The sequence below is a fragment of the Crocodylus siamensis genome, chromosome 8 (genome assembly GCF_052110815.1).
Source record: "Crocodylus siamensis isolate JL-2025a chromosome 8, ASM5211081v1, whole genome shotgun sequence".
Classification (NCBI taxonomy): Eukaryota; Metazoa; Chordata; order Crocodylia; family Crocodylidae; genus Crocodylus; species Crocodylus siamensis.
The window spans coordinates 52,751,399-52,812,346 of record NC_143402.1 but is presented as its reverse complement, the minus strand read 5'-3'; the positions used below and the strand labels follow the sequence as shown (position 1 = coordinate 52,812,346).

The following is a 60,948-nucleotide window of genomic DNA, read 5'->3' as shown; positions in this document are numbered from 1 at the left end:
CAGAGCCAGGTGCCAGAGAGGGAGTCACAGAGAGAGAGAGAGATGAGGGGCCAGGCACCAGGGACAAGCACAGAGGGCCAGACATCTGAGAAAAGGCAGAGTTAGGTGCCAGTGAGAGAAGCACAGAAAGTCAGGCACAAGAGAACTTGGTGCCTGAATGGTGTAGACAAAGCTGACCCAAGCAGGCTGCAAGGCCCAGGGCAAATCAGCCCATGTGGGGCCCTGCCCCCACTCTGATCCCACGCACCCTGAACCCAAAGAAGCTGCTGCCACCAGCAGCGTCAGCAGCAGGGGAGAGTAGGGATAGCAAGCAGCCAGACATGAAACTGGCGGCAGTAGCATGGAGTCGCTATGGCTGCTCCTCCCAGCTCTGTGGGGCCCCCCAAAGTGCAGGGCCCGGGGCGGTCACCTTGATTTGCCTGGGTGTAGGAACAGAGGAGCCGGAGGGCTCCATATAAAGAGGGCGCATAGACTTGATAACAACAGCATTGCATCTGTGAGGCATGGGACACAATAAGGGAAGGCTGGAGTCGTATGTAAACCCCTAGATACTGGGGCATAAAATGGGCAGCTTCCTGCATTATTATAACTAGTATCTTAACAACAAGGCATGGCAAGTAAGACTGGGCAGACTGACCTAGACAGGTGGGCGGGTCGGTACTGTGCCAGGCTCTGGAGAGTGCTCCCTGTCACAATTCTATTGAATTAGCTTAGTTTCGCTTCCATTCCATGCCTTGCCCATGCAATTCAACAGACTCCATGCTCCTATCGCCCCATCAGGACACACAACAGTCCCTCCTCTCCCCCGATTCAAAATCAATGCAAAATCATGTGGTTTAGTAACACATCAAGTCAGTATCGTATTCTATTGTAATATATTATACTATAATATAGACTACTATATTGTATTAGGCCACATTATACCATATTGTACTATACTGTACCATACTATAATGATAGCAGTGCCAGGTACATTCAACACAGAGCTAAGGCCTACAGTTTTGTGCTGCCCACTGCTGGGGAGGAAGGAGAACTGCACCCCATGGCAGCCAGGGCTGGCAGACAACAGGCCTCTCTGAACACAACTGGGGGCATGGGGGGGCAAGGCCTGGCCTCATTTGTATATTAGGAGACAGCTTATTCAAATACAGCTGGGAGGATGGTGGGATCCAGGGTGGTGGGCATACAAATGGGCCTGGAAGGTGCAATACTCTCCCATCCCCCAGCTGCCTCACCCAGAATCGGCTGCATCTCGGCCTTCTCTCTGCTGTGTTACGCTCAGCTATTCCCCACCCTGCTATCTGTGTCCCCCAGAGCTGGTTGCACCTCAGTCCTCCCCAAGCAACCTGATACTCAAGCATCCCACCCCAGAGCTGGCTATACTCCCCCCTGCCCCCCATGTTGGTGCCTGCACTGGAAGGAGACAGGGAGCCAGCAGAGTGCAAAAGCTGCTTTATTAATGACAGACACAGTCCAAGGTGAGGGCTGGAAATCAGATGAGGTGGGGGGAAGGAGGAGGAAGCACCCCAAACTAGAGAAAACAGGTGTCTGGGTTCCCAGGCCCCCTGCTCTCACCCCCGCCCCCCCAGCCTCCACTCCCCTCCCAAGGAACCCAGGTATGCGGGCTCCTACAGGCTGGCTTGCATCCAGCCACATAACTTGCCACATCCTGACCCTGGCAATACATCTGCCAGGCCACCCTGGAGAGGGACAGAAAAACCTGTCAGTCCCAGAGCCCCTCCAGACTCCTGACAGCCCCCCCCCCGACCCCGCAGCACTGCCCCATTGCTCCCCCAGAACCAACACCAGCCCCTACTCCCCACCGCCCCAGAGAACCCAAGCATCCAGGCTTCCAGCCCCACCCCACAGCTCCCACATCCTTCCCAGAAAATCCAGGCATCCGGGCTCCCAGCCCCCACCAAAGATGCTGCATCAGCCCCTGCCCCACCACACACACACCCATCACCATCCATTAGCTGCATAAACACTCCCAGCACCTCTAGGTTCCCATAGACCCTCCCAGCCCCACCAAGTCTCCCTTGCCCCCTTAGCAGGCACTCATCCCACTTGACTCCTGGGCCACAATCTTGACACATCGGATGTCCTCAGCAATATCAGGGGTCAGTAGGACTGAGGTGGGGCAGAGATGGGAAAGGGGTCAGTCAGGGGGGACACCAGACTGGGTGTGTGTGGAGAAGCTGCCAGCTCTGGGGTGGGTGGCTGGGTACAACCAATTATAACAGGCACGGGGAGGGCTGAGATGTGGCCAACTCTGGATAGGGTAGCTAGGGAACAGCCAAGTATAATAGGACATTGACAAGATACAGCCTCTTCCATGCAGTGAGATGCAGCCAAATCTGGGGAAGGAATAGCCAAGTAGAATGCACCATGGGAAGGGATGAGATAAGGCCAGCTCTGGGATGGGGAGGTAGGGTTTGATGAACAGAAGGGTTTGGGGAGAGAGGAAGTGCATCAGGATGGAGAGATGGATGAAGGGATGGCTTTGAGTAGACAGATGGACTGCTGTGTTGAGTGGGTGGTTGGAGGAAGGGAAGGATGGATTGGACAGCTGTGTGTTGAGTGAATGGAAGGAAGGATAGTGAGACAGAAAAATAGATGGCTGTGTTGAGTGGATGGAGGGAGGGGGTAGGGCCCTCACCCGAGCACGAGATGTGGCAGGGGTCAGCTGAAGGCTGTGTCCCATCACAGCACCAGTAGCAACTGTTGATCTGGAAGACGCCAAAGTTGGTGCTGTCGTTGTAGTGTCAGTGCCATGTTGTAATCGCTCTCCTGCTTGGCCATGCACACCCCTGCAGGGGGGACAGCCTCAGTCCCATGTGTGGGGGCGGGGGCAACAGCCAGGCAGGGAACAGGATATAATTACCCCCAAGGAAGGGAGCTCTGGCAAGTAGCAGTGAGTCCACCAGTGGGTGAAGTCTGGACACCTGCATTCTATCTCCCCACCTCCCCTTCCTGAGCAAGGAGAGCCCAGATGTCTAGAGACCTTGCTGCCACCCCTAATGCTTCAGGCAGAGAACTCATAGAGAACCCAAGTATCTGGGCTCCCAGGCCTCCTCATTCTCCTGCATCACAAACTCCCACTCTGCAACCAAACTAGGGATAGAACCCAGGCTCCTGGATCTCCACCTCGAGTCCCCATTCTCGTCCTAGAGAACCCAGGGGTCCAAGTTCCAAGCCCCCACTCACCTACCTGAGAACCTAGGTATCTGGGCTCCTAGCACCACCTACTCTAATTTCTGCTCCAAGCCCAAACCCAGGTGCCCTGGCACTCATAGCTTCCCAGGCTGTAGCCCATGTAGCCATCTAGCCCCAGGCACTATAGCTCCAGTACCAGCTCGCAGCAGGTGAAGAGCCAGCCCTGGGCACCCCCAGGAAATGCCCCCCAGAGAGACAGAAGCAGCAGCTTCATGGGGACAGCAGAGGGCAATGGCCAGCTGAGAGCCAGACCCAGCCTTATACCCTCCTGCCCCACCCCAAGATATCACCCCCCCAGCTTTATCTTTGCCCCTACCTGGATGGTGCCATAGGCTGTATGTTGGGAGCTGCCCATACCTCCCCAAGCCAGGATCATGGGTGCTAGGAGCTGTCCAGACTCCCTAGACAGAGATGGGAGGGTTATTAGGAGCTGTACAAGCCCCCAGACCCGTAGAAGAGGAAATGAGGCAGGGATATTATAAGGAGACCAAAAACAGGCATGAGCTTGTTGACTGAAAGAGTCTATCTTCACCCCAAAACCATTTTGTTAAACAGAAACAGCCCCAATATTTCCCTCATTTTGGCAAATCTTCCAGAAGGAATATTAAGGCACTTTTTAGGGCCCCCTTACTCCCAGCCCACAGCTCTCCCCTTCACCCATAGTGCCCCTCACTCCTGACCTGCAGTCCCAGCCCACCCCTCATCATCCTGCAGTGCCCCTCACTCAACCTGCAGCCCAAGGTTAAGTGCCCCAAGGTTCTTGCTTGCATCAACCCGCCCCACCCCTTGGTTATGTCCTTGAAGCCTGGGCAGAGGCAGGGAGCAGGGGGTGAAGGAGGGTAGTCTGGGTTTATCACCTCCATATCTCCAACCTTGTAGCAGAGTCCTTAAGGAGCCTGGAAAAACACAAGAGCCCAGGAGGGGCTTGCCTGGCACCCAGATGTGTCCAGCTCAGGTGGGGCAGCTGGAGACCAGACAGGTATAACACTGGAGAGGAATAGCTGAGATGCCAGCTCTGGAGTTGAACAGCCTGGAAACGATTGCATGTAACAGGACACAGAGAAGTCTCACACCAGTCTTCATAATGCAGCTACCTCTGGGGTGGGACATGCAGAAACAATGGCATATAACACCACCCAAAGAAGACTTCTTTGGCACAGCAGTACAGACAACTCTGAGGTGGAACAGCCTGGAAATGGCTGCACATAACAGCACATGCTGAAGTCTTGACAAGTGTGAGAATGCAGCCCGCTCTGGGGTAGAACAGCAGCTTATAACAGCACACAGGGAATGCAGTCAGCTCTGGGGTAGAACAGCTGCATATAACACTCCCCAAGGAAGTCTCCCCAGGCCACGGGATGCAGCCAGCTCTGGGGTGGGACGATGGCATATCTCACCATGCAGAGAAGTCTCCCTAATTTCCACAATGCAGCCAGTTCTGGGGTGGAACAGCTAAAAACAGCTGCACAGTTCTGGGAAGACTCTCCAGACTACAGGATACAGCCAGCTCTGGGGTGAAACAGCTGGACAGAATGTTGCAGTGAGAAGGCCTACTCATCCTTGGTCCCAAAAATGCTACGGAGGAGGGCAGGGGCAGGTGGGGGGCTATGATGCTGCTGGATTTCAGGCTCAGTGGGGCGCTGGTGGTAGCCCCAGGCAGAAGCAGGGCTGGGGCCAGAGCCCAGGTTTGGGGCAGGGCGCTGGGCCTTCTCCACGCTGCGCAGGTAGAAGCCGGTTTCCCTCTTGGCCTGAGCAATCTCGGCCCGTAGGCGCTGGGCCTGAGCCTGGCGCTCCCACATCAGGTGTTCGCTGAGGTGGGGCCAGCAGAAGCGATGCAGATACTGGATGGGGGGAAGGAAAGACACAGGGGTAAGTAGGGGCTGGGAACCCAGGCATCCCAGCTCCCAGCCCCAAACTATCCAGGCTCTCAGACTGCACCTCCCCACCATCAGCCACCATTTCCTTCCCAGAGATATGGTGAACCCAGGCATGTGGGCTCCCAGCACCTACCCTGCATCCAGCGATACAGAAAACCGAGGCATCCAGGCTCCCAGATCCTCATCAGCCACCACTCCCTTCCCAGGCTGAGTCCTTAAGGACTCAGCTAAATATGGAGAACCCAGGTCTGGAGTCTAAGGCTCCCCTTTCCCCCTCCCAATCCAGACACAGAGAACCCAGGCATCTGGCTCCTAGACCCCACATCACTCATTGCCATTCTCTTCTCAGAGAAGGGGGAGAACCCAGGTGCCTGGGCTCCAAGCCCCCACCAACCACCCCTATCCAGAGATACAGAGAACCCAGGTATCGCAGACCCCCATACCAGCCACCACTCCTTTTTCAGGAATAGGGAGAACCCAGGCATCCAGGCCTCTGCTCTCACTCCCCTCTCAGAGCCAGAAAAAACCCAGGCATCCAGCTTTGGAAGGGAGAAGCTAAGAAACAGCCAAGTGTAACACCCTATGGGATAGCTCACCCAGTACCAAGATGCACCCAGCTCTGAGGTGGAATAGCCAGGTATAACATGCCCTAGTAGAACTGAGATGCATCTAGCTCTCAGGTGGAATAACCAAGTATAACACCCCCTAGTGAGAGTTAAGCTCACCCAACTCTTGCGTGGAGTGCCAAGTACAACACCCCATAAGGAAGGAAGACTAAAAGGCACCCAGCTCTGATGTGGAACAGCCTTGTACAACACCCCCTCATGAGACCCAAGATGCAACCACCTCTGGGATGGAATGGACATGAATAATAGCCCATTAGGAGAGCCAAGATGTGCCCAGCTCTGGCGAGCAACAGCCACACATACCTTGATGTTCCAGAGGTCAGCATGGAAGCGGCTTCGTTTCCGGGTGCCCATAGGCGTGTTGTGGAGGCTGGAGGCCACCAGCTTGGCCACCCGCTTGTCCCGGAACTCCACCCAGCCCTCCGTGTAGTTCTTGGCCCGTATCCCTGCCACATTCTTCTTCCTCTGCCGCACAAAACGCTCTGGGAGGTGGGGGTAGAAGCAATAGGTCAGCCCCTCCAGTATATCCCCAGCATCCTCATCCCTCCCAAAATGCAGCCAGCTCTAGGGTGCAGTAGCTGGGGAACAGCTAAGTAGAACACAGCACAGGGAAGGCCAAGTTCATCCAGCTTTGGAGAGGGGAACGGCCAAGTATAACTTTGCAAAGCAAGAGCTCACCCACAGCCAAGATGTGCCCGGCTCTGTGGTGGGGGTGGCCAACAGCTGAGGACACCTCTACATAGGAAAACCCTTGATGCAGCCAGTTCTGGGATGAAGCAGTTGGGAAATTGCCCTGTCCTGGGTCCCTTCTCCCATCCCTTAACAGTCCCCCCTGCCAAGGGCCCCACCTATTTCCCCTACCAGAGCCCCACATCCCACATCCACTGCCTATCAGCCCCCAACCCTCTGCAATTAGGTATAACACTCCGCTGGGGACTGTAGAGATGCAGCCAGCTCTAGGGTAGAGTGGCTGTGGAAGAGCAGAGTAGTAACACTACAGGAAAAGACTGCCCAACAGTGCTGAGATGCAGCCATCTCTGGGGTGGAACCGGTAAGTGTAACACCATATAGCAGGGGCTTGGCAGATGCTTTGCTCCACCCCAGAGCTGGCTGCAACTTGGCACCTGGGGAATGGCCAAATATAACACTGCATGGGATAGGGATTCACCCACTACTGAGATGCAGCCAGCTCTAGGGTGGGGCAGCTGGGAAATAGCCAAGTACAACAACAAAAGGGGAAGGCTGCAACAAGGCCAGTTCTGAGGTGGAACAGCTGAGGACCAGCAATGTATAATGCCATAAAGGGTGGGCTGATATGCAGTTACCTCCGAGGTGAAACAGATAGGGAACATAAGCATGACACTGCACTGGCAAGGCAGAGATGCAGCCAGTTCTGGGGTGGAGCAGCTGGGGAACAGCCAAGTATAATACCACATGGCTAGGGACTCACACAATGCCAAAATGCAGCCAGGTCTAGGGTACAACAGCTGAGGAATGGCTAAGTATAACACATGCATGCAAGGCAGGGATGCAGCCAATTCTGGGGTGAAATGGCTAGGGAACAGCACGATACAACACCAGAAGGGGAAAGCCAAGATGCAGCCAGCTGTGGGGAGGACAAGCTGAAGAACAGCCAAGTATAACATCATGTTCGCAAGGCAGCGACACAGCCAGCTCTGGAGTGCAACACCTAGCACTACATAACATCACAAGTCCCCAGACCTAGGCAAGAGAGGTGCCAACCCCAAAGACCCCATCCAGATGCCTGAGTTCCTACTACCCACCCACTCCCAAACTCACCCTCAGGCTGCAGGAAGACACGGCCAACCTCACCATAGGCACCCAGCAAGGTGCGGACATGCCGGGGGCGGAAGCGGGGAGGGATGTGGCCCAGGTAGATGATGCCGGGGACCACCTTCTTCTGTGGGAGAGTTACCTCTCTTGGGCCTTCAGCCTCAGCTGGCTCCTCCTCCTTGGCCAGGGTACCCCCTGCACTGCCCCCCAGCTCTTCAGTGGCACCTGTCACCTCCTCCTCATCATCAGCATTTACTCTGCCCCCTAGCTCTTCAGCCTCCATCACCTCCTCCTCCTCTTCCTTCACTTTGCCCCACGGCTTCTTCTGCATCCCAGGGGGCTGTGACACAAAGAGAGGGGGAGCTGAGATGGAGCCTGGCCCCCACCTTAGGGACCTTCCCCACACCTCCCCCTAACACTTTCTGTTTTCTACCCCCTCCCAACACCTGTCTTTCCTCTCCCAGCTGCATAGCGTCCCATAGCCCCCTCAAACCTCAGGAGCCTTCCCTACACCCCCACAGATCCCTCTCAAACCTTTAGCAAATTCCTCTGAACCCCACAGACCCCCAAACCCTTACCAGCCCCTCAAACTTCAGGGCCCCCTACACTCCAAAAACCATTAGGTGCCCCTCAAATACCATACCCCCCCGAACCCAATAAACACCCTAGACCCTTAGCAGCCCCCACTAGACCCCACAGCTACCTCACAAACCCTTAGAAGCTCCCCTGCACCTGAAAGCTGCCCCATAACCCCCACCTGCACCCCATAGCCCCCTCAAACCCTTAGCAGATACCCCCCACCCCAGAATCCCTCCTGGAATGATAAACTGCTCCCCTCTCCCTGTCCTGGGTCCCTTCTCCCATCCCTTAACAGTCCCCCCTGCCAAGGGCCCCACATCCACCCCCTATCACCCCCAACCCTCTGCAAGCTCCCTCCCCATAAGACTCCTCCTTCACGCGAAAGACCTCTATCCCTGATCTCCTCCCCCACCCCATGACCTCCTCTTTCCTACCCTGCCACCCGCGCCCCCCCACTCACGCGCACACCGGGCGACCTCGCTTTACGGGGCCTGTGTCGCAGACACGGAACTGCAGCCCGGCAACAGGCGGAAATGGAAGAGGGGGCGGGGACAGAACTCCCGGGAGGGGGGAGGGCGGGGACAGAACATTCGGGTGAGGAAATAAGGGACGGGGTTTAGGGGCGCTACGGCCTGTAACAGTTGTTCCCGCCTTTTCCCTAAGGGGGACGTGGCGAGGTGACAGACACACAAACACCCGCCCCAGGCAGCTCCCCCATGAGACACACACCGCGACAGACATAAAGACAGCCCCCCTTGACAGACATACAAACAGCGCCCCCCGTGACAGACAGACACGCAGACAGACCCCCCACCCCACCCCCGCTCCTGGGCAGACAGACACGCGGACCGCACCACCCGCATGAAAGAAAAACATGTCCCGTCCCCCACTTGACAGGGACACAGACAGGCTCTGCATGACAGACAGACTCACAGACAGCCCCACCCCATTTGACAGACACACGGACCCCCTCCCCCTCCTGGACAGACAGACATGCAGACAGCACCAATCCCCTTGACAGAGGCACACACCTCCCCCATGACAAACAGACTGCCACACTAACAAACAGTATCCCCACCCCTGCCCCGCAAGGCCTGACAGATGCACAGAGAGGACCAGGGACCCCTGCATCTTGGGATGTGCATTACCAAGTGCTGACTTTGGGGCCCAGACACCTGGGTTCTCTGCGGGGGGGGAGGGGGGCGGTGACAGCAGGTCAGAGTGGGAGCCGGGATACCCGAGAGCTTTCCCCAGCTCTGGGAGGCAAGTGGGGTGTAGGAGCCTGACATTTGGATTCGTTTCTGCTTCTTTCATGTGCAGCTTCATGCGTCAGTTCCCCACCACCACCACCCCATGCATCTCTCCCCCTCCTCCTTTCTGCTGAGGAGGAGCAGGGGAGCAGCCAGAACCTCCTGGCTAGAGAAGGCACAAGAGGATTAACAAAGGGATCAGCCATGGTAATGCGGCTCAGTGACAGTGGGATGGGTGGGTGGAAAGATGCAGGTGTTATAAGAATCTGGGTGAATGGGCAGGGCGGGGGGGGGGGGTGGTTACACAGGGATGGAGGGATACATGGAAGGAGGAATGGAGACAGCTTCATCAATGATCTGGATGTGTGCATAAAAGGCACACTGGCAAAGTTTGTCAATTACACTAAGCTATGGGGAAGTGCAGCCATGCACCAGGGTAGGCTGATGATCCAAGCGGACCTAGACAGATTAGTTAGACGGGCAAACCAGAACCAGATGCTGTTCAAGAATGAGAAGTGTAAAGTGCTCCATCTGGGGAGGAAAAATCCACAACAAACTTACAGGCTTGGTGATGCTACACTAGCTAGCACCACATCGAAAAGGGACCTGAGGTGTCATAATTGACCATAAAATGAATATGTGCCACCAGTGTGATGCTACAGTTAGCAGAGCAAACAAATACACCAGCCTGCATCAACCGATGCATCTCAAGCAAAACTAAGGAAGTCTTTCTCCCACTGCACTTGGCATTGGTGAGACCACAGCTGAAGTACTACTTCCAATTCTGGGCCCCACACTTCAAGAAGGATGTGGAGAAGCTTGAGAGAATCTAGAGCAGAAACACTCGTATGATTAGGGGCCTGAAGAGCAAGCCATACAAGAAAAGGCTGACAGGTATGGGACTGTTCAGCCTAGAAAAGAGAAGACTTCAGGGGGATTTGGTGGCAGCTTACAAATATATCAGGGGAGAGCGTCAGGGGCTAGGAGAACAAATAGTCACCAGAGTACCCCGGGGGAAACCAGGAGCAAGGGTCATAAACTCCTAGAAGAAGGTTTCAGACCGGATATAAGGAAAAACGTCTTCACAGTTCATGTGACCAGACTGGAACAGACTCCCAGCGGGGGTTGTGCAGGCACCTACCCCAGAGATATTCAAAAGACTGGATGCACACCTTGCTGGGGTTATTTGACCCTAGCAGTTTTTCCTGCCCAGAGCAGGGGGGCTGAACCCAATGATCTCACAAGGTTCCTTCCAGCCCTAAACTTCTGTCTATCTATCTATTGATATGTGTGGGGTTGGGTAAATAGATAGGTAGGATGTATGGCATGCCCCTCGCCCAGCCCCCCACGTGTCCCCCTCCTGGCCAGGCACTACTGAGTGCCGAGCCCTCCCCTCCTCCACCTAATGCAGCCTAATCCTCCCCCTTCCCTGCTGCCTCCATGGCCAGGCTTTATGGCCAGCACAGACCTTTTAGCGTAATTAAGAGACAGCATTTAATTGACATGCAGCCAGCTCTGGGGCAGGGCAGCTGGGAAACATTCGACTGCATATAACACTGCAGTGGGGAGAAGTGGTGGAGGATGATCCGCCAGGGCTAATTTGACCCTGAGCCAATGCGGTCCCAGGGACCAGGTATGGCTGGGCAGGTCAATCCATTCCTTCATCCATCTATCACAAATTCACACCCCCTCTGTCTATCCATCCATTTCTCCATCCCTGGACAGGCACTCCCATCTATCTATCTATCCCCACACACCCTCCTTATCTATTTATCCATTTATCTACCCATTCATCATCACACACCCTGTCTGTCCATCTATCCATCCACCCCTTTATCTATCTATCACCCCTTTATTCATCCATCCATCCATCCACCCCCATACCTTCTCCCTATTCATCCACCCATCCCCACACACCCTCTATCTATCCATGCAGACATCCATCCCCACATACCCACCCATGTCTGTCTGTTTATCTGTCTATTAAATGTGTGTGGGGATGGGTGAATAGATAGGTAGGATCTATGGGGATGGATGGATAGGTAGAGGGGGTATGTAGACAGACTGATGACAGATGGATGGATATATATTGATAGGTAGGTAGTTAGACAGACAGATGTGGATAGGTAGTTAGGTAAGTAGGTAGAGAAATGGGATAGGCAGATGGAGACAGACAGACATGGGTAGGGAGGTAGATAAGTGGGTAGATAAAAAGATTTTAAGCAAGTAAGCTAAGCAAGTATTAGGTAGAGGGAGACCATACAGGTGCTAGCTGGATGGGGGAAGGGAGACGGGGATGGATTTTCCTAGCAGTTCCTGGCTGATCCCGCAGCCCTGTAGGGTTTAATTCAATTGCTTTGAACCAGGAGAGAGCAGCAAGCGTGCGTGCGTGCGTGCGCGTGTGCGTGCGCGTGTGTGTAGGATCCCAGGCAGCCCCAAATCCCATCCCTGTCTCCCACAGCCAGAGCACCCCCGTCCCAGATCTCTCTGTGCCTCACCCAGGCAAGCCTAGCCATTATGCCCCCCCACACCATTTCTCCCAGACAAAAGCAACCCCCAGGACCTGCTTCTCTCCCATCTCCTCTGCCACAGGCCCCCCAGCCCCATGGCGGCACTTAGGAGAGGAAGGGGGGAGCCAAGGAGGCTTCACCTCACACAGCCCTGCGGGAGGGTAGGAACAGAACCCAGACATCCAGGGGCCCCCTTCCCTGCCCAAACCCACCAGGCCCCACTCCCCCTCCCAGAGTGGACAGAGAAGCTAGGTGTCTGGGCTCTTAACCCATAGACTCTATTACTATCCAGAGAACCCAGGTGTCTGGGCACTCCCCTTTCCCCTCCCCCTGCCCTAACTCACCAGTCCCCACTCCCCTCCCAGAAAACACAGGCGTCCAGGCTCCCAGCTCACCTGCTCTCACACCCCTTGGCCTCCAGGCTCTTGGGCTCCTCCTGCTCTAACCTGCCACACCCTACCCAAAGCCAGGGGAAAACCTAGGCATCCAAGCTCTAATACCCCAGACCCCCACCCTGGAATAAAATGAGCTGATGTGGTCTCAGATGGGACCTCTATTCACAGTGCCCCTCACTCTCAACCCACAAGCCCCCCCACTTAGCCCTGCAATGCCCCTCATTCCCAATCTGCAACTCCCCCACCTTAGTCCAGAGGTACCCCTCACACCCAGCCCACAGCCCCCCTTCCCTGGTGGGATGGAACCCAGTAGTCCTTTCCAGGGGACTCCAATCCCTGGGGTCTCTGCCTGGCTCAGGATGGAGTGAAGGAAAGAAGAGAGGCTGACAGGGAGGGAACAGGATAGAGAAGGGAGGGAGAGATGAAGGGAGTGTGGCAGGCAGTGGAGAGCTGAGTGTCCACCCACCACCACCCCTGCTCAGCTCTTCTCCCGCTCCCAGCACCCGGCTCAGTCTCACCAGGCAGCCAACAGGGACAGACGGAGCCAGGGACACCCCCAAACCCAGGCCCCCACACCGGGGTCTGGCGGTAGGGGGGGCCCCAGACCCTGAGAGGAAGGGCTAGGAGGACCCAGGTGTCCAGACACCCCAGAGCAGGCAAGGAGCATCAACGAACATCACAGCCTTGAACAGATAAGGATCAGGTCAGGAGTGAGGGGCATCGTGGGGTGATGGGGGGGAGGGGAGCTAAAAGTCGGGTGTGGCTTGGGGCACCATGCAGCCATTGGGGAACTGCAGACTGGGAGCGAGAGGCATAACAGGACAATGTGGTGTCTACAGGTCAGGAGTAAGGGGCGTCACAGAGTGATATGGGGGTTACAGGTCAGGAGCGAGGGGCACCATGGGGATACAGCGGGGCTGCAGATTCGGAGTAAGCAGCACCATGGGGGGTTACTGGTTGGGAATGAGGGGCACCGCAGGGCCATTGGGGGCTGCAGGTCAGAAGTAAGGGACACCACAAGGATGCAGTGCTGCAGGTTGGGAGTGAGGGTCACCATTAGGGTGGGGAGAAACTCTCTGTATCCCCCTCCCTGATACCCACCATCTCCCCCCCAGGCTCTGAACTCCGCCATGATCCTGCTGCTGCCCCCCACCACCTTCCTGCTTCTGCTGTTGCTGCTGTGGGGGTACATGGAGGCCCAGCAGCCCACTCAGCCCCACTCTATCAAGATTGAGGGTGACATCACTCTGGGGGGGCTCTTCCCAGTGCACTCCCGGGGTCCAGCGGGGGTACCCTGTGGGGCAGTGAAGAAAGAGAAGGGCATCCACCGCATGGAAGCCATGCTCTATGCCCTGGACCAAGTCAACAGCGACCCCCAGCTCCTGCCTAACCTCACACTGGGTGCCCGCATCCTTGACACCTGCTCCCGTGACACCTATGCCCTGGAGCAGTCACTGACTTTTGTCCAAGCCTTGATCCAGAAGGACACAACTGAAGTGCGCTGCTCCGACGGGCGCCCACCCATCCTGCCCCGGCCTGAGCGGGTGATGGGCGTCATTGGGGCCTCGGCCAGCTCTGTCTCCATCATGGTAGCCAATGTGCTGAGGCTCTTTGCGGTGAGTTGTGGTGGGTGGCGGAGTGTAGGCAATGGTACAACCCAACCAATGGTAGGGGCCAATGAGACCCAAATAATTGTATGACCCAATCTCACCTAACAAATGGTACAACCCATTGCTACCCAACCAATGGTAGCACCCAGCCAACCCTACAACCCAGTGAGACCCAGCCAATGCTACTATCTAATGCGGAGGTGGGCAAAATGCAGCCCATGGGCCAAATACAGCCCACCAGGCCATTCTATCTGGCCCCCAGGGCGCCTAAAAATCTAGAAAATTAATATTTATTTGCCCCTGGCTGCCTGTCATGCAGCTCTTGATGGCTTGCCAAAACTCAGTAAGCAGCCCTCCACCCAAAATAATTGCTCACCCCGGATCTAATGAGACCCAACCAGTATTACCACCAATATGATCCCATGGTGTTCAAACAATTATATGATCCAATGACACCCAACCAAAGATACAATTCAAGCAATAATATCTCCTAATGAGACCCAACCATTGTTATGGCCCACTGAGACCTAACCAATGGTATGACTCACGGGTACCTAACCAACGGAGAAGCCCGATGGCACTCAACCAATGATATGACCTAATAAGAGCGAACCAATGATATGACTCAATAATGGCCTGCTGAGCAATGGTACAATTCATTGGTATCCAATGGGGGCTGTGCAGTAAGAGCAGGCAGGTCTGGGAGTAGACACCTGGGTCCTCTGGGAGGGGAGTGGGTCTGGCGTGAGAGTAGAGGGGGCTGGGAGCTGGATGCCTGGTTCGCTCCAGCTCTGGAAAGCAGACTAAAATGATCCTTCCAGCTGTTCTTCTGTGGATTCTCTCCCCTACCACAATTCTGCCCCTCCCATTCCCAGATCACCCGTTTAATCCATTAACCAAGTGGCTAACAAGGCTGGTGAGATAGCGGGACCCCCTCCCCCACAATCAGGGGGGGGGTGCAGAAAGATGTCATTACCCATAATCCCTTGGGGCACCGCTCAAATGGCAAATGCTCCTGCAGATTAGAGGAGATTAAGGGTTGTGCCAGGGGCTGCCCCCCTGATAATCCCCCTCCCCACCCACCCTAGGTCATCAGGGCTATGTACAGCACTCAGCAGCCCCTAATCCCAACCTGGAAGGTCTGTACAGCACCTGGCACCCCTAATCCCAGCCTGGAGGGTCTATACAGTGCCCAGCACTCCCCAATCCCAGCCTGCGGGGTCTGTACAGCATTCCTGGGTGCCCTGCTTCAGAGCTGGCTGCATCCATATTGCTGTTATACTCAACTATCTCCAACCAACTGCTCCACAGAGCTGGCTGCATCTGTGCCCTTCACCTAATACAGGGGTCATACCCCCAGGGGTACTTGGGAAGGCCCCAAGGGATACACGTGGGCGGGGACGGAGCACCACTACCCACCACCCCACACCACCATCTCCCAGGAGCAGGGCTAGGGCAGGGACAGGGCAGCAGCACCCCTCTGCAGGCTGCACAGGCACCACCCAGCCGGTCAGATGTGGAGCGGGGGAGGGGGAAGCTTACATGAGGCAGTGGCTGCTGCCACTATCCACCACCCACCACTCACGCTGCAACTTCGCATCCAGCCGCGTGACACCCCACCCCCCCTCGCATATTAAAAAAGGTTGATAACTCCTGATGTACTGTATAATACTTGGTCATTTTCATTCCCACCAGAGTTGGCTGCACCTCTGCAGCCATTATACTCAGCCAATTTCAACCTGTTCCACCCAAGCTAGCTAGATCTTAATCCTCCCCATACCTGTCCTGTTCCCTACCTGCCCTACCCTAGAGCTGACTTCATCTTCACCTTCCCTAGGCTGTGTTATTACTCAACGAATCTCAGCTTCTTCTATCCCAGAACTGGGCCACATCTCAACCCTCTCTATGCTGTGTTATACTCAGCCATTTTCCACCTGTTACACCACAGAGCTGGCTGCATCTCAACCCTCTTCCCCATGCATTATTCTACTCAGTCTATCCCAACTTGTTCTAGCCCAGAACTGTCTGCATCTCTGTAGCAGTTACTGTATACTTATCCATTCTCAGCCTGTCCCACCCCAGAGCTGACAGCATCTGTACCCATCATCTGCTGTGTTATATTCAGTTGTTCCACCCCAGAGCTGGGTGCCTCTCTGCAGCTGTTATACTTGGCTGACCTCAACCTCTTCCATCCCACAGCTGGGCTCATCTCAACCCTCCCCAAGCTGTATTATACTCAGCTGATGTCAACCTGTTCTACCCCAGAACTGGCTGCATCTCCACAGCCATTACACTCAGCTAATATCAATCTGTTCCACCCCAGAGCTGGCTGCATCTCTGTAGCCCTTATACTCACCAAATCTCAATCTGTCCCACCCCCGAGTGGCCACATCTCAACCTTTCACATGGTGTGTTATACTCAGCTGCTCTCAAACTGTTCTACCCCAGAGCTGGCCACATCTCTCTAGCCATGATATTCAGCTGTATGCAGTCTCTTCCATCCCAGAGCTGGCCACATTTCAACCTTCCCCATGCTGTTATATTCACCTGATCTCAACATGTTCTATCCCAGAGCTGGCCGCATCTTTGCAGCTGTTATACTCAGCCATTCTCCACCCACTGCATACCAGAGCTAGCCACATATCCTTGCTTCTTTTGTCCCCTACCCCCCAGATCCCGCAGATCAGCTATGCGTCCACAGCGCCGGAGCTGAGCGACAACACGCGCTATGAGTACTTCAGCCGCGTGGTCCCCCCAGACTCCTACCAGGCCCAGGCCATGGTGGACATAGTTCAGGCACTGGGCTGGAACTACGTGTCCACGCTGGCCTCTGAGGGCAACTACGGTGAGAGTGGGGTCGAGGCCTTTGGGCAGATATCCAGGGAAGCTGGTGAGTAGGGCGCAGTGGAGCGATGGAAAAGGGGTCAGGGGTGACAGGCACTATTCCACACTCCCCCCACCCCCACCCCCAGGTGGGCTCTGTATCGCCCAGTCCATCAAGATCCCAAGGGAGCCAAAGCCAGGCGAGTTCGACAAGCTCATCAAGCGGCTCATGGAGACACCCAACGCCCGTGGCATCATTCTCTTCGCTAATGAGGATGACATCAAGTGAGAGACCAGGGGTGGTGGTGTCTGGATAGTTCCTAGCACACCCCATCCTGTGGGGTGGGGTCTATGCAGCTCCCAGCTTCCCTATATTTTGGCCTGGGGGTCTATATAGCTCCTACCATTCTTGACCCTGGCCTGGGGGTTTGTACAGCACCTGGTGCCCTTGGATCCTGGCCTGGACGGTGGTGAAGAAGTGGGGGAGGGGGCTGCCCTGACCCTGTCTCTGCCCCCTTGCAGGCGGGTGCTGAAGGCAGCAGCCCAGGCCAACCTGACAGGGCACTTCCTGTGGGTCGGCTCTGACAGCTGGGGGGCCAAGACAGCCCCAGTGCTGGGCCATGAGGATGTGGCTGAGGGCGCTGTCACCATTCTGCCCAAGCGCACACCCATTGAAGGTACCAGGAGATGGGGTTAAGGGGTGGGGTGCAGCCTGGTGGAGGGGGTGGCGCTTAGGGGAACCAGGGGGCAGGGTCTGGAGAGGGAGGAGCTTAAGGGGGAACAGGACAGCAGGGGAGGAGCTTAGGGGGGCAAGGGGGTGGGACCTGAGGGGAGGAGCCTAGAGGGATCAGGGGGTGGGGTCTCTGATGGAGGGGAAAGGGCATAGGAGTGCCCCCCCAGGCCTCACCCCTAAGACCACCCACTGCTGATGGAGGGCATGGAAGGGAAGCAGCCAAGGGGAGTGGGCAGTCTTAGGGGTGAGGCCTGGGGGACAGGGCCTGGGGTAGAAGCCAAGGGACAGAGCCTCTGAGGAAAGGAGGTGGAGCCTGAGTGCTGTAGGACATGGGGTGGGGCATGATGGGTGGAGCCTGGATTTGAGGGGTGGGACTCATGGGGCAAGATCTATAGGGCCTAGGCTTATGGTTCAGAGCCACTAGGGCATTGTGGGTGGGGCCCCAGCCTCTTGTGACCTAAGGGAAGGGCATGAGTGGGGGTGTGCACTGCCCCACATCCTGGGAGACAGCCCACCCCTCACACTGAGGACTCCCCCACCCCTCAGGCTTTGATCAATACTTCACTTCCCGCTCCCTGGAGAACAACCGCCGCAACATCTGGTTTGCCGAGTTCTGGGAGGATGACTTCAGCTGCAAGCTGACGCATCCAGGCAGTGCCCCCGGCTCTGAGCCAGCCCGCAAATGCACCGGTGGGTCCAGCGATGCAGCCAGCTGTGAGGTGGAGCAATGAGAAATGGCCAAGTAGAACAAGAAGGGGGCAGGCTGAGATGCAGCCACCTCTGGGGTGTGGGACTGTAGAAAGACGAAATTATCACAAAACATGCACCCAGCTCTGGGGTGGAACAGTGCAAGGACTGGCTAAGTATAACACTTCATATAGGGAACTTTTCTAAGATTGGCATCCCCTAGAGGGGAATGATGTAGCCAGCTCTGGGGTGGGGAGGTGCAAATAGCCAAGTATAACACCACAAAGGCTGCAGCCAGTTCTGGAGGGGTAACAGGTTGGGGGAATGCCTGCATAGCACACCACCAAAGATGTGACCAGCTCTAGGGTATAACACCCCCACTCCCTGCAGGGGCAGAGCGCATCGGGCAGGACTCACCCTACGAGCAGGAGGGGAAGGTGCAGTTCGTCATCGATGCTGTCTACGCTATGGCCCATGGACTCCATGCCATGCATCAGGCCCTATGCCCCGGTGCCCCTGGCCTCTGTCCCCTCATGGACCCCTTGGATGGGCATGACCTGCTGCAGTTCATCCGTGCCGTCAGCTTCAACGGTGAGTGGCTGCAAGTTTGGAGTAAGAAGCACTTTAGGGGTGGGGGGAGGACTCTGGGTGAGAAGGGAGGGGCACCATGGGGGCGGGGGTTGTGGGATGGAAGCAAGAGGCACCACAGGGGAATGGGGAGGGACTGTGGGGTGAAAGTGAGGGGCACCATGGAGGGGCTATGGGGTGGGAATGAGGGCACTGTGGGAGAACGGAGGATGCTCCAGGTCAGGAGTCAAGGGCATTGAGGGGATGAGAGAGGCTGCAGGCTGGGATTGAGGGGCAGTTCCTGGGGCAATCACCCCTTCCTGCCCCATCAGGCAGCGCTGGGACTCCTGTCACCTTCAATGAGAATGGTGATGCCCCTGGACGCTACGACATCTTCCAGTACCAGGTGACCAATGCCAGCACCCCCGGCTACCGCGCCATTGGCACCTGGACGGAGACCCTGCGGCTCAACGTGAGCTGGGGGAGGGGGAAGGGGAGGGGGGTGAAATCCCAGGGTCCCAAGGCCAGCCCCCACCCCAGAGCTGGCAGCATCTGAGAGCTTTTACTGTGTCCAGTTTTGGGCTCCACATTTCAAAAAGGATGTGGAGAAGCTTGAGAGGGTGCAGAGGAGAGCCATGCACATGATCAGGGTCAGGAAAACAGACCTTATAATGAGAGACTGAGAGCAATAGGGCTCTTTAAGCTGGAAAAGCACAGGCTCAGGGGTGATCTGGTGGCCACCTATAAGTTTATCAGGGGTGCTCATCAGGATCTGGGAGAATAACTGTTCATCAGAGCCCCCCAAGGGATGACAAGATCAAACGGTCACAAACTCCACTGTGATCGGTTCAGGCTGGACATAAAAAAGAACTTCTTCACTGTCCGAGCCCCCAAGGTTTGGAATAGACTGCCGCTGGAGGTGGTTCAAGCACCTACTTTGAACACCTTCAAGACACATTTGGATGCTTATCTTGCTGGGATCCTAAGATTCCTGCTGACTTCCTGCCCCTGGAGCAGGGGGCTGAACTTAATGATCCTCCAGGGTCCCTTCCAGCCCAAATGTCTTTGAAATCTATGAAATCTTTTGGGTGCCACATTCTACTCAGCCATTGCCTCACTCCAGAGCTGGCTGCATCTTTGCAACTGTTACACTCAGCTGTTGCCCATGAGCTCCACCCCAGAGCTGGCCATATTTCAGCTTAACCTGTAGAACATTATATTTGGACAGTCCCCACAGGCACCACCCCAAAGCTAGCTGCCGTATCCAGGCAGCAGTTTCCTTCTAGCTTCTCCACCCCAGAGCTGGCTACATCTGTACCCTTTTTGTGCACTATTATACGCAGCTGGCCCCTCCCAACCTGCTCCATACCAGAGCACTGCATCTATACAGCTGTTCCACTCAGCTGTTCCTAGGTGTTCCACCCCAGAGCTACCTACATCCATGCTCTTTTTATCCACTGTTACACTCAGCTATCCCCTCACACTCCACCCCACAGCTGGATACATCTACATAACTACTATGCCCAATTGTTCCACCTGAGCTAGCTGCCAACTATATAGCCATTATACTCAGCCCCTCCTCCCTGTCCCATCACAGAGCTGGCAACCTTTATATACTTGTTTTTCTTAGCTGCCCCCCCTCCAAACTGGTTGTATCTGTCACTATTACACTCCAAAACTGTCCACCTCTACATGGCTGTTATACTCAGCCATTCCCTCACTAGGGCTGTCTGCATACAACTCAGACATTTCATCTGAGAACTGGCTGGATTTATATAGCTATTACACTCAGATGTTGCCATCTGTTCCACCCCAGAACTGGCTGCCCCTATATAGCTCTCCTTACCTGTTCTACCGCCAGAACTGGCCACATATGTATAGCTGTTAGACTGTTTCTACCTGTTTTACCCCAGAACTGGCCACATGTATATGGCTTTTATACTCAGCCATTTCCACCCCCCAGAGCTATCTGCATCTATATAGCTGTTATACTCAGCTACTCTTAGGCACTCCACCCCACAGCTGGCTGCATCTATGTTACCCTCCAAACCTGGCCACATCTAAATAACTGTTATACTCAGTCATTCCTACTTGTTTCACTGCAGAATTGCCTGCATCTATATAGTTGTTATACTCTGATATTCCTGGCTACTCCACCCCAAAGCTGGCTGCACCTATGGCACTGTTATTGTCAGCTGTTCCACCCCAGAGCTTGCTGCATTTATGTAGCTATTATACTCAGGTGTTCCACCCCAGAACTAACTGCATCTCTAGCTGATACACTCAGCTGTTCCACCCCAGACCTGGCCATATCTCTATAGCTGCTACATTCAGCAGTTCCACCCCAAAACTAGCTGTATGTCTAGAACTATAACACTCAACCGTTCTTCCCTGCTTCCTCCCAGAACTGGCCATATCTATATAGCTGTTACTCAGCCATTTCCCCCCAGAGTCAGATGTATCTACACAGTTGTTGCCCACCAGAGCTGGCTACATTTATGTAGCCTTTACTTCAGCTGTTTCTACCTGTTCCACCTCAGAACTGGCTGCATCTGTATAGTTATTATTCTCTGCTGATCCACCTGTGTTGGCTGCATCTGTACAGCTGTTCCACCCTGAACTCCAGCCCAGATCTATATCACTGTTACACTCAGCCATGTTCCACCCCAAAATGGGCTGCATGTATATGACAGTTATACTCAGCCATTCCACCCTAGCCTCATCTGCCTTTCTCTCCCCTCACACCTGCAGCTAGAGGACATGCAATAGTTGGATGGCTCTGGACCATGCCCTTCCCCTGTACAACCTGCCCTGTGTCCCCAGCAAGTGTAAGGCGCTACTGAAAGGCATCCCCTGCTGCTGGTACTGCTGTTATACTCAGCCTTCCCACCCCAGAACTAGCCACATCTATGTTGCTGTTACACTACACTGTTCCTCCCTGTCCTAACCCCAGAGCTGGCTACACTTATACACTGGTTATATTTAGCCATTTCCCACTACAGCTGGCCATCTCTATGTAGCCATTATACTCAGTTGTACCTACCTGTTCCACCTCAGAATTGGCTGCATCTCTATAGCTGTTACACTCAGCCATTCCTAGCTGCTTCACCCCAGAGCTGCCTACATCTAAATAACCATTCCAGTTATCCATTCTACAACCCCTGCCACCCCAGCTGCATCCCTTTAGCCATTACACTCAGTCATTCTACCCCAGAACTGACTGCATTCCTACAGCTGTTATATCTGGCTCTTCCACCCCAGAGCTAGCCACATCTCTATAGCTCTTAAGCTCCCTGCTCCACCCCAGCCTTATTTGCCTTTCTCTGACCCCTTTCTTTCAGCTGGAGGACATGCAGTGGTCTGGAGGCTCCCAGGCCATTCCCCCCTCCCTGTGTAGCCTCCCCTGTGGCCCTGGTGAACGCAAAGCACTGGTGAAAGGTGTCCCCTGCTGCTGGCACTGTGAGCTGTGCGATGGCTACCGCTACCAGGCTGATGAGAGCACCTGCCTGCCCTGCCCCTATGACCAGCGGCCCAGCCACAACCGCACCTCTTGTGAGCCCACACCTGTAGTCACTCTGAGCTGGGGGTCTCCCTGGGCTGCTGTGCCTGTGGCGTTGGCTGTGGTTGGCATGGGAGCCACCCTCTTTGTCCTAGTGACCTTTGTGCGGCACAATGACACACCGGTAGTGAGAGCCTCAGGCCGAGAGCTCAGCTACCTCCTCCTAGCTGGCATCCTGCTGGTCTACTTGGCCACCTTCTTGCTGGTGGCTGAGCCACAGGCCAGTGTCTGTGCTGGTCGGCGCCTGCTACTGGGGCAAGGCTTAGCCGTGACCTATGCAGCACTGCTGACCAAGACCAACCGCATCTACCGCATCTTCGAGCGGGGGAAGAAATCCGTGACCCCCCCCCGCTTCATCAGCCCCCGCTCCCAGCTGGTCATTGCCGGGGGGCTCTCACTAGTCCAAGCTGCTGGTGCGCTGGCCTGGGTGGCAGCTTCCCCACCCCACGCTGTGGTGGACTTTGCCCGCGGGAGGCACGGGGACCCCCGTGAAGCTCGGGCTGTGCTGCGGTGTGACATGTCTGACCTATCCATCCTGGGCTGCTTGGCCTATGGTCTAGGGCTCATGGCCACGGGCACCATCTATGCTGTCAAGGCTCGTGGCGTACCTGAGGCCTTCAACGAGGCCAAGCCTGTGGGATTCGCCATGTACACCACCTGTGTTGTCTGGCTCGCATTCATGCCCATCTTCTTTGGCACTGCCCAGGCCGAGGAGAAGGTTGGTGATGAGGGAATTCTGGCAGGGAGGGGGCGTGGTGGAACTGGGGAAACCAAATGTCTGGAGAGGAGACCAAGGCATCCCACCAGAACAGGGGAATCCAGGTGCCTGGGATAGGTGAAGGGCGGGTGTACCCAGACATCTGGGTGCACAACGGGAAGGTGGGTGTCTGGGGCAGGAGGATCCAGGGAAGGCGGGGGAGGAAGAAGGAAACCCAGGCATCCAGGGGAATCCAGGTGTCTGGGATAAGGGAACCAAGGCATCTGAGGGAAAGGAGGAGGTATCTGAGAAGAGAGCAGGAAAGGTGAGGAGGGTGGACCCAAGTGTCCGGGGCGTGGGGAGGGTGGAGTCCGGGAGGAACCTTGGCCCAAGCCCCACCCCTCTCGTGCCCCACTCCCTCACCCCAGCCCAGCCCCGCCCAGCCAGATCTAAGCCCCGCCCACTCCCCTGCGAAATCACGCTTTCTGCCCCAGTCCCGCCCCGGATAAACCTATTTCCCGCTAATCCCCGCCCCTCTACACCAAGCCCCAACAACTCCCATGCGTCCCTCCCTGCTCAGCCCCACCCATTCTCCCCCACCCCGCTAATTCAAGTCCCTCCCCTGGCGCAGCTGTACGTCCAGACAGCGACACTGACTGTTTCGCTGAGCCTAAGTGCGTCCGTGCCGCTGGGGCTGCTCTTCCTGCCCAAGGTACACGTGGTACTGCTGCGGCCCGAGCTCAACGTGGCCAAGCGCAAGCGCAGCCTCAAGACCGCGCCCGGCCCCGCCCCCGAAGGACAGGCCCCGCCTCCCTGAGCCCGGTAAGCCCCTCTTCCCGGTCGGCTCCGCTCTCAGGCAAAGCTACTCCCACAGGCTCCCTGACCCATCGCTTAAGCCACGCCCCCACTGCATAAAGCCCACCCACCATGTGTAGACATGCCCCCCGCTGCCAAAGCCACGCCCCTCAATCTAGTCGGCTGCACCCTACGCAAAGCTTCCACTGGTAGCCTGGCCTCAGTATTAAACGACACCCTACTGTGCAAGCCCCGCCCACCACGCAGACCCGGCCCTTAGGGCAGGTAGGTCCCGCCCCCGCTACTAGCCACGCCCCGCTACCAAAGCCACAACACTCTGGTCCGCTCTCCCTTGCCTGGACAAAGCCCCTCCTACCAGTAGCCCGGCCTATGTATTAAGCCACACCCGCTCGTGCAACCCCGCCCACCAGTCAAGACCCCGGCCCCTTAATGGAAACCTGCGCCCCCATTATCAAAGCCACACCTCTACATGGGAACCATCTCCCCGGTTGGCAGTCAGGCCTATGTATTAAGCCACTTCCCTCTGTGTGCAAGTCCTGCCCACCAGGTAAAGCCATGCCGCCACGGATAGCTACACCCCTGCAGGCACCACAGCTGGTTAAACCATGCCCCCACATGGGTATCATCTTCCCAGGGCAGTCAGGCCAAGCTCCACTCACCAGGCAAGGCTCTGCCCCCTTCACCAGGTAAGCCACCTTCTGCCTGGTTACTTCTGCCAGTGCAAGCCCTGCCCCCATTAAGGTAAGCCATACCCCACTGTAATAGCCCTCTCTTCACTGACAGTCTGGCCCATTTAAGCCCCACCACCTCAGCCCCCTCAAGCAAGGGGTGCATGGCAATTCCTCACACCGGGCTGTCCAAGTGTGGGGCATAGCTGTACTTCTTACACCCCAGGATGAGGGGGAAGTGAAACCACAGCCCTTTTGCAAGGGCTTTCCATACCAGGGGCCCTTGTGCAACAGGGGCCTCGCACAGACAGGACACCAACTAGACAATAGGTCTCAGGATTCTCTGGGGGTAGGAAAGCCCGGATGCCTGGGTTCTCTCCCTACTGTGGGAAGGGAGTGTGGGACAAGTCAGGGGTCTGAAAGAACCCAGGCTTTCAGGCTTTCAGCCCTGCACCCAGCTCTAACCCCCCTCCCCCTTGTGTCCTTTCTAGGCCACCCCAGAAGCACCAGGACCCAAAGAAGAGCAAGAGGATGGGGGGGAGGGAGGCAAGAGAGCAATAAACCGCCATTTTGTAGACAATCAACCCAAGTTGCTCCACAGGGCGGGTGGGGGGCTCAGATGCCTGGGTTCCTTTCTGCAGTCACCCCCCCCGCCCAACATTCAATGGAAGTCACTGGACCCCATTTCCAGGGTGAGGAGAAAACCTAGGCTCACAGCACCCCCTGCTCCCACCCTCCAGCTTCCTTCCCCTCCCAGGGAATCCAGCCTCCCCTGTTTCCACTCCCAGCCCACACTCCTTTCCCAGGGTACCCAGGTTCCCAGACCCCTCCTCCCACAAAGAACCCATCTGACTCCAAGGCTTTGAAACCTTAATTTTATTCCCAGACAAATGAGCGAAGGTTAAATCAAGCTGTGGCAAGGGGTTAGGGGGCAATAAGGGGTCTGGGTTCTACCCGAGCTGGGCACAACACTGGGGGGGTGGGCAGGGAGGCAGTTGGCCTCCTCTGGAGGAGAGAGAATCCATTAAGGGTCATTAGCTTATTCCCTGAAGGTAACAAGGGGAGCGGGGCACAAAGACACTGGGGGGGGAGAGAAGCTGGGAGTATGGGCTCTCAGTCCACCTTGCTCTCACCCCCCGTCCCCCACTACCCTCCCAGAAAATCCAGGTGTCTGGGCTCCCACACAGCAAAAAAAGGCACTTGGTGAGGAAAGAAAGGCACTTTCAGGGGCCACATGACAAAGAAATGCACTTGGTGAGAAGAGAACCCAGCCATTCCACTTGGCCAATGCACCCCCAGAACCAACCACATCCCGCTTCCCAATAGGGGAGGGGGAGGAGGTGGGGACTGGGGTCAGAGGAGGCAGAGCCAGGTCGTCATGGTTGTCATCATCATCATCATCATGGAGACGGGAACAGATCTAGGGACTCCTCAGGCACCCTCAGGTGACTCTGTAGGAGCAAGGGGACAGCATTAGGGAGACGGACATGCCCTCCCACAGCCCTGCCCCTAGCTCAGGATGGAGCCAAGAGCAGGCCCTACCCACATCCCTGCCCTCTCCAATGTGTTTGGGGAGGAAAGGAGGGTAAAAGGTGGGGAACACCTAGGTCCAGTGCATTTGTGTGTATGTATGAGTGCATGCACACAACCAGGATTCTATCTCACCAGTGGGGGCAGGTGCATGGCTCTTCCTCAGGCTGGGGAAAGTGAGGTAGCAGTCATACCCAAACACGATGCCTGCCAAGAGCCCGAAGACCTGGAGGGGGAGGAGTGTCAGTCCCCTTCATTAACTACTTCACTGATTCTGTCTGGGGGCAGCTGGACACTTGCTACCTGCCACAATGTGCCCAGCTCTGGGGTGGAACAAAGGCAGCTGAGTGCAATTCATCCCATCTCCCATTCACAGCCAGACCACCCTCCTCAGCAACTCCAACCCCACAGCCCCCCATCTACAAAACAAGCAGACCCCTCCCCTACTTACTTGACACCCCATCCATAGCCTAACCATGCTCTTCCCTGCTTAGCTCCCTCCAATCTCCTATCCAGGGCCTGATCACCCTCCTCAGCACCCCTTGTCCCAAAGTCTGCTTAGCTTACTCTGCCCCTGTCTCCCATCCAGTGCCCAACTAATCCCCACCTCCACTTAACACCACCCCCTTCATCTCCCATCCGTATCCCAACTAGGCTGCACCCTGCTTAGCCCCTCCAGACCCCCCCCATCTACAGGCTAACCAGACCCCCTCCCTGTTTAGCACATCCCTTCCTGTGGTCTCCCATCCAGGGCCCGACCACACCCCCTCCCCACAGTCTCCCAGCCAAGGCCTGACCAGGGCCCCCGCTTAGTAGGACCGTACCCCGGCAACGGTACCAGCTGCATCCCAGTGTCTCACAATGACAATGAGGGAAGTGATGATGAAGAGGAGGCAGCCAATCACAGTGCGGATGAAGTCCTTGGGGAAAAGGGGAGAGAAAAGAGAAGTGGTCAGTTTCAGAGAGCCTGGACCCGGACACTTGGGTGGGACGGAGGGTCTTGGATGTGACCAGCTCTGCAGTGGAGTGGGTGGGAAAGGGCTGATTATAATGCTGTACTAGGAGGGTAGCCTAACTACCCTGAAGGTCTGGGTTCTCTAGGTGGGAGTGTGCCCCAGATGCTTGTTCCTTGTGGGGATACCCCAAGTGCCTGGGGTCTCAGGCTGTCGGTGTATCCTGGATACCTGGGTTTTCTGCATGTGGGTACCACCAATAGTTAGGCTAGTTTCTCTGTGGGCATGTCCTTGGGTGCCTGGGTTCTGTGTGGGTGTGCACAAGACAAGAGCCAAAGCCCGCACTGGAAAGCAGTGTCTCAAAGCACATACAAACAGTGAAATTTGCATATAGGGAAATTAGAAATATCCCACCCTGCTTGTGCTGGCAAGGGAGGGAGGATCTGTGTCCTAGTGCAGTGCAGGAGCCCAGGCCAATCAAGCCTTTCTACAGAGAGATCTGTGCATGCATATTTGCATATATGCATAGCTGCACCCTTGCCCACCAATGCCCTTGAGAGGGAAATACATGTACATTCGCATATATGCATATCTGCATCCTTGCATACCAATGCATCCATTCAAAGGTCATAGCAAGGGGGTCTGCTGCATGAAACCAGTGGGAATATGCAGTGAAATGAGTAGCTCTGGATGTTAATAGGTAGGGTAATAGCCTCATTAGCATGTCAAGAAATTAGCATGCAGCCAATGGTAGTATGCAGGGAAATGAGCTCAGGACTATTAATATGAACCTGTTTTCTATGCTCAGGAGGAGCTTATTACCAAGCAGCCAAGGAGAAGGGGAAGGAGAACTGAGTTTGTTGACATTATCCTGCCAGCAATTTTAATATCAGGGCATTCTCTAGGGCGAATTTCTGATGCGATAATATATGCAAATATATGTGCAGGGGGTCGTAGGCAGGAAGGCTTGTGTTGCTGGGGGGGGCAGGGACACAACAACGACAATGACAACGCGACTCACGCTCCAGCCCCAGTGCACCACAGTGATCTGCTTGTGGAGTCCCAGTGTGAAGACAGTGAGAAAGACAATGGCGAAGATCATCTCGAAGATGGCGATACCCAAGTAGCCAGGGCTCCTGGAAGCCCCATAGCAGATGAGGATGAGGATGCAGAGGCCCTGCAGGGAGAGCAAGCATGAAGGGTTTGGTCAGCTCTGCCCAGCCTGGCTGTGGTGCCATCCAGCGAGTGTAACCTGCTTGCAGCGCCCGGGCTCAGGGGCAGCCAGCTGCAGGCAGCGCAGGGGAGCCACTGGTGCAAAAGGGAGGAGGCGGCCGGCTCGGGCGGGGCAGCCAGGCCCAGCCCCACTAACCCGGCCAGGCACTGACTCACATGGGAGAGAGTCAATGACTTTCTGCCAAGAGCCTGGTTCATGGGGGTGGGGGGATGCCGCTGGAAGGCCTAAGGCCTCGGTTCTCTCCCTGTCTGGGATGGGGGTCGGCAGCCCGGACGCCTGCATCCCACAGCTCGCGTGGGCCGGTCGTACAAAAAGGGCGACTGTCTGTGTGTGGGGAGGCGCCTGTTGCCCAGGCAACCACCAAATAAACCGCGAGATGCCTGCCAAAAATTCCCACGGAGGGAATGGTTGTGCGGAGCCCGGACGCCAGGCGCGGCCCCATCCTGGCATCCAGAAACCGCAGCGCACGACAGCCCCGACTGTCTGAACAGGAAACTGCTAGCGCCCGTGGGAGGGGCGGGCACAGAGAACGCAGGCTTCCGGGCTCCCAGCCCCCTGCTCTCACCCCCGAGACCCCACTCCAGTCCCACAGAACCCAAGCGTCCGGGATCCCGGCCCCAGCCTTCCCCTCCCATCCCAGGGATTCCCCCCCTGCGCCTAATGACATCTCCATTAGAATCTTCCTCCTCCAATCAGCTTCCAGGGAACCCCCGCCCCGCCCCGCCCCGTCCCTCCCTTAACCCTTGGCTCGCCGATGAGTCATTGCTAATACTGGCAGGGCGGTGCCCGCTCCCTTCCAGCGCACGTGTCAGGGCTGGGAGCTTGGACGCTTGGGTTGTTGTCTGGGACGTGAGGGAGGAGGTGAGGGGGCGCTGACGCCTGGGTTCCCTCAGAGGGAAGCGGGGCTCAATTAGAGCAGGGAGACCTGGGAGCCCGGACCCCTGGGTTCTCTGGAAGAAGGGGGAGGAGAGCGAGCCCGGACGTCTGGGTTCCTTCCCAGCTTCACCCAGCTCTGGGGTGGGGCACTGGGTAAGGTTATAGAGCAGTCCCCTCCATCACTCACGATCTCGGTCGCCAGCACGATCCCCTTGCGGGAGCTCAGGAAGGCACGGAGCTGCACCAGGCAGCTCGGCCCCGATCCGGCCTCCATCGCCCCGCGTGCGGCTGCTGCTCCCTGCCCAGGCTGGGCGCGGGCGCGGGCACACGGGAGGGGGCGGGGCTTGAGAAAGGTGGGAGCCACGGCAGGGGTGGAACTTGTGTAGTGGCACCCATTGTGGGCGGGATTTAAAGGAGGGACGGGGCTTGCGAACGAATGCGGCTGTGGGACGCGCGCTGGGAGGGTCAGGCTTGGATGTGGCACGAATAGCAAGGTCTGGGCAGCACTGGGGAAGCAGCGGGGCTAAAGTAAGGTAGCAAGGCTTGCTCGTGGGCTAATGGGGAGGGCTGGACGCGGCGGGGTCTACCAAGGTAGCTCGAATGGTGCGACTAGAACAGGGGCCGGGATGTTGGTGACGCTGGGCATAACCCTGGGTAACTCAGAGGGATGGAAGACCACCAGTGTCGATGAAGTCCTTCTGCTCCAGGCTCAGATGAGCCAAAGCCCCCCCTTGCCCAACCTTTGCAACCCTTTCTCTCTGGCGCCTGCAAATCTCCTGTCCTTCTGGAAGCTAAAACTGTTATCTGTGGAATGCAAGGACACCGCTCAGAGGGAGAAGGGAGGAGGGAAAGGGGGGCTGGGGGGTGGGAAACACTGACAGTGAAACTGACCGGGGTATAAAGATCTCGCTGTTGCAGGGTTAGGTGTGCAGGATTTGAGACAATACAGTCTCCCTGTGCCTTTTACTTGAGCTCAAATAAACTCTGTCTGCTTCTCCCCCAGTGTGTTTATTTGGCACGAGGCACACCGGACCACGAACCCAATTGTTGCCTCCCTCGGGCACCTTGTGCCGGCAACAGGAATTTAGTAAAGTACGGGGGAGATGCGGAGCCTCCTCTTCGGTTCCACTGGACCGGGTGCCCGGGACAGGAGAGGGGTGGGATCCCGGACGCCTGGGTTCTTAAAGCAGTCTAGTGTGCAAGGTGAGGTGGGACTTAAGGATGCCTAAGGCAGGGCATTTCTCCCAAGAGAACGGTCTCCAGCTTAGCCTGTTCCCAAAACAGCGGGATCTAGAATATCCTCTGCGACATTAAGCCTTGTTTCAAAATGACTGCCCCTCTATGCCCCGCCCCCAAATGGCAGCCCCCACACTGCAACTACTCCTAATAAGATGGCGGCCCTCTTGCTCCTATTTTCGTGAGCGCTCCTGATCTCGCTGGTTGTTACCTGCTGGCCAATAGCACCAGGCCTTCGCGAGAGAGAGGTAGGACCAATCTAGAAGCCCGGGCTCCGATTGGGTACTACTGCGTGCCAATAGTTCCACGCCTATTGTTCCGGGAAAGCCCAAGCTGGAAAATCGCCCGCTTACTGGTTTATTCAAGGAAGTGAGAAGGGGTGGGACTGATTTTAGGGTTGTAGCCGTGTTGGTCTAAAGCGGGACTGACTTTAGAATCTAGACCGCTGATTGGCTTCGTCGAGCTCGCTGTTGAGGGTGGGGCTGAGCCACAAACCAGAATGCTGATTGGCTCCGTTGGTCCAGGGGCGGGACAGGAGGCTGAGAGTGGAACGAACCATTCGCATGGGGGGGTATGCCTAATAGAGCACCCAGGCGTCCAGCCCGCCAGCCCCGCTACACCCAGGCGTGCGGGATGCCTGATTGTATACCAAAATTCGAGGTTTACTGCCGCAGTTCTGTGTTCACGTGGCACTGAAAGGGTTAAAGAACTCGTGCTCGGAGCTGTACAGGGCTCGGCTGGGCCTAGAGGAGGCTGTTTAACCCCTTGGTGGTCGTGGCCAGGCCCCACCCCCTCCCCTGCCAGGGACACACCACAGGCATCTCTGGTCCTGGGGTCTCCCCTAACAACCGAGGGTGGCCTGGAAAGCATGTGGGAAGAGAGAAGGTTAGAGTAGGGTTTGGGGAGCCCTCCACCAGCCCCCACCAAAATACCCAGGCATCCTGACTCCCGACCTGCTGCTTCCCCACCCCCAGCCGCAACTGTCACCCTGAGATTCCCCCACCCCCAGGTGTCAGGGGTCCCATTCCCCCCCATCAGCTGTGTAGAGAATTGAAGACACTTCTCCATTATCCCCAGGATGCAGCAACAGATGCTTGTGCCAGATACCTGGCTCCCCTCTCACTGGTGAGGGGCAGCCCCACGGCTCTTCTGGAGGCTGGAGTAGGTGATGTAGTTGTACAAGAACAAGCCACTGGCCCTAGGATGCATTAATTGCTCCTTTCACTGCAACACCCCCCCTTGGGTTCTTTCCTTTTGTGTGTTTGTGTCCCCGATGCTTGGGTTTCCTTCTGGCCCTGCCCTGCCTTGCCCCTGCCTCAGCTCCCACTCCCCTCAGATAAATGAAAACAAGCCACTACTATATGCAGATGATTGCAAATCAGTCTCCCCAGAAGTTGACCAGCAGTAGCCAGAAGAAGGATTTTCTGGGGAAATGAGCAGGAGCTGCTGAATGGGGGTAGGGCAGGGGAGGAAAGGGCTAGGACTCTTCCTCCTCTGCCTTCTGAACACTAGAAGCCACAAAGCATCACAGCAGGTCTGTGTGTTATACACAAGCCACAGGTGGCATGGTGAACAACCACATCACACAGAAATAAGAGTATCACAAAAGCTGTGGGTTCACTGGGAAACAAGAATGGGTCACATTAGTGTCGTGCATTGCACAGGGAAATGAGAATGTGTTGCATGGGCAGCAGGTTCCACAGGGAAACAAGAGCATATTGCACCAGGGCTGTGTATCACATGTGGAAATAAGTGCATGTTTGACATGGGCCATAAGTTGCATGGGGAAAACAAGAATGCATTACACTGGGGTTTTATGTTGTACAGGAAAACAGGGACTCATATGAGGGCTGTGGGTTGCACAGGGCAAGCGCATGTTGCACCAGGGTTGTGTGTCACATGGAGAAACAAAGATGTCACGTAAGGACTCTATGGTACATGGCGGACATAAGCACATGTTGCATGAGGGGTGTGCAACATGTGCTCTGCATTGCAGTGTCACGCAGGGAAACCAAACGTCCCACACTGGCTGTAATTTGCACAAGGAAATGAGACTGCGTCACATGAGTGCTGCATGTTGCACACAGACTATACATGACATGGGGGAAACAAAGCTGCATGAGGGCTGAATGTTGCACAGGGGAACAAGTGTGGTACATGAAAAATGAGAACTTTGCACAAGAGCTATGCTATGCACAGCGGGGGAAATGATGTGTTGCAAGAGGTGGGGTCACAGACACTCCAGCCCCAGTGGATGCCAGAACACAGGGCTTCCTGGCTGTAGGCGTAGGCAGTGAAGAACACAGTGCTCATGGCAGCTTGGAGTTGCTGAGGCTAATGTAGTGTATGGGCTTGGACACCATGGAGCAGGTGAGGAAGGCCAGGCACAGGAGCTGAGGGGGGAGGGAGACAGAGTGAGAGATGCAGTCATCTTGGGAGTGGGATGCCTGGGAAATGGCCCAGTCTAAGGGCACAGGAAGGGCCCGGGTGCATCTAGCTGTGGGGGGGGAGAAGATGGCTGAGTATAACACAACAGTTCTGGGGTGGAGGAGGGGGAAACACTGGAGTATAACACCTCTGCTCCCCCATCCCAGCCTCAGAAGGATGCATGTGAGGGGGCCATATAGGCCATCTGGAAGCCCAGAGACCTGCCAGTGGAAACCATAGGCCATGAGGGTCAGCCACCCCCATGCAAAACCCAGGCATCTAGGTTCCCAGCCACCCCCTCTGAAGAGAATCCAAGGTCTGGTGTCTTTGCCCAGTCCCAAGGATCCCCCCCTCCACCTCAGTGATGATGTCTACCTTTGAACCCTTCCCTACCATCCAATCAGCCCTTCTGCCCCCCCACTTCCCCTTTTTAACCCTTTCTGAGCCAGGGCTGGGGAGCATCTTCAGCCCAGCCACCTACCAGATGAGAGGCTGGATGCCTGGGTTCTTTCCCCAGCTATGGAAGAGAGACAGCAGGGTGGCTGATTGTGGGCCGGATGCCTGGGTTCTCTTCTCATTCTAGGACAGGAGGGAAAAGTAGTGGGTTGAGAACTCCCCTCCCCCCCGAGGGGGAAGCCTGAACACCTGGGTTCTCTGTGAGAAGAGTAGTGGCTGGGGTTGAGGGAAGCGGGGGCAGAAGCCTGGATTCCAACTGGGAATGGCTGCCCAGGGCTTCGGGAAGCCCCGCACACACCCTCTCTCCCTCCCTCCCTCCGGAGATGGAATCCAACTGTCCGGGGTCCCAACCCTGCCTGCTCGAATTCCCAGGTCCCGCTCATTGCCCACCGCCCAGCAGACCAATCCATGAAGGACGGCTGGGTTCTACGGGAGGGGGCGGGAGCCAGGACTCCAGGGTTCCCCAGAAAGGAGGCGGGCCTGGGAACCGGACGCCTCCGTCCCGTGTCCGGCAGCCTGCGGTGACGCTCAGGCTACGGGGTCACTGACTCGGAGGAAAGACCCCAGCGTCGGCCCCTCCAACTCCCAGTCAGGTGAAGCCTCCGCCTGCTAACGTTCCTCTTAGCACCTCTCCTGTCTAATCAGATCCCGGAGGCCGGACCCAAGTCCCGCCCACTCCCTTAACCTCTGGAGGCTGGGCGCCGGACGCCAGCATTCCCGTAAAGAGTAGTCTGGGAGTCCGGGTGCCCTCCTCGATCCTCTGGCGAGGTTACGGCTTCCCGTTGTCCAATAGCACCGCAGGGAGGGCGGACCCCTCTTTGATTGACTTCTCCGCCTTGCTGAGGAAGGGAATGGAGCTGTTACCGCGCCCGTTCATTGGCTCCGTCTGCAAGCTGACAACTCCCAGCGCGCCCTCTGATTAGCTCCTCCGCCCGCTGGGGGGCGGGCCTGAGCGGTTACAGCGCGCGCTGATTGGTTCGCCTCCAGGGGGCGGGACCCTGAACTTTGAACTGACCGGCCCGCGAGAAGACTGGAAAGAACCATTGCCAGCGATGGCGGCGCAGCGTGGGTGGAAGTGAGTCCAGTTCGGGGCAAGGAGGGTAGATGGTAACTTTCACACTGAGGAAGGTCCCCTGGATGGGGGTGGGGAAAGAGACAACTGGCCCCCGCTCTTCCCTCCTGACTCCTTCCTCCCCACCACCTAGGATATTGACCGAAGTGGAGGCGGCGCTTGAGCCTCTCGAGCGGGATGGGGAAGAGCCCGAGCTGCCGGCACGCTTGCGCGCTGAATATGCGGCGGTGAGTAGAGAGCGGGGCCAGCTGTAGAAGGTGGAAAGAGGGGCGGAGTCTTCTTGGGGGGCAGAGGCAAGATCAGCTATTGGGAAGGGGTAGGGCCTGTCGGGGCAGGACGCAGGGGATGGCATCTGAGGGGGCAGAACCAATGGGTGGAATGGGGGCATGACGTCCTCCAGAGGGTTCTCAGGGGTGGAGCGTTGGGGGAAGGGGCGGGGAGTTCTCGGGGGTCGTGGCCAAGTTGTCTCACATCTGGGGAGTCTGGAGTGTGCAGGGCCACCTTGGGGAGTGACACCCCACAAGACAGGGTTTCACAGGTGCTGCCTTGACATGACAGGGATGTCCTGTGGGGTGGGACCTTCATGGGGCATGGGGGCACACAAGGGTGTCGAGTTCCCTATGGGGCATGTCTGTCATTGGGACAAGCCCTTAATGGGGTGTAGTCACATTGAGGGTGGGGCTTCCTGGAGGCACATCAGCCAATAGGGGTAGGTTCACCTTTGGGGGCCAGGCAGCTTAGGGTGTGCTCTATAACTGGGCAGGGCTTCTCAGGGAGTGTCATTGGGGGCAGGGTTATATTGACTCCACCCCATTGCTGTGGCCCTACCCCCAGGACACCCGTCAGAAGCAGAAGCTCCTGTGCTCGCAGCTGCAGGTTGTTGCCTTCCTCCTTGATGCCTTTGCAAAGGCCCCAGGCCCTGTCCCCGATCAGGACTACGATGATGCCCTTGTCCGTGAGTCACGCCCTGCTGGACACCTGGGTCTGCTGGGGGTGCTGCTCTGGATGCCTGGGTTCCCTGTGGGGAAGGTCCCCAGACACTTGAGTTCCCTGGGTGCTGTGGGAGAGAGGGCCCTGGATGTCTAGGTCCTCTGTTGGCTGGGGAAGGGGCACACAGATGTTTGGATCCTATACTGGCAGTGGGGAGGGGGTGCCCAGCCACCTGGGTCCTCTGCTATCTCTGTGAGGGGAGTGGGAGCCTGTTGAGTTGGAGCAGGGATAAAAAACAGGGGGGAGCTTTAAGTTTGGACACCTGGATCCTCTCAGCTCGATTTCAGCTCCGAGACAGGGCTTGGATCCCATGCTGTTGTTCTGCCCCCTCCCCCTAGGCCAAGAAGTTACAGCAGCAAAGCGATGCTGGAAGGAGCTGAAAGCTGGGTACCAGGCAGGGGTAGCAGTGCTGACAGAGGCAGCCCCAGGGGCCCTGGCTCAGTTCAACAAGGCCCAGTGCCAAGCCCAGCACCTACAGGATGCCCTCACTCATTGCCAGCAACAGGTAGGGGCTGAGAGTCCCCTCCCAGGTGGCCAGGGCTTTGGGGCTGGTGAGGCCAAGGCTTGGGTGTGGGACCTTCCAGGCTGGGGGCATGACCAAGGTTGAAGGGGGAGGGGGGCTCCTGATAGCTAGTGGAGCCAGAATGGGGCATGTGGCTTCCCAGCCAGGAGAACACAGTCAAGGACAGGGGCTTCTCAGCTGAGGGGGATGGGTCTACCTTGGAAGTATGTGGCCTCCTGGCCTGGGGGCAGGATGGAAGGAGAGGGAGTAGGGCCTCCTGACTTCAGGGCATGGCACCAGTGTGGGGAGTGGCCTCCCAGCCTAGGAGGCAGGACTCTGGTTAGGGGTAGGGCATCCTGGCCTGGGGGCAGGACCTCCTGACACCCTCGCAGCCTGGAGGGGGGGCAGAGTTAGGGGATGGGGACTCCCAGCAAGGTGGCAGGGCTTTCTGAGCTGGAGTGGAGAGCTAAGGACACCCGGAAGGTCTTGCTCTCCCTTCTTCCCCCCGCCCCCCATACAGCCTGCAGGGTGACCCCTTCATATGACCCCCCTCTTATACCCTTATCTGACACCCCAGCAACAGGGGGAATTAAAGAAGCAATGGGCGGCACAGGAGCAACTACTGCAGGAGCAGGTACCCAGGGGAGGCAGGCTTGTGGGTCTAGGAGGGCAGAACTAGGGGCTGGGGGTAGGTGCTCCCTATTAACTCACCCCCCCACCCCAGGTGTCAGGGCTCCGGGCCCAAGTGACATCAGGCTGCACCAAGCGCAGCCATCTCCAGGGGGAGCTGCAGAGTCTCCAGGATGAAGCCCAGGCCTGGCGGGACACAGCTCAGCAGTAAGTATGGATCCAGGTGTCCAGAAGCCCTCCCCCTGCCCCCCTTAACCCACCAGGCCCTGATACCCAGGGTGTCCAGGCTCCCCATCCCCTCCCTGCTTTAAGAAACCTAGGTGTCTGGGCTTCTCTGGCCAAAGAACTCAAGCATCTGGACTCTCCCACTCTTCCTTGCCCATGGAACCCACGTGTCCAGCCTCCCTTGCCCCCTCTGTGCCCAGAAAAGCCAGGCATCCTGACTCCTCCCCTTTCCCACCAGGGCTCTGGATTGGTGCCACCTGCTTGAGACCCTTCAGGGAGCTCGGTTGCTCCCACCCATGGGGGGCAGAACCTCAGCTAAGGAGGCAGAGCTAGAGCTGAGCTGGGCCCCGCCCCCTGGGAACCTCAAGGCCCCTGGCCCTCCTTTGCGTGTTGCCCTGTGCCAGGCATCTGGGGGTGAAATTGAGGTTATGGTGAGTCACAGAGGGTGGGGCCGGGCCAGAGAGGGCAGGGCTAAGTTAGAAGGGGTGGAGCCAGGCCAGAAGTGGGGCTTGGAAGCAGAGCTGTCCTTAGGGGTGTGCGGGGCCCAGGGCATATTAGCCTGTGTGGGACCAGGGGATAGCACCAGCTGGAGTGCAGAGCTGATGCATGGTGGCTGCGGCAGAGCTGGCAGTGCATGGCAGCCATGGCAGGATCTGTACAGCACTGTCCACAGGGCCCCTCAAAGCACATGGCCCGGGGCGGTCGCCACGATTCACACCCCCTAGGGACAGCCCTGCTTTGAAGGCCTTGAGGGTGGGGCAGTGATGGAGAAGGTGGAACTTGAAGGAGCTGGGGCAGGACTAGGCTGGAGGAGAGAAGCTAGCTAAAGAGGGATGAAGCTACATTGAAAGGGAGGGGTTTGGGAAGGGCTGGTGGCAGGTCCAGACTGGAGGGGATGCAGTCAAGTAACAGGAAGTGGGGCTTGGCCAGAAAACGGGCTTTGGAAGAGGCCAAATCAAAAGGGGTGGGACAAGACTGCAGGGGGCCTGGCTTCTGTGAGCTGTAGGGGGGCCAGGTAGGAGAAGCCTGGTTAGACCAGAAAATGACGAGCTGGGACAGGTCTAGGTCAGAGGAGCAGAGCTTGAATGATTCATGGGTGGGGCTATGGTGGAGGGGGTAGAGCCAGCTGGACTAGGGGCAGAACTTGTCTCTCACCTGCTTCCTCAATCCCTGCCCCCAGCCACGCTGCCCACTGTTCCTGCCCCCCAAGGCTCTGCCCCCTGGGCTTGGCCCTGCCCTCCTGGAGCTAGAGTGGAGCCACCGCTGCCAGGCCCAGCTCTTGACTGAGATCACGGAGCTGCAGCATCGGTAGGTGTTGGTCAGAAGGGGACCTAAGCAAACCAGGCTCCTCCTGTCCCCAGCCTGGGAGGGAACCCAGGTGTCCAGGCTCCCCCTCTCCCTAAGCTGGGAGGGAATCCAGGCAGGCCTATAGTTGGTCCCTACCTCCCTGCCCCAAGTCGGGAAGGTACCCAGGTGTCCCAGAGGCAAACCAGCCCAGGATACCCTTGCCTTCCCTGAGCCACAAGAGAACCCAGGTGTCTGGGCAGCCCTAGTTGTCCCTCACTTCTCTGCCCCAAGTGTTGAAGGAATCAGGTGTCCAGGACAGAACTGAGGTGTCCAGGCAGCTTTAGTTGCCCTCTTTCTCCCTGTCCCAAGCCAGGAAGCAACACCAGGGTTTGGGCTCCTCCTAACTTAACTTCTCCACCCCCACCCCAGGTTCGCCATTGACTGGGATCCCCAGAGGCGGCACCTGCAGCTCCTTTGCCCTACAGCAGTCTGGACCCTGGAGGTGGAGCCGGGCTACCCAGGGGATGGGGGAGTGCGGCTGAGCGCAGGATCCCCCCTCCCCTGTCTGGGCCAGGTGAGTGGAGTGGGATTGAGGGGCACCACTGGGGGGCAGGCTGGCTGTGGGGGGCACTACAGGGGAATGGGTGGGATGTTTCCTACCCCTGCTAACCCAGACACTTCAGTTCTCTCTCCTTCTGCAGCCCCCCCAGGAAGCCTCATCCCTGAGCAGCTGGCTGGAGTATCTCAGTGCCTTGGATGCATGAGACATTCCCTTCTCCTTCCCCAAGTTTTGGGGTGATTCCTTCCTCCCCCTTCTTGGAAATAAACTTGCACTGGCTTGGTCTGGGCAGGGAGGGTGTAATTCATTGGGGACACAGGAGTCGGGGTCAAACTGGTTGGGAGACCCAGGTACCTCAGCAGCTTCAGCTGCACCTGGCCCAAGCAAGGAGGATGGATCCCAGGCATCTGAAGAGGAAACTATAAATAAAATTCTCATGTCCCCATCTCTCATGCCCTAGGTCCCAATCCCCCCCCAGAGAACCCAGCCTTCATGCTCCCACCCTTCCCTGATTTCATCCCTTATCCTGCACTGTCCTCCAAGAGAAGCCAAGCATCTGAGCTCCCTAACCCCCCTCCCCACTTCCATGGTCTAGGCACCGTCACCCCACACTGAATCCTGCTTAGCTTCCCTGCCCTGCTCAGGTCACTGCTTTCCCTGCATGGGACACAAGGGGACATCAGACATGGCCCCATTCTGGGGAAAGCTGAGGACAGGAAGGTTGGAATGTACCAGGAAAATGCAGGGAGGGGCGGTTAAAGGTTTCTCAAGGACACCCCCTCCTCCTGCCCATGTACTGAATCCTAGCATCCCACACCATTGTCTCATGTTGACCAAACCCTCACCCACAATTCATTTGTGTGAAGGCATAGGATTTCCGCTGAGTGGAACCCTCCACTGATAGGCCCTGCCCATAAGGAGGTGGAGTCCCACACAGCTCCCCCTCCCACAACTGACACAGCCCATAAGTGGGTGGGGGCTTATCTGGCTCCTCCCCCTGTGGACAGAGCTATTCACATCTATTTCACTTTGCCTTAGGGGGCATATCATTGATTTCATAGACATTAGGGCTGGAAGGGACCTTGGAAGATCATGGAGTCCAGCCCCCACCCAAAGGACAGGAAGTCATCTGGGGTCATAGGATCCCAGCAAGATAAGCATCCAATTTGCTCTTGAAGGTGTTCAATGTAGGTGCTTGAACCACCTCCGATGGCAGACTGTTCCAGACCTTGGGGTCTCAGACAGTAAAGAAATTCTTCCTTATGTCCAGCCTGAAATGATCTTGTAGTAGTTTATAACCGTTTGACCTTGTCATCCCTTGGGGCGCTCTGGTGAACAAATGTTCCCCCCAGATACTGGTGGTCACCCCTAATAAACTTGTAGGTGGCCACCAGATCACCCCGAGCCTGCGCTTTTCCAGGCTAAAGAGCCCCATGGCTCTCAGCCTGTCATCATGAGGTCTATTTTCCTGACCTCTGATCATGCGCGTGGCTCTCCTCTGGACTCTCAAGTTTCTCCACATCCTTTTTGAATTGTGGAGCCCAAAACAACACAGTACTCCAGCTGCGGACTCACCAAGGCCGAGTACAAGGGGAAAATGATGTCCCAGGATTTGCTTGAGAAGAATCAATGGATGTGTTGCAGAAAAGAGCTCCCAGATGCAAGCCAGTGTTTTGGTCACTTTACTAGCTGGAGCATTGCATTGCAGGCTCATGTTCATCTTGTGGTCAATCATGACCCCCAAGTCTCTTTCTTCTGTAGTGCTAGCCAGTGTAGCACTGCTAAGTCTATAAGGATGCTGCAGGTTTTTCCTCCCAAGGTGGAGGACCTTGCATTTTTTGGTGTTAAACACCATCAGGTTCTTGTCCGCCCATTTGCTGAGCCTGTCCAGGTCAGCCTGGATCGCCCTCCTGTCTTCTGGTGTGGATGCTTTGCCCCAAAGTTTGGGGTCATCGGTGAACTTGCCCAGTCCGCTTCTGACTCCAATGTCCACATCATTAATGAAGATGTTGAACAATATGGGTCCAAGGACAGCCTTGGGGGACCCCACTGGTCACAGGACACCATGATGATTAACTTCCATCATTACTACCCTCTGGGTCTGACCACGGAGCCAATTTCCCAGCCAGCAGATCATGGTGGACCCAAGGCCACAATTGGCCAGTTTCACCAAGAGGTGGGAGCCTGGATGAATGGGTCCTCTGGAAGAGGAGGCTGGGGGTGAGAGCAGGCAGGGCTGGGGGCCTGGACACCTGGGTTCTCCAGAAAGGAAGTAGAACCTTGTGGGTTAGATTTGTGGGGGCTGTGAGCGTGGGTTCTCTGGAAGTGGAGTGGGAAGGTGGGGTGGGGGGTGGAGAGAGGGGTAGAAGCTGGGAGCCTGGTTGCCTGGGTTCTCTGGGAGAGGAGCAGAGTTCGGTGGGCTGGATCGTGGGCTCTGGACTCCAGGATCCTGGGGTTCCTGGCTGAGACATGATGGCACGTCGGGCCACCCATTCACCGCATGCCTGGCAGGGGCCCCAGTGACGGCCTGAACGGAGAGGATGGATGCTGCCACCTTCAGCACCTACACCCAATTCTTCACCCATGTGCCCAGAATCTGTCACTACCTGCTGGCTGAGCTCTGATAGCACCAAGCCCAGAGCACCGCTCACAGGTCAGCTGGGATGCCTGGGTTCTCTGGGGATGGGGCCCTGCCTCAGGCTCTCTAAGGCTTAGGAGGAGCCTGGATGCCTGGATTCCCAGGAGTTTGGGAGAGTGGGGCCTGAACACCTGGGTTACATGGGGCATGGGTGGGGGACCCAGACACCTAGGACCTCTGGCAGCAGCTGGCCCAGGGTACAACCCACAAGACATCTGGGATCTCTGGGAGAGGAGTGGGGACTGGAGGGCAAGAGCAGGAGGGACTGGGAGCCTGGATGCCTGGGTCCTGAGCAGGAGGGACTGGGATGCCTGGGTCCCTACTCTCCACCCAGGCTCTTGGACAGTGCAGAGGGCATGGTGCCAGCTGGAGGATGCCCAACAACTGTCTGAGGCCATGGCCAGGGTTCAGCACCAGGCACGGTGGGTACAGCCCCAGCTCTTGTACCAGGGAGCAGAGCTGCAGCTGACCCGGCAGGGTTCTACCCATCGTAAGTCCTGACCCCCACTTTTCCCCCGCAACCAATCTCCCTACATACACGTGGGTTCTTCAGGAGGGGAGTAGAGGCTGGAGGTGTGTGTGTGTGTGTGTGCAGCTGACAGCCCAGAAACCTGGTGTGGGGTGAGAGCAGGAGGTGGCTGATGAGCCTCTGCCCCTAGGTGTCCAGGCAGCCTTCCGCAAGCTGCAGGCTGAGGCAGGGCAGGAGACCCTGGCTGCAGCCACTACCCGCCTTGGGTCCTGTAGCGCCTCCTGCTGGGCTTGGGGTCCCTGCTTGGCCACCTGGCAGCTGCTGGCACTGCCCTGCTGCTCATTGCAGATCCCCGCACCAGCCTGACCAGGTTGACTTTCCACTTAGCTGTCCCTACTGCTCCGTCCCAGAGCTAGGTATATCTCAGCCCTGCTAGGGGTGGTGTTATACTTGGTGATTCCACCTTAGAGCTAGCTGTGTCTCAGCCCTTGCTGAGGGGGTGTTTATACTCAGGTGTTCCACCCCATAGCTGGCTATAGCTCAGCTCTTATGGGAGAGGCAGGTGTTAGGCCCAGAGCTGACTGCATCTCTGCCCCTGCTTGGGGTGTGTTATGCTCAGCCGTTCCCCAGAGTTGACCACATCCTGGCTTGATCCTAGGGCTCAAGGGTGGGCCATAGTTAGGTGGAAAGGAAAGGAGCTGTGGGTTAGAGATGGGGAGAGCCCAGATGCTTGGATTCTTTCCAGAGTCTGGTGGCTTACAGTGGGGGGGGCCTGGGAGCCCAGACTTCTGAGTTCTTTTTGGGGGTTGATAAGCTAAAACTGGTGGCTGGCCTTTTTAAAGGAAAATTTTCTATTGTTGGTGACACTGGGCATAACCCTGGGTAACTCAGAGGGATGGAAGACCACGAGTGTCGATGAAGTCCTTCTGCTCCAGGCTCAGATGAGCCAAAGCCCCCCCTTGCCCAACCTTTGCAACCCTCTCTCAGGCGCCTGCAAATCTCCTGTCTTTCTGGAAAGCAGGCGAGCTAAAACTGTTATCTGTGGAATGCAAGGGCACCGCTGGGAGGGAGAAGGGAGGAGGGAGGAGGGGGCTAGCGGGGGAAAAACACTGACAGTGAAACTGACCGGGGTATAAAGATCTCGCTGTTGCAGGGCTAGGGGTGCAGGATTTAAGACAATACAGTCTCCCTGTGCCTTTTACTTGAGCTCAAATAAACTCTGTCTGCTTCTCCCCCAGTGTGTTTATTTGGTGCGACGCACACCGGGCAACGAACCCAATTGTTGCCTCCCTCGGGCACCTTGTGCCGGCAACAGTTTTGGCGCCCAACGTGGGGCTCGAGGCTAACATTTCGCCTTGCCCGGATCCCTCCTGGGGTCGATGACTTGCGGCAACAACCGACGCCCAGCGTGCACCGGTGGTTTCATCGGGGGCCTCGGCAGAGACGTGGTTTGATCGACCCTGGAGAGCACAACGGTGCAACGCGCTCTAATAGTGGAGAAGCGATCGTGGGCGACGGTGTGGAACCGGTCCCTCGGATAAGGTAGGATAAGCTCAGAGCATTGTCTGTTAGGACCTGGGGACGCCCAGTGTCTCCCTGTAGGACCTGGGGACGCCCAGTGTCTCCCTAGAGTATGGGCAGGGACAGAGTATGGTTGGCAGGGCACGGTGTACACCCTTAGAATGCATTCTGACTAATTGGAAACTGTTTAAGTTAGATCTAATGACTAAAAATGATCTTAAAAGGTTCTGTACAGTGAAATGGCCTCACTATCAACTGGAGGATCAGGAAAGGTGGCCTCCAGAAGGGTCAGTTAACTACAATACAATTCTCCAATTACTCCTGTTTTGTCAGCGGATGGGTAAGTGGAATGAACATTTGTATGCACAATTGTTTATGGCTTTATGGAACAAGACAGATATTTTGCAGAAGTGTAATTTGACTCCGATAGGATCAGTAGTTGTTAGTGTTGAGTCTCAGCATTCCCCCCCATTACTGTAATGCCAGAGTCGGTGTCCCCTTCGGCTTTAACACCTCCACCATATAAAGGTCAGATGCCCCCAGTCCCAGAGATTCCTCCCTCAGTGGGATTTTATCCTTTACTTACTGAAACTGTAATAGCCCGGTCTGGGGCAGATGGGCGTGCAGCTCAGACCATGCAAGTATACACCCATGTACCTTTTAACCCGGTGGACCTGGCAGCTTTTAAAGCACAGGCTGGAGAATTTTCAACTAGCCCGAGTAAGTTTATCTCTGTCTTTGAGGGATGTTTAGCTAGTCACAAGCCTGACTGGGATGATTGTAATATCCTTATGCAAACCTTATTATCTGAAGTAGAGCAGAATCAAGTTATTTCCAAAGCCAGGGAAGAAGCACAGCGGAGGCATGAAAGGGATCCTGTCAATGTTCCTGTTCCGGCAGATGTGGTTCCCCTAGCAGACCCTAGATGGGACCCTAACAATCCTGTGGATCATACCCATCTTACCTCTTACAAAAAACTACTTATGCATGGGCTCAGGCACTCGGCTGTCCGACATAATAATTGGGCAAAGCCGTATGAAGTAGTATAGGAGCTGAAGGAAAGTCCCGTTGCATTCCTACAGCACATCCGAGACACCATTCGGCAAAATACCAATGCAGACCCTGATGATCAGGTGACGGAGGCGATTATAAAGGGTATTTTTACTAGCCATGCAGCCCCTGATATAAAGAGGAAGTTACAAAAGAAGGAAGACTTAATGGGTATGTCTGTAGCACAAATCCTGGAAACTGCAAACAGGGCGTATACTCTCAGAGAAGGAGAAAAGGACAAGAGACAAGTTCGAATGCTAGTAGCAGCAGTACTGGCCGGAGTCAGAGAAAGGCCACAAGAAGGTGGGAGAGGCAGAGGTATAAGGGGTTATGGGCGCGGGTGCCTTGGCCCACAAGAAAGACGCCTGGGACGGAACCAGTGTGCCTTATGCCGGCAAGAGAAACACTGGAAGAATGACTGCCCAGAGAAAGGGAGAGACTGTACTCCTGTAATGACAGCTGAAGGACAGGAGTAGGGGTGTCGGGGGAAACTGACCACCCCACCCCCGGAACCCCGAGTAAAAATGCGGGTGGGGAATTCAGAAATTGATTTTTTTGATAGACTCCGGGGCAGCCCAGACCGCTGTAAATCAACCTCTTCAACTTCCCGTAGCGGACTCTCTCACTGTGGTGAGTGCCACGGGAAAAAAAGACTCAGTGCCCAGTGTATGCTCCTGCAGAATGTGCTCTGGGAGACCGGGCTCTTTCTCACAAATTGGTCTACCTTCCAGATTGCCCAACACCCCTGCTAGGACGAGACCTGCTTTGTCGATTAGGTGCATCACTGCATTTTACCCAGGATAAAATAACCCTCACATTGCCCCCTGAAAATGCATGGATAATGACCCTCACGGTTGAACCCTCGGCCATGAACGCTCCCCAGGAGTGGAACCAGTGGGAAGACCAGGTATACCCTTTGGTGTGGGCAGAGGGGGTCCCTGGAAACACATCAAACCCCCATTAATATTCAACTACTGCCAGGAAAAGGTCCAGTATGAATCAAGCAGTACCCAATCAAAAGGGAAGCCAGAGAGGGACTGCAGGAGACTACAGACCATTTCCTAAAGTACAGCATATTGCGAGAGTGTCAGTCAGCCTGGAACACTCCTATCTTGCCGGTACTGAAGCCTGATGGCACATATCAACTGGTGCAGAACCTAAGGGCGGTTAACGAACGGGTTAAAACTATTCATCCTCTCGTCCCAAACCCGTATACCTTGCTGGCCTCCATAGGGGGGGCAGTATACTCATTTCTCAGTTCTTGATTTGAAAGTCGCTTTCTTTACGATTCCAGTTGACCCCCCCCTCTCAGGAGATATTTTCTTTTGAATGGGAGGACAGAAAAAGGGTTAAGAAACAACTTTGTTGGACAGTATTAGCCCAGGGATTTAAGAACTCTCCTACCCTTTTCGGCCAGTCCTTAGCTAAAGACTTGGAGGAGTGGAATAATGAGCATGAAGTTCTCTTGTTACAATATGTGGATGATTTATTAATTGCTGCCATAGATTTAAACTCCTGCCTTAATGCCACAGTAAGCCTCCTGAACTTTATTGGACTTCGAGGATATCGGGTGGCTCGAAATAAAGCTCAAGTTGCTCTCCCCGAAGTACGATACCTGGGATTTCACATAAGACAGAGGGAACACCAGCTTTCAAGCGAGCGAAAGGAGGCTATATGGCAGGTTCCCACCCCAAGCAACCGTAAGCAGCTCAGGGTGTTTCTTGGCATGGCAGGCTTTTGCAGAATATGGATCCCTGAATTTGGACTATGGGCAAAACCACTATATGACTGTGTGAAAGGGGCAGACCATGACCCCTTTTATTGGACTCCAGAAGCCAACAAGGCATTTAAGATACTAAAAAGGAAACTAATGGAAGCCCCTGCCCTGGGGTTACCGGACCTTTCTAAACCTTTCCAATTGTATGTGCATGAACGAAAAGGGATGGCTCTGGGAATGCTTACTCAATTGTTGGGGGCGTGGAAACGTCCCGTTGCTTATTTCTCCAAACAGCTTGATCCAGTTGCCAAGGGATGGCCAGTGTGTTTACGAGCAGTTGCGGCAACTGCCCTAGTACTTGAGGAAGCTGAAAAGTTAATGCTGGGAGGAGTCATGCAGGTGTATACCCCACATATGGTCCAGGCTCTGCTAGACGCGAAGGGGGGTCTCTGGCTCACCCAGGCTCAAGTGGCTCGGTACCAAGCTAAGCTGTTGGAGAACCCTGAAGTGACTCTGCAAACCTGCCCCTCCCTCAACCCGGCTACTCTCTTACCTGAAACGGAAGAACAAGAGCATGATTGTTTAGACATCATAGATGCACAGTACTCCAGCCGTGCAGACCTACAGGATCAGCCACTTCTGAATGCTGATTGTGAGTGGTACACTGATGGCAGTAGCATTGTTGTAGAAGGGCGAAGGAGGGCAGGTTATGCTGTTGTGACCCTCTATGACGTTGTTGAGGCCAAGTGTTTGCCCGCCGGAGCATCTGCTCAACTTGCTGAACTGGTGGCCCTGACCCGGGCACTAGAACTGTCAAAAGGGAAACGAGTCAACATCTATACCAACTCTAGGTATGCTTTTGGAGTACTGCATGCCCATGCTGGCCTATGGAAACAAAGGGGACTGCTGACAGCCCAAGGCTCCCCAGTGAAGTATGGACCCCAAATTCTCTGACTCCTGGAAGCTGTTCAACTTCCCTCGGAAGTGGCAGTAATGCACTGTAAGGCACATCAGAAAGAGGATCAAGACGTAGCCAGGGGTAATGCCTGGGCAGACAGAGAAGCTAAAATTGCTGCCACCCTGAGGACGCCGAGACCTGCTGACATCCCTATGCATGCTCTCATTCCATCAGTGGGGGAGCTCCCAGATCCGCAGTACTCATATGAAGAAAAAGAACTAGCCAACAAGCTTGGTCTCCAAGAAAAGAAGGGATGGCTCTGCTCCACGGACAGGAGGATCCTCCTACCAAAGAGCCTGACCCAGCCAGCGTTGCAACGGCTACATCAAACTACACACGCTGGAAAAGAAGCTCTCACTCAGTTGGTGAACAAATATTTTCTAACCTCTGGACTTCAACCTCTGGCCTCCCAAATACAGGCCAGCTGTTCGATTTGTCAAAAGAATAACCCTCAACCCAGTCTCTCAGCACCTCCAGCCACTTTGGAACCTACTCCAGGCCCCGGACTGGTTTGGCACATAGACTTTACTGAGTTCCCCCGAACTCAAGGATTTAAGTATCTCCTTGTTATAATAGATCAATTCAGCGGATGGCCTGAAGCTTTTCCATGTCGCAATTGTACAGCCAAGACTGTAGTTCTAAAATTCGTCCAGGAAGTTATTCCCCGCTTCGGACTTCCCCAGTGGATGGAATCTGACAACGGAACACATTTCACTTCAAAGATCATCCAAAACATCTCAGATGCCTTACAGATCCCCTGGAAACTCCATACTGCATGGCGACCACAAGCTAATGGTGTAGTAGAACGTACAAATCAGGCCCTCAAGCGTCATCTATCAAAGATCTGCCAGGAGGCCTCTCTGCGATGGCCCGATGCTTTGCCCCTTGCTTTGCTTCATATCCGTGCCCCCTCCCCAAGGGAAGATTAGGGCTTAGCCCCTTTGAAATGATGTTTGGAAGGGCATGGCCTAAGAACGGGACGCCGGTTCTAGCAGGGGAGTGGGAAATAGGATGTAATATTTTGTCATGGTATATGTGCTCTCTGTCTGCTGTTCTTTCTTCTCTCCATAGGTACACTAAAGACTTGCAGCCTCTTCCGCTGGATGCTCCAGTCCACTCGTTACAGCCGGAGATTCCATGCTCATTCGGACCTGGAAGGATGAGCCCCTCCAAGAGAAGTGGAAAGGACCTCACCCTGTCCTACTAGTTTCCCACACAGCGGCAAAGGTCGATGGACACAAGAACTGGATTCATCACGAGACAGACTTGGCATGATCTTTCTCCTGGCGTACGGAGTGGGCCGGTTAGCCAAGCTATATCGTCAACTTTCTACGTTCCTTACAAAATTTGCTAATGACACTTTAGCTATTGAAAAGAGCCTTAACTCCGAGATTTATCAACTTTGTTTATTATCTCTTCAAAACCATCAGGCCCTAGATTATGTTTCAGCTTCTCAGAGTGGGGTATGTGCTTTAATTGGGAACGAATGTTGTACTTATGTCCCAGAAAATTCCCAAGGTATAAACAAACACATTTTGTCAGCTGAACAGGCTTTTGAGCTGTGGAAAAGTCAGGAACGTGAACCCACTGTCTTTGATTCTCTCTGGAGCTGGTTGCCCAACCTCGGAGGCCTAGGAGCAGGCATCCTTAACCTCCTGATCACCAGTGTTGTATTGTGTTTAATTAGTCTCCTCTTATTTGCGTGCTGTAACGCCCTCCTGCACAAAGTCTGTGCATCCTCCTCCCGAGCGCCTCATTATACCCTTGCATTGCCTCAAACACTTAATTACTTTTTGTCTTCAGAATATGAGAAAACTCAGCCAAAACTTTGTTGAGTATTCTCAAAGGGGGGAGCTGTTGGTGACACTGGGCATAACCCTGGGTAACTCAGAGGGATGGAAGACCACGAGTGTCGATGAAGTCCTTCTGCTCCAGGCTCAGATGAGCCAAAGCCCCCCCTTGCCCAACCTTTGCAACCCTTTCTCTCAGGCGCCTGCAAATCTCCTGTCCTTCTGGAAAGCAGGCGAGCTAAAACTGTTATCTGTGGAATGCAAGGGCACCGCTGGGAGGAGGGAGGAGGGGGCTAGTGGGGGAAAAACACTGACAGTGAAACTGACCGGGGTATAAAGATCTCGCTGTTGCAGGGCTAGGGGTGCAGGATTTAAGACAATACAGTCTCCCTGTGCCTTTTACTTGAGCTCAAATAAACTCTGTCTGCTTCTCCCCCAGTGTGTTTATTTGGTGCGACGCACACCGGGCAACGAACCCAATTGTTGCCTCCCTCGGGCACCTTGTGCCGGCAACACTATGTTCCAAGCCAAATTCATTCCAAATCCATGAGTGCAGACACCTGGGTTCTTTCAGAGGGTAATGGGGTCCTGGGTGGTTCCAGTGAGTGGTACTGGCAGCTCAGACACATGGTTTTTTTCTGGGGTCTGGTGGGTTAGAGCAGGGTGGCCAGGAGCCCAGATGCCTGGGTTCTTTGGGAAGGAAGTGGAACGAGGGGACCTGGGAGCCTGAATGCCTGTCCCCAGCCACCCTACAGAGCTACATGCATCATGGCTGGTGAGGCCTCAGGCTGACTGGGGTGGTAAGGCTGGGACAGGGATCCCCCCACTTGCTCCACCACCCAACCTGATTGCACTCCACTCCCAAAGCTCCTCCTGTTGGCCCTGGTGGGTTTCAACTTATATGTAGAGCAGGTCATCCCAGGATACATCACAAACAATATGGAGCCTGGGCATAACCCCACAGTAAGGGCCCTGGATGCCTGAGTTTTTTCTGTGCTCTTGAAGGAGGTGGGAGCTGGGGGGTTGCAGCAGGGAACCCAGATGCCTGGATTCTCTGGGATGGAAGTGGGAGATTGGGAGTTAAAGCAGGGTGGTGTAGGGAGCCAAGACTCCTGGGTCCCCCCATACACACACACCTGATTTTCTGAGGGCAATGGGGTCTGGTGGGCCAGACAGAGCAAGGGGACTGCAGTCACCTGGATGCCTGGGTTTCCTCCCAGTTGTGGGAGGGAAGTGGGGGCTCAAGGGGTTGGTGCAAGGAGCTGGGATGCCTGGGTTTTCTCCCTCCTCTGGGAGAATGGGAGCTGGTAGGTTAGAGCAGGGAGCAGTTGGAAGCCCAGACACCTGGGTTCTCCATGCTCTGGGAATGGAGTACGGCCTGGTCGACTAGAGCTGGCTGGGGTCTGGGAACCCTGGTGCTTGGGTTCCATGCGACTCTGGGTGGAAAACAGGGTACCAGGGAAGGTGAAGGCCAGATGGGCTGTCCCTCCCTGCTGACCCCTCCCCCTTTCCCTGGCAGGAAGTGGTGTGGGGCTGGCCTGGAGGGCAGCACTGGGGGCTGGGCTAGCTGGCTTGGCTGCTGCCTTCCTGGCCTACCATGGACCCACCTCTGCCCTGCCCAGCTTGGAGGGGCTGCAGGAGACCTGGGCTACCATGGAACCCCTGCTACACCGAGCAGGTGAGCAAGGTTTTGGCCAAGGGGGTGGGGTTTGCTGGGCCACATCCAGAGGTTTGCCTGAGTTTCCCTCCATGGGTAGGGCTTAGTGGATGGGCATGGCTTTGACTGCATAATGGGCAAGGCTTGAGTTGACACCTGGCTACTCCTAATGGATGGAACTTGGTGGAGGGGACAGAACTATACCTCAGGTAAGTAGAATAGGGCAGAGAGTGGGGATAAAACCCTGGTTATGTGATGGAAAGGGGGTAGAGCTATCCCTCTGGCACTGGTTGGCAGGGCTTATAGTTTCATAGTGCTTAGGGTCAGAAGGAACTTAAACAGATCATCAGGTCCAACCCCAGCAGGAACAAGTACCAGGATCATAACACCCCAGCCAAATATCTGTCTAGTCTCCTCCTGAAGACCCCCAAGGTAGGAGAGAGCACCACCTCCCTTGGGAGTCCGTTCCAGAGCCTGGCAGCCCTAACCATACAGTAGTGTCTCCTGATGTCCACCCTGAACCTTCTAATAATTTGTGGCCAATATTCCTAGTAACCCCCAGTGATGCCCAGGGCAACAGAGCCTCATCCAGTTCCCCCTGGTGAGTTTGTAAATGGCCACTAGATCCCCTCTCAGCCTTCTCTTGTGGAGGCTGAATAGATTCAGGCCCTTCAGCCTCTCTTCATAGGGCTTGACCTGATGCCCCCTGACCATGCGAGTGGCCCTCCTCTGGACCCTCCACATCCCTCTTGAAGTGCGGCACCCAGAACTGGACGCAGTACTCCCCTCCAATAGAGGCGAAGGATCACCTCCCTGGACCTGCTTGTGATGCATCTGTAGATGCAAGACAAGGTGCAGTTAGCCTTACCAACCACTTCCTCGCATTGGCAGCTTATGTTCGTCCTGGAGTCAACAATGACTCCAAGATCCCTTTCTGCCACTGTTTTGACCAGAGGAGTGTTTCCCAGCCTGCAGATGTGTTGCTGATTCCTTCTCCCTAGATGCAGTACCCTGCACTTGTCTGCATCAAATTCCATCCTATTCTCATCCTCCCACCTCTGTAACCTGTCTAGATATAGCTGGATTTTGTCCCTCCCCTCCAGTGTGCCCACCTCACCCCACATCTTGGTGTCATCAGCAAATTTGGACAGCGTGCTTTCTACACCCACCCCCAGATCACTGATAAAAGATGTTGAACAGTACAGGCCCCAGGACCGAGCCCTGGGGGACTCCAATGCCCACATCCCTCCAGGTCGAAAACGACCTTTCCACCACCACTCTCTGGGTGCGACCATCTAGCCAATTTGCCACCCATCTGACTGTGTAGGCATCAATGCTGCAGTCACCTAGTTTAAGAGAATGTGGTGGGAAACAGTGTCTAAGGCCTTCTTAAAGTCCAGGAAGACAACATCCACCTCAACGCCCTTGTCCAGGACTTCATGACCTGATCATAAAAGGAAACCAGGTTAGTCAGGCAGGATCTGCCCTCAATGAACCCATGTTGGTTGCCCCTGAACATTACCTCCCTTGCTGGGCCCTTGCAGATGTGCTCCTTGACGATTTTCTCAAAAGGTCTTCCCATGGACTGAGGTAAGGCTGACTGGCCTATAGTTGCCGGGGTCCTCCTTTCTCCCCTTCTTGTTAATGGAGACCACACTGGCCCTTTTCCAATCCTCTGGTACCTGGCCAGAGCCCCACATACAGCTATGCCAGGGCCCCACTATGACCTCTGCCAATGCCCTCAGTACCCTTGGGTGAAGAGCATCTGGACCTACTGATTTAAACATGTCCAGCCCCTCCAAAAGTTCCCTAACTAGGTCAACCCTGACCCTAGGCATGGCGGTGCCTCCCCTGGGTCCTTCCATAATTCTAGTGGGGGGAAATGTCCCAGTCCCTGTCCAGGAATATGAAGGCAAAGAATTTGTTAAAGAGGTCAGATTTTTCATTTGCTGCAGTCACCAGATTGCCAAGCCTGTCCTGTAGGGGCCTACGTTACCCGGTGCCTTCTTACTCCCTATGCATTTGAAAAAGGACTTTGTTATCAATTGGAAATGACCAATCTCATTTCCTTCTATGACCAGGTGACCTATCACCTGGACAAGGGAAAAGAGATTGATGTCATATATCTTGACTTCAAAAAAGCTTTTGATCTGGTATCCCACGATCACCTCTTGGCCAAACTGCCCAGTTGTGGCCTTGGCTCCACCACGATCCGCTGGCTGGGAAATTGGCTTCGTGGTCGGACCCAGAGGGTTGTGATTGATGGCAGTCACTCATCATGGTGCCCTGTGACCAGTGGGGTCCCTCAAGGCTCTGTCCTGGGACCCATACTGTTCAACATATTCATTAACGATGTGGACATTGGAGTCAGGAGTGGACTGGCCAAGTTCGCCGATGACACCAAACTTTGGGGCAAAGCATCCATACCAGAAGATAGGTGGGTGATCCAGGCTGACCTGGACAAGCTCAGCAAATGGGCAGACGAGAACCTCATGGTGTTTAAGACTGATAAATGCAAGGTTCTCCACCTTGGGAGGAAAAACCTGCAGCATCCTTATAGGCTCGGCAGTGCTACGTTGGTTAGCACTACAGAAGAAAGAGACTTGGGGGTCATCATTGACCACAAGATGAACATCAGCCTCCAATGCCATGCTGCGGCTAGTAAAGCGACCAAAACGCTGGCGTGCATCCATAGATACTTCTCGAGCAAATCCCAGGACATCATTCTCCCCTTGTACTCGGCCTTGGTGAGGCCGCAGCTGGAGTACTGCGTCCAGTTTTGGGCTCCACAATTCAAAAAGGATGTGGAGAAGCTTGAGAGAGTCCACAGGAGAGCCACGCGCATGATCAGAGGTCAGGAAAACAGATCTTACGATGACAGGCTGAGAGCCACGGGACTCTTTAGCCTGGAAAAGCGCAGGCTCAGGGGTGATCTGATGGCCACCTATAAGTTTATCAGGGGTGACCACCAGGATCTGGGGGAACGTCTGTTCACCAGAGCGCCCCAAGGGATGACGAGGTCGAACGGTCACAAACTCCTGCAAGACCGTTTCAGGCTGGACATAAGGAAGAATTTCTTTACTGTCCGAGCCCCCAAGGTCTGGAACAGTCTGCCAGCGGAGGTGGTTCAAGCACCTACATTGAACACCTTCAAGAGTAAATTGGATGCTTATCTTGCTGGGATCCTATGACCCCAGCTGACTTCCTGCCCTTTGGGCAGGGGGCTGGACTCGATGATCTCCCGAGGTCCCTTCCAGCCCTAATGTCTATGAAATCTATGAAAATCCCTAATTCTGGTCGCTAGCCCTATCTTCATCTCTGCCTTGGTCTTCCTAACAGCCTCCCTACAGTCACGAGCAACAGAGGTGTAATCCTCCTTGGTGGTACCCCTTGCTTCCAGTTTGTACACCATTTTTGCCCTCAGGCAATCCTGGATGCCTTTGTTGAGCCCTGGGGTTTTCTTAGCACTCCTGTCCCCCTTGGTGCACATTGGGACTGACTCGCTTTAACTCGGAGGATCATCTTGAGGAACAACCATCCATCTTGGGCTCCCATCTCATTGAGGCTCCAAGACCCCAATGCCTCTCCTACTAATCTTAGCTCACTGAAGTTGGCCCTCCTGAAGTCGAGGACTTTTGCCTTACTGCTTGTTTTCACCACCCTGTGCTGGATAGTAAATTCCAGCAGGTAATGATCACTGTCACCCAGGCAATCAAGTACCCACAGACCCCTCACCAGATAATCACCTGAGGCAAGGACCAAGTCTAGCAAGACGTGGGACTATGCACTTCCTGAGTTAGGTGGAGGTCCTGGATCCTAGCTAGAAACCTACGTGAACAGTCAGACCTGGCTGACTGCTCCTCCCAGCAGATGTCTGGGTAGTTGAGGTCACCCATGACAGCCACATCCCTTGACTTTACAGTGTCCATGAACTGACCTGAGAATTCCAGGTCCAGTTTGTCTCCCTGGTGAGGCAGTCTGTAGTAGATGCCCACTATCAAGTTCTTTTCCCCATGACCCCCTTGCACTCTTATCCAGACCGCATCAGTTTGCCCCTCCTCTGACCCCATCCTGATCATTGAGGATGTGCATTGCTAATTTGACATAGAGCACTACACCCCCCACACACCTTTTTTTTCTCCCCTGCTCCGTATCGTCTGTATAACCTGTAGCCTGCAATGCCCACTGCCCAGTCATGGGTAGGATCCCACCAGGTTTAGCCCCGCTAGGTCTGGCTTGAGACCACAATATTACTGTGTGGAACCTGGGAGGGGGTACGGCCACTGTCTTCGGCAGGGGCATGGGTGTGGTTTATGAGGCAGCAGCTATCAGGTATGCATTAGAGTGGAGCTAGAAGAGGGCAGGCCGAGCCCAAGTCCTGATAAAGCAGAGAGTGGGGATTGTGGGAGACACCAGGGATGGGGCTGCCTGAGGGGCGTGGGACATAGTGATACTTGTCACTCACAGCACTTAAGAGGCAGGGCTCACAGGAGTGAAAGTGAGTGGAAGGGGGTCATATGGATTGGTCTGTGGCCTCTTCCCATGGCTGCAGGGCAAGGGGGCAAAGTTTAGCTGCAAAAGGGGTGCAGCTGAAGGAAAGGGGCAGGGCTTCAGACTGTTCCACCCCTTCCCTCCACCCTCCCACCTCTGCCTTGCTCCTAGAACATCTGCTGACCCAGCCCATCCCCAATGAGGATTTCAGGTTCCCTGATTCTTTGGAGGAGTCTACACCAGTCCAGCCCCAGTCCTGTCTGAGAACCCTGGGTGACACACTGCCTGGGTTCTCTGGGAGGGGAGTTGGGGCTGTGAGCCTGGATTCCTGGGTTCTCTGGAAGAGAAAGGGGGGTGACAGAATGGAACAGGTGGGAGCTGGGAATACAGACACCTGTGTTCTCTGGGAGGGGTCTGGTGGGATGGAGCAGGGGGGAGCTAGGAAGCTGAGCACCTGGGTTCTCCCCAAACTTTGCAAGGTTTGGGGTGGGGGACATCAGGGGCCCCTCCTAACCCCAGTTCTCACTGCCTAGGCTCCCAAACCAGCAGCCCCTGGCGCCACAGCCGGTCAAGATCGAGGTCCTGCGCTCGTGCCTGTCACTGTCATGGCAGCCCTGGCTCTAACACTCATGTTGATATGCCTCTGCCCACAGTGAGTCAGACTCCATCAGCATGGAACCTAGGGGTCCAGGCTCCTAGCCCCTTCCTTCTCTCACCCTGCCTAGAGAACGCTCGGTATCTTCTCCCAGATTTAATCTATTAGACCCCACTCTTGCCCCAGACCTGGAATAGAACCCAGGTGTCTGGGCTTCCAGCCCTCCCTGCTCTCATCCCTGACTTCCCTCTAAGAAAAAACAAGCTTTTGGATGCCCCTGCTAACTCTTTCTCTTCTGCCTCCTCTCAGGTCCCCTACTACAGCCTGAGAAGTTGCCAGGTCAAGTACCCCTCCCCCAGTACCAATCTACAGCCAGACAGAGCCCGTTGGCAGCCAGGACACCTAGGTCCCCTCCCCACTCTGGTGAGGGGGGCTGAGAGCCTAGACATCTGAATACCATTCAGCAATGTGGAAGCAGAAAGACTGGGGTGGGGTTGTTTGTTTGTTTGTTTTAAGAGTGACTGGACTTGCCTGGATACTTGGGTTTCATCCTCACCCCTCAAGAGGTAGTGGAGACCACAGGGTTAGAGCAGGGGAGGTCTGGATTCCATCCCCAGTACTGGGACAGAAGTAGGGTAAACATAGGATGGGGAACTGGACACCTGGACCTCAAGAGAAATGTGGTCTAGTGTTTTTAACATGGGGGGGGGGGGATGGGACGGGACAGGACTGAGATGCCCGGGTTCCTGCTCCAGTGCCAGGATGAGAGTGAGGACTATTAAATGGAGTGCAGAGGGGCAGAGCAAGAGAACAGATGGGCCTAGACACTTAAGTTCCCTTTCCAGTGCTAGGATGGACAAGACCAAACACCTGTTTCCTCTGGGGCCTAGTACACTGGTAGACTGTGTGTGGGTACAGAAGGGGGGAAATGCTTGAATTCCTTCTCTAGCATTTGGATCAGAGCAGGGACTAGTGTATCAGGGGAGGGGGACCCCAGATGCCTGGGTTCCTCCTCCAGTATTAGGCTGGGGTGAGGTTGTGTTAGTGATGGGAGCAAGAACTGACACCTGGGTTCCTCAGCTAGTGCCAGGATAGGTGTGGGGGGTTAGAGTGAATGTTTTGGGAGAAAAGGGGGAGGAGCCTTGTTCCTCTTTCCAGGACTAAGATGGGAGTGAGGTCTACTGTGTTAATGGGCAGGGGGAGTGCAGGTGCCTGGATTTCTTCTCCAAGGGGGCTAGTATGAATGCCTGGGGAAGAAGAGGCACTGGAGCAGGGTTTCCTTGCCCACATGATAGCTTCCTTTGATACAAGTCCAACAATTTTAATGAATAAAAATGTTCTTAGCAAAGCTCATTAGGATAACTCTATTGTACCCTCCTGCCCCTGCAGCGGGGGCTAGTGTCCCCAGTCCAGCTCTTGGGGGTAGGAGACAGGGAACACAACTTCCTTCCCTCATCCATTCAGAAGTCCATGGCAGCTGTGAGAGCAGTGGAGAGCCTGGTGGCAATTTTCTCTAGTGGGGGGGTGGGGGTGGAGAAAGAAGAGAAGTTATGGGGTTGAGTGGAGAGGAAGAGGGGTGCCCTGGACACCTGGGCTCCCTCTCTGAGCCTAGAAGAGGCATAGGGTTAAGTGGGGAGAGGGTTGGTAAGAGACCCCTACCTGCTCTCTTCTGCTGCTGCTTACGCCTCCTGCTGGCTGTGCGCAGGCCCTGCCCCTGGACGAGGGGGTCAAGGTCAGCGATGTCAGGCAGGCTGGGGGCATAGGGCCTAGGGCTCGCAGCTGTCACTCGTGCCTTCACTTTGGCTTGCAGCTCCACAGTCATGGGGCCAAGCTAGGGGGGGAACAAGGGGCTTGTCACAGAAATGAGCTTGGGGGAGGGTTCCCACATGGGAAGGAGGAGGTGGAGCTCAGAGGCCTTACCCATTCACCCTGTCATTGAACTGGTTAGGAGGAGATGGGGTTTAACAGGGAAAAGGATACAACTTGCAAATAAATTGAGAGGAGCCTTCCATTGGCTACTGGTGGAAAATGGGGGTGGGGCTTAAGCAAAGCCCTGCCCCCTTTGGCCCAGAGCTCTATTACTTGTACTGGGTGATTAAGGGAGGGGCTTAGCATGCAAATTAACTAAGAGGGAGTCTCTCCATTGGATATGGGTGGGGAAAAAAGGTGGGTCTGAGGGTTCTGCTCCTTCCAGTAGGAGTTGGGTGATGACAGGGATCCGGGTTTTCCGTTTCCCACAAAAAAACAGAAAACCACGGATTTCCTATTTTTATTGCAGAGAAAATGGATTTTACCTTTTAGCAGAGAAACCTGGGGATTTCCCAATTTTTGCAAAAAGCTTTGCAGGCTGGCAGAAAAGGAAGGGGTTAGGAGATGGGGGAGAAGGGCAGGGCCTGAGGCTCCCACTTGCCAAGGCTTGGATCATGGTCGCTATTTGTTCCTGTAAGGTAAGTGGGGCTTGGGGGGCAGCTGGCTGGGAGCCGTGCCAGATTAAAAAATGGGGGGAAGTGCGTCTCTGTGCCTACTCCCAGGAGCAGGGCTAGGGGGGAGTGAAGGCAGCTGTGCCCCTTTGAGGGCCACACACACACCACCCTGCCAGACAGGAGGGGAGTGGCCCTGGCCCGCTGCCACCACTGCTACACCCCATGGTGCTCTGCAGTGGCTGGTTGAGTCCCTCCCCCTGTCAGTGCCCCTCTGCAGGCCACACGCACCACCCGGCTGGATGGGTTGGGTGGGGGGAGGCTCACACACAGCAGCCACCGCCATGCCTGCCACTGCAGCTCTGCAGGCAAGCAGTGCAGCAGCAGCAGCAGCATGGGGTGGTGGCAGTTAGCTGCAATGTGTGAAACCTTTCCCCCTGCCCTGCCAAATCCTTCCAGCCAGGCAATGCATGTGTGGCCCACACAAGGGCACCAATGAGGGGAGGGGGCTTGCACACAGTGGTTGCCACTGCCCCACACTGGCACTGCTGTTCTGCTTGCCTACACAGTCTCATGTGCAACCAGCCACAGCAAAGCAGTGCAGGGCACAGCAGTGGCAGCAGTGTGTGCCGCTAGTGTCTGCCATGTGTCTCCTCCTGTCTGGCTAGGTGGTGCGTGTGCAGCCTGCAGAGGGGCACTGCTGCCCTCGTCCCCTGGACCCAGTCCTGGGAGCAGGCACAGAGATGCACTCCCGACCCCTGCTGGGGGTGGGTGTGTCTGCCTGCATGTGCAGTGCTGGGGGGCTCTTAATTTTAGTCACGGATTTGTGGCTTTAACTGGAGAATTTGTGATTTATTTTTTAAATCAGGGAAAACCAGGACTTCTGGTGATGAGTCTAGGTCCTGGTTTTCTGTTTAAAAAATCATAAGTTCTCTGATTACAACCTCCCAAAAATCTGTGGGCTTTTTGCCATTAAAATGAAATGTCACTATATAGAAGTATCAGTTGAATACAGTGTTTCAATGATATATTTACAATTTTAAAGCAATCTGGAAGCCTATCAGTGCCTCAGTCACTATAATAAATTCTAAATAGCTATAAATTTTGGTGTTTGATTTTGGGTTTTTTATCATGGAAAAATCAGAGGTCTCCCTACCCCCTTCACTCACTAGGACAGAGGTCCAGCTGTGGCTGTCCCATTCCCCACCCCCACTTTGTGGCATTGAGCAGCTCTGCTATGCCAGTGCTCAATCCCTGCCCATGCCATTGCTCCTCACTCCCCACCCAAAACCCTGTGGGCTCTGCCAGTGTCACTCATGTTCCCCCTGCCTGACCTTCCTTCTGCTCTTCCCAGTCCTGCAGCCTGGAACTCTGCTAGCCTGCAAGGAAAAACCCACTATTTCCCATTTTTCTCCTTAGAGAGAGAAAAATTTGTGTTTTGCCACAGAAAAACGCAGTTAATGGAAAACCCAGATCCATAGGGATGAGGGGCCTAGCATACAGATAAGCTAACAGGGAAAGACTTCCACTGGATACTTACTAGTGGGGAAGAAGACCGGGCTGAGGATGGTCCTGCCCCTTCTTGAAAGGCTGCATCTATGGGGGGGGGGCAAATAGGGGCAATTGCCCCAGGCCCCACCACAGCCAGCTCCATCATTGCCCCATACTGCCCGCTCCAGCCACTTGCCATTCCACCCCCTCCCCTGCCCCTCAGGCTGATGTGCTCTGGGGCCGGCACACTCCTAGGGACAGCTCTGGCTGCATAAGGAGAAGGGGCTTGATATGCAAGTGAGAAGAGGGCACTGGAGAAGAGGGGATGGTGAGAGCTAGCTAGACTTCACTGGAACCTGACTGGAAAGGGGGAGGGGCTTGCTTGTGACTCCACCTCTTTTGTAGAGCACAGATCAGATAACAGCAAAAGAGGGGCTTGGCCCGCAAATGAGCTAAAGGGAGAAGACAGACTTATGGAGAAGCCCCACCTACTTGCCCTGGAAACAGAGAGGGGCATGGTGAGCTCATGTAAATGAGCTCATAGGAACCTCCTATGGGAAGTCAGTGGGGAAGGGGTGGGGCTTAAAGCGGTGGTCTCACCCCTTCTCAGCCTACCTTCAGCTCCTGGTATTCCTCCATACTTTCTGGCTCTCCTTCCTCTTCCTTCTCCATTTCCATGGTGGTCTCTGGGGCCAAGCCAATGCCCCCAGGAGCCAAGGGGAGAGCTACAGAGAGAGAGGTGCTGTGAGTCTGCCCCAGATACCCGGGTTCTTTCCCAGACTCTGGAAGTGGGGGAACTGGAGAACCCAGGCATCTGGGCTCCCCCCTGCTCTGGGAGGGAAGTAGGGTCTTGGCAGTTGTCAGCAAGGGAGCCCAGATGCCTGGGCTGTCTCCCCAACTTTGGAAGGGAAGAGGGGGCTGATAAGTTCTAACAGTGAGCAGTTGGGAGCCCGGACACATGGTTCTTTCCCAGTTAAGCAAAGGCAGTGGAGCATGGTGAGTCGGAGCAGAGGGTAGGCTGGGTTCTTTCTACAGTTGGGGATGGGGAGGGGAGAGTGGCGACTTAGAACTAGGAGTCCAGTGGGCCACAGGAGTAAGGGGTCAGGAGCCCACACATCTGGGTTCTCTCCCAGCTATGGAGGAAAATAGGGTTTGGTAGGTTAGCATAAAGACAACTGGGGGCTTGGATACCCAAGTTCCTTCCCAGCTATGAAGTAGGACTGAGAATTCGATGGATTAATATGGAGGGAACTGGGAGCCCAGACCCCTGGGTTCTGTCTGTAATTGTGGGAGGGGAGTGGCGACTGAACCGCAGTGGGGGGCTGGGAGCCTGGACACCTGGGCTCTCTCCCAGCTATGTGATGGGAATGGGGGCCTGGTGGATTAATGTGGAAGGAACTGGGAGCCTGGCAACTTGGGTTCTTTCTATAATTGAGAGAGACATGGAGGCTGATAGGTTGTAGTAACAAAAGGGCTGGGAGCTATAGGAGGCAAACAGGATCTAGTGAGTTAGTGTGGAGGGAACTGGGAGCTCAGGTGCCTGCGTTCTCTGCTTGCTCTGAGAGAGGAACAGAGACTGGTGGTTAGAGCAGGGGTGGGGGATGGGAGCCTGGACACCTGGGTTCTCCCCCTGTGCTAGGAGAGATGACTTACAGCCGGACAGGGAGCACCCCCAAGAACCCCACTTACTGGCCAATGCCTCCTTATTGCCCTGCTCCAGTGCCTCAAAGTCAAAGGCCTTTCCCATCTCTGTAACTATCTCAGCAC

General features: G+C 55.5%; 5 protein-coding genes and 1 long non-coding RNA gene across 13 annotated transcripts in view; 2 read left to right on the top strand and 4 right to left on the bottom strand.

Annotated features, from left to right (window-relative positions):
* Positions 1-1,806: 1,806 nt before the first annotated feature.
* ABT1 (activator of basal transcription 1) lies at positions 1,807-23,719 on the bottom strand. The gene is made up of 5 exons (XM_090059671.1): positions 23,581-23,719; positions 7,520-7,853; positions 6,023-6,201; positions 3,533-5,057; positions 1,807-2,810 (listed from the first exon to the last, which is right to left on the bottom strand). The coding sequence occupies exons 2-4, from the start codon at positions 7,842-7,844 to the stop codon at positions 4,767-4,769; spliced, it is 795 nt and encodes a 264-aa protein (XP_089915797.1). The 5' UTR covers positions 7,845-7,853; positions 23,581-23,719; the 3' UTR covers positions 1,807-2,810; positions 3,533-4,766.
* LOC149858545 (metabotropic glutamate receptor 6-like) lies at positions 8,554-25,180 on the top strand. The gene is made up of 11 exons (XM_090059674.1): positions 8,554-9,549; positions 13,363-13,863; positions 16,531-16,747; positions 16,830-16,965; positions 17,203-17,357; positions 17,960-18,103; positions 18,491-18,691; positions 19,000-19,139; positions 22,009-22,944; positions 23,555-23,745; positions 24,899-25,180. The coding sequence occupies exons 1-10, from the start codon at positions 9,547-9,549 to the stop codon at positions 23,738-23,740; spliced, it is 2,619 nt and encodes an 872-aa protein (XP_089915800.1). The 5' UTR covers positions 8,554-9,546; the 3' UTR covers positions 23,741-23,745; positions 24,899-25,180.
* An 88-nt stretch (positions 25,181-25,268) lies between these two features.
* On the bottom strand, positions 25,269-29,348 carry PLP2 (proteolipid protein 2). 2 transcript variants are annotated; one of them, XM_090059672.1, is made up of 5 exons: positions 29,188-29,348; positions 27,912-28,067; positions 26,762-26,857; positions 26,073-26,163; positions 25,269-25,858 (listed from the first exon to the last, which is right to left on the bottom strand). In XM_090059672.1, the coding sequence occupies exons 1-5, from the start codon at positions 29,272-29,274 to the stop codon at positions 25,839-25,841; spliced, it is 450 nt and encodes a 149-aa protein (XP_089915798.1). In that variant the 5' UTR covers positions 29,275-29,348; the 3' UTR covers positions 25,269-25,838. The 2 variants fall into 2 exon arrangements, with proteins under 2 accessions (XP_089915798.1, XP_089915799.1); XM_090059673.1 differs by lacking the exon at positions 29,188-29,348 and adding an exon at positions 28,280-28,544.
* Positions 29,349-31,876: 2,528 nt separating this feature from the next.
* LOC149858543 (uncharacterized) lies at positions 31,877-33,939 on the bottom strand. Its single transcript, XR_016443788.1, has 3 exons — positions 33,805-33,939; positions 33,145-33,242; positions 31,877-32,629 (listed from the first exon to the last, which is right to left on the bottom strand). It is a non-coding gene; the product is annotated as an uncharacterized LOC149858543 (long non-coding RNA).
* A 93-nt stretch (positions 33,940-34,032) lies between these two features.
* On the top strand, positions 34,033-38,675 carry ZWINT (ZW10 interacting kinetochore protein). 2 transcript variants are annotated; one of them, XM_090059670.1, is made up of 10 exons: positions 34,033-34,194; positions 34,325-34,418; positions 35,026-35,146; positions 35,520-35,686; positions 36,261-36,317; positions 36,408-36,520; positions 36,777-36,969; positions 37,719-37,846; positions 38,255-38,399; positions 38,527-38,675. In XM_090059670.1, exons 1-10 carry the CDS (start codon positions 34,172-34,174, stop codon positions 38,587-38,589), a joined length of 1,104 nt encoding a protein of 367 aa, XP_089915796.1. In that variant the 5' UTR covers positions 34,033-34,171; the 3' UTR covers positions 38,590-38,675. The 2 variants fall into 2 exon arrangements, with proteins under 2 accessions (XP_089915796.1, XP_089915795.1); XM_090059669.1 differs by having other exon boundaries at positions 38,509-38,675.
* Positions 38,676-56,620: 17,945 nt separating this feature from the next.
* The window catches only part of GNL3L (G protein nucleolar 3 like), an 11,261-nt gene continuing 6,933 nt past the window's right edge, over positions 56,621-60,948 (bottom strand). For 5 of the 6 annotated variants that reach the window (XM_090059665.1, XM_090059666.1, XM_090059668.1 and 2 more), the window contains 5 exons: positions 60,871-60,948; positions 59,797-59,906; positions 59,025-59,069; positions 56,930-57,101; positions 56,621-56,783 (listed from right to left, as the gene is read on the bottom strand). The exon at positions 60,871-60,948 is cut by the window's right edge and continues 59 nt beyond it. In XM_090059665.1, the coding sequence (XP_089915791.1) occupies positions 56,731-56,783; positions 56,930-57,101; positions 59,025-59,069; positions 59,797-59,906; positions 60,871-60,948 (458 nt within the window). In that variant the 3' untranslated portion in view covers positions 56,621-56,730. The remainder of the gene's footprint in view (positions 56,784-56,929; positions 57,102-59,024; positions 59,070-59,796; positions 59,907-60,870) is intronic. The other variant, XM_090059664.1, reaches the window with a different exon arrangement.

Excerpts from the sequence above, each read along its gene's own strand:
- PLP2 (XM_090059672.1), bottom strand. The coding sequence starts at position 29,274 with ATGGAGGCCGGATCGGGGCCGAGCTGCCTGGTGCAGCTCCGTGCCTTC. Across the intron at positions 28,068-29,187 it reads TCGTGCTGGCGACCGAGATC|GGCCTCTGCATCCTCATCCT; the intron begins GTGAGTGATGGA and ends CTCTCCCTGCAG. Across the intron at positions 26,164-26,761 it reads CAGCTGGTACCGTTGCCGGG|GTCTTCGGGCTCTTGGCAGG; the intron begins GTACGGTCCTAC and ends CTCCCCCTCCAG.
- ZWINT (XM_090059669.1), top strand. The coding sequence starts at position 34,172 with ATGGCGGCGCAGCGTGGGTGGAA. Across the intron at positions 34,195-34,324 it reads GCGGCGCAGCGTGGGTGGAA|GATATTGACCGAAGTGGAGG; the intron begins GTGAGTCCAGTT and ends CCCACCACCTAG. Across the intron at positions 36,318-36,407 it reads AGCAACTACTGCAGGAGCAG|GTGTCAGGGCTCCGGGCCCA; the intron begins GTACCCAGGGGA and ends CCCCCACCCCAG.
- LOC149858545 (XM_090059674.1), top strand. Across the intron at positions 17,358-17,959 it reads CAAGCGCACACCCATTGAAG|GCTTTGATCAATACTTCACT; the intron begins GTACCAGGAGAT and ends CCCACCCCTCAG. Across the intron at positions 22,945-23,554 it reads CTGCCCAGGCCGAGGAGAAG|CTGTACGTCCAGACAGCGAC; the intron begins GTTGGTGATGAG and ends CCCCTGGCGCAG.
- ABT1 (XM_090059671.1), bottom strand. The coding sequence starts at position 7,844 with ATGCAGAAGAAGCCGTGGGGCAAAGTGAAGGAAGAGGAGGAGGAGGTG. Across the intron at positions 6,202-7,519 it reads TGTCTTCCTGCAGCCTGAGG|AGCGTTTTGTGCGGCAGAGG; the intron begins GTGAGTTTGGGA and ends CCCACCTCCCAG. Across the intron at positions 5,058-6,022 it reads CTGACCTCTGGAACATCAAG|TATCTGCATCGCTTCTGCTG; the intron begins GTATGTGTGGCT and ends CCCCCCATCCAG.